The sequence below is a fragment of the Dryobates pubescens genome, chromosome 12 (genome assembly GCF_014839835.1).
Source record: "Dryobates pubescens isolate bDryPub1 chromosome 12, bDryPub1.pri, whole genome shotgun sequence".
Taxonomy (NCBI): domain Eukaryota; kingdom Metazoa; phylum Chordata; class Aves; order Piciformes; family Picidae; genus Dryobates; species Dryobates pubescens.
This window is the reverse complement of record NC_071623.1, coordinates 4,787,009-4,854,886: the sequence shown is the minus strand read 5'-3', so window position 1 is coordinate 4,854,886 and position 67,878 is coordinate 4,787,009. Positions and strand designations below refer to the sequence as shown.

General features: G+C 55.8%; 2 protein-coding genes across 3 annotated transcripts in view; one reads left to right on the top strand and one right to left on the bottom strand.

Annotated features, from left to right (window-relative positions):
* SYAP1 (synapse associated protein 1) overlaps positions 1-4,979 on the bottom strand; it is a 19,645-nt gene extending 14,666 nt beyond the window's left edge. Inside the window, exons 1-3 of the mRNA XM_054166093.1 lie at positions 4,692-4,979; positions 1,655-1,773; positions 1,208-1,274 (exon numbers count right to left, since the gene is read on the bottom strand). Of these exons, the coding sequence (XP_054022068.1) occupies positions 1,208-1,274; positions 1,655-1,773; positions 4,692-4,893 (388 nt within the window). The 5' untranslated portion in view covers positions 4,894-4,979. The remainder of the gene's footprint in view (positions 1-1,207; positions 1,275-1,654; positions 1,774-4,691) is intronic.
* Positions 4,980-9,664: 4,685 nt separating this feature from the next.
* Positions 9,665-63,740, top strand: CTPS2 (CTP synthase 2). Of its 2 annotated transcripts, XM_054166025.1 has the most exons (18): positions 9,665-9,863; positions 11,191-11,361; positions 12,093-12,193; positions 14,241-14,357; positions 15,920-16,003; positions 21,532-21,612; positions 22,771-22,922; positions 24,600-24,732; positions 27,940-28,028; positions 28,980-29,074; positions 31,622-31,684; positions 33,100-33,143; positions 52,590-52,686; positions 53,930-53,985; positions 55,895-55,991; positions 57,460-57,604; positions 59,872-59,982; positions 63,284-63,740. In XM_054166025.1, the coding sequence occupies exons 1-17, from the start codon at positions 9,698-9,700 to the stop codon at positions 59,939-59,941; spliced, it is 1,761 nt and encodes a 586-aa protein (XP_054022000.1). In that variant the 5' UTR covers positions 9,665-9,697; the 3' UTR covers positions 59,942-59,982; positions 63,284-63,740. The 2 variants fall into 2 exon arrangements, with proteins under 2 accessions (XP_054022000.1, XP_054021999.1); XM_054166024.1 differs by lacking the exons at positions 33,100-33,143; positions 52,590-52,686.
* The last annotated feature ends 4,138 nt before the right edge of the window (positions 63,741-67,878 follow it).

The window sequence follows — 67,878 nt, the reverse complement described above, 5'->3', positions numbered from 1 at the left end:
AATAGAACAGAATAGAATAGAATAGAATAGAATAGAACAGAACAGAACAGAACAGAACAGAATAGAATAGAATAGAATAAACCAGGTTGGAAGAGACCTTTGAGATCAAGTCCAACCTATCACCCAGCACCATCTGATCAACTAAACCATGGCACCAAGTGCCTCAGCCAGGCTCTTCCTAAACACCTCCAGGGATGGGGACTCCATCACCTCCCTGGGCAGCACATTCCCATGGCCAATCTCTTTTGTTGGGAAGAATTTCCTTCTAACATCCAGTCTGAACCTCCCCTGGCACAGCTTGAGACTGTGTCCTCTTGTTCTGGGGCTGGTTGCCTGGCAGAAGAGACGAACCCCAACCTGGCTACAACCTCTCTTCAGGGAGTTGTAGACAGCAAGAAGGTCTCCCCTGAGCCTCCTCTTCTGCAGGCAGGGTTAGGTTTGGATCCACCTCAGCTGTGCAGCTTTCAGTAGGTCTTGGCTTAAGCAGTGTTATGCATTAACATAGGGACCTGGGGGTGCTGGTTGACAGCTGCCTAAAGATGAGCCAGCAGTGTGCCCAGGGGGCCAAGAAGGCCAAGGGCATCCTGGCCTGCAGCAGGAAGAGTGTGGCCAGCAGGAGCAGGGAAGTCCTTGTGCCCTGTGCTCAGCACTGCTTAGGCCACCCCTTGAGTCCTGTGTCCAGTTCTGGGCCCCTCAGGTTAGGAAAGATGTTGAGCTGCTGGAAGGTGTCCAGAGAAGGGCAACAAAGCTGGGGAGGGGTCTGGAGCACAGCCCTGGGAGGAGAGGCTGAGGGAGCTGGGGTTGCTTAGCCTGGAGAAGAGGAGGCTCAGGGGAGACCTTCTTGCTCTCTGCAACTCCCTGAAGGGAGGTTGTAGCCAGGTGGGGGTTGGTCTCTTCTGCCAGGCAGCCAGCACCAGAACAAGAGGACACAGTCTCAAGCTGTGCCAGGGGAGGTTTAGGCTGGAGGTGAGGAGAAAGTTCTTTCCAGAGAGAGTTGTTAGCCATTGGGATGTGCTGCCCAGGGAGGTGGTGGAGTTCCCATCCCTGGAGGTGTTCAAGAGGGGATTGGATGTGGCACTTGGTGCCATGGTTTAGTCATGAGGTCTGTGGTGCCAGGTTGGACTTGATGATCACTGAGGTCTCTTCCTACCTTGGTGATTCTGTGATACTGGAACAAAACCAAGCCACCAACCCACCCATCCATTACCTGATTTTTTGGTTTGCTGCTCTTGGACAAATTTTTTCTGTTCCTTCTGAAAATCTCCAATAATTGTCTGAAATGAAGATTGGGGAAGCACAGGATTAAAGTAATACAATATTCACTACTCTTGTGTACACAAAGATGCAAACACACTGCTGGAGTACATTCTCATGCACCTAGGGCCTCTTCTTAGCTAACTAAAGGTATGGCTCAGGCTGGAAGGGACCTCATCCCCTCCAAGCTCCCCACCATGCGCAGGGACACCTCTCAGCTCCACTCAGCTGCTCAAGGCCTCAGCCAGCCTGGCCTTCAACACCCCCAGGTAGGAGGCAGCCACAGCCTCCCTGGGCAGCCTGTGCCACACTCTCACCACCCTCACCCTGGGAGGCTTTCCATCTTTCAGGCACAGTAAGCAAAGAGATCTGTGAGGTGAGGTTTTCAGCTGGGAAATACCTTGTCAATGATGCTGTCAATTTTCCCTTCCTCTACAGACTTCTTTATTGTCTGTGCAGTCTCAGCAACGGATTCAGAGATCTTTTTTGTAGCAGCAGTGGCAAAATTGAAGAGGTAACCTTTGGAAGAAGAGAAGAGGAAAAACCTGAAAAAGATCTCTTCACATCTCATGCCCTTCCTAGATTTACTTCTCTTTCTCTTTAGACAGCTGGATTCCTGCTTGAAAGATTCTTTCAAAATCATTTAGCTCAGTTTCTGGTCCACAAAGAACTCCTAAAATCCTAGAGTGGCTCAGGCTGGAAGGGAGCTCAGAGCTCAGCTCCCCCAAGCTCCCCACCATGCCCAGGGACACCTCTCAGCTCCACTCAGCTGCTCAAGGCCTCAGCCAGCCTGGCCTTCAGCACCCCCAGGCAGGAGGCAGCCACAGCCTCCCTGGGCAGCCTGTGCCACACTCTCACCACCCTCACCCTCAACAACTTCTGCCTCAGCTCCACTCTGCCCCTGCTCTGCCTCAGCTCCAAACCATTCCCCCTGGGCCTGGCTCCAGCCCCCCTCAGCCAAAGTCTCTCTGCAGCCTTCCTGCAGGATGCCTTCAGCTCCTGGCAGGCAGCTCTGAGCTGCCCCTGGAGCCTTCTCTTCTGCAGGCTGCACAGCCCCAGCTCCCTCAGCCTGTGCTCACAGCAGAGCTGCTCCAGCCCTGGAAGCATCTTGGTGGCCTCCTCTGGCCTCCCTCCAGCAGCTCTGTGTCCTTCTCCTGCTGGGGACCCCAGAGCTGGAGGCAGGATTGGAGGTGAGGTCTGAGCAGAGCAGAGCCCAGGGGCAGAATCCTCTCTGCTGCCCTGCTGCCCACACTCCTCTGGCTGCAGCTTGGCACACAGCTGCCTGCTGGGCTACAGGAGGGCACTGCTGGGGAGCTTCCCATCACCAAACTCTCCCAATTCTCTTTCCATCAGGGATCAATTTTATTGACACAGGATCCTGGCATTGTTTATTCCTCAGATGATGTCATGATGCTGCAAGCACTTCATTGCAGCTGAGCAGCTCTCTGATGACTGCAGCATCACAATCACAGTGTACAGAATGATCCACTGTCAGCAAGTGCCACAGCAAATACAACAATGTGAGAGCTGAGGAGGATGTAGGTGGATTGGAGCAATGGCAGGAATTTACTATGCCCAAATGCTGGATTCTGCACCTAGGATGGGGTAATGCTGGGCACAAACAGAAACACAGAGAGAAGTGGCTGGAGTCCTGCAGAAAGGGCTCTGGGGCTGCTTGTCAGCAGCAGGCTCAATGTGAGCCAGCAGTGTGCTGCCAAGATGGCAAACTGCAGCCTGGGGGGCATCAAACAGCATAACCAGGTGGCCAACAGGTGATCATCCTGCTACATGCACTGCTGGGGCAGCCTCACCTTGTGCACTCTGTGCAGCTCTGGGCTCAATTTCAGAAGGATGCTAAAGGTCCTTGAATGCTTCCAGAGGGGGTGAAAGGGCTGGAAGGAAGAGCCTGAGGAGCAGCTGAGGGCTTTGGGTTTGCCTGGTTGGAGAAATGGATGCTGAGGAGTGAGCTCACTGCCCTCTACAGCTTCCTGAGGAGGGAGGTGCTGTTCAGCCTGGAGAAGATAAGGCTCTGGGGAGACCTTAGAGCTGCACTTCAATACCTGAAGGCTGGGGAGGGACAACTTTCCAGTCACACTTCCCCAGGCTTGTAGCACTGCATGAGGTTGTTGTGGCCCAAGTGCAGCACCCAGCACTTGGCCTTGTTGAAGCTCATCCCATTGACCTCAGCCCACCCAACCAATCTAAGTCTCCCTGCAGAGCCTCCCTCCCCTCCAGCAGAGCAACCCTCCCACCCAGCTTGGTGTCACCTGCAAATTCACCAGGGGTGCACTCTAACTCCTCAGCAAGATCATTGATAAAGGTGGTAAAGAGAAGTGGTCCTGAGTGAATGCTGAGGAACACCCCTTGTGACTGGCCCCCAGCTGAATTTAAGTCCTCTGACCACCACTCTTTGGGCCTGGCTGTCTGGCCAGTGCTTTATCCAGCAGTGCTCAGCCATTTGCTTGGTTTGTGTCTTAAGCATGCAAGTTGTTTGTTTTTTTTGTTGCTTTTGTTTTCATTTCCAGGGAGGCAACATCCTTCCACCCACTGCTTCTCTTTACCAGTAACTGCTACTGAAATCAAACCTCTGAAACAGAGACACAAAACCGGAGGTGAAATGAACAGACTGAGGTCAGTTCCAAACTTCCAGCTTTCTCAACTGCCCAGGACAAGCTGTGTCCAAAACTCCACCTTCTGAGGTAGGTGGCAAAAGACTGCAGTTAGCAGGCATGACTTCCAAGAGATGCAAAATGACCTGTCAAGGCTGTTTAACACACGGATTTCCATCCTAGCTAATCTTAACTCAGACAGTCATTTACATCTGAAGAGACAGGCTGCAGGTCTGGGTCTTCAGGTCACCTTGCAAACCTGTGCTCCCCACTCTGCACTGGAGTTGTCAGTAGCCAGATGAAAAGCAATCTTGCATTTGGTGACTCGAGACTAAATGGTTAACTCATCTCAAAGCCTCTGTGCAATCGTTCCCCTCAACTAAAGCTTTGTTAAGCGTCACTGCTAAGTACTAGCAGCAACTACTCTAAGAGGTGAACATGCATTAATCTGGTCTGCCTCCAGCTGCTATCCTGTGCTGCTCACCCCGCACTCAGGGAGCTCTGCTGCTTTTTTGTTCTCTTTTAAAGCACTGCCCTGGTGAAGATGCCAGGGCAGGACACAGCTCCTCAGCAAACGAAGCTAGGGTTTTCTTTCACTCGAGCGCGAAGGCTCCCCAGCAGCGATGTGTGCGGGACGGGGAGGAGACCCACACCTCTCCGCTGCGGCCCAGGGTACAGCGGGGAAGCAAAGCAGAGGCGATGGGGGCACTCCGGCCGCGGAGGGGCTGCGCGAAGGTGGCTGTCTGCTCGGGTGCGGGCGTGCCCCGCCAGCGGCGCCGGGCAGCCACACCCCGCTCCCCCACTCCCTGTTCTCGGCAGGACACTCACTGCCGAGTCCCTTGGCCTGGCTGAGGAGAGCCTCCGAGTCCGCCTGCAGCTCCACCTGCTCCGAGCTCTGCGCCGCCGGCTCCGCGCCTACAGCTGCCGCCGCTTCTTCCTCCTCCGCGGAGCTGCTCCTCTCCTCGGCGGGCAGCAGCTTCTCCTCGCCCGCTCGCTCCAGCCCCAGCCAGCTACCCAGGCCGCGCAACATGGTGCAGGAGCGGGGCCAGCCGCCCGCGGCCCTTCCGGAGCGCTCCGAAGCCCCAGGGGCGAGCGGCCCCGCCCGCGGAAGCCCGAGCTGGCCGCTCCTTCCGCATACGCCACCTCCGGCCGTGCGAGGCAAGGCCGCTCCAGCCCGCCCCCCGCCGCAGGGAGCGCCCAGCGGGGGAGCAGTGGAGCTGGCGCGTCGGGAGGGCAGAGCGCCCCCAGCGGCGGGGCGGCCGCGGTGCGGGGCCGCCGCGGGACCCCTGTCCCGTGCTACGGCCGGGCTCTCGCGTCCCGCCCGGCCCCTCGGCCTGCGCCGGCAGCGCGCCGAGCGCGGCCCTCCGCGCTGCTGTTCCGCCTCGGCGGGGGAGCGGCGAGCCGGGCTTGCCGGCTGGGTACCTGCGCGTCGGGGCCGGGCGGCGGTGAGGGGCGCTGCCGCGGGGCTTCGCCTTGCCGCTGGAGGTGCCGCTTGCTCCCGCGCGGGGCTGGCGTCGGTGTGGCGGTCCCCGGCGGCCCCCGGGTAACGGCCGCCTTTCGTCTGGGCTCTCGGGCCGCTGTCGGCAGCATCCGCCTTGAAAAACAACAAGGCGGCGCGGGGGTTGGTAAGTCGGAGGCCGGCGGCTTGCGGTCGCTCGGGACGGGGAAGCTCCACACCCCTACCCCGCACCGCGCTCCGGCTCCGCTCTCCTGCCGCCCGGCTCGGCCGCCGCTTCAGCGGCCGCTGTCTGACCGCCCTTCCTACCCCGCACCGCGCCCGTGGCGGAGCCGTTTGCCGCCGCCCCGGGGGGCGCCGTGCTGCTGGGACAGCGATGGGGCGTGGGGAGCCCCTGAGCGGGGCTAGGGTGCTGCAGCCGAGGGCTCGCCGTAGCGCAGCGTTTTGGGGTGCAGAGCTCCGGTAATCCCTGCTGGGGGGCAGCGATGGGGCGGGGGGAGCCCCTCGGAGGGGCTGGGGTGCTGCAGCCGAGGGCTCGCCGTAGCGCAGCGCCGTCGGGGTGGAGAGCTCCGATAATCCCTGCTGGGGGGCAGCGATGGGGCGGGGGGAGCCCCTCGGAGGGGCTGGGGTGCTGCAGCCGAGGGCTCGCCGTAGCGCAGCGCTTTGGGGTGCAGAGCTCCGATAATCCCTGCTGGGGGGCAGCGATGGGGCGGGGGGAGCCCCTCGGAGGGGCTGGGGTGCTGCAGCCGAGGGCTCGCCGTAGCGCAGCGCTTTGGGGTGCAGAGCTCCGATAATCCCTGCTGGGGGGCAGCGATGGGGCGTGGGGAGCCCCTGAGCGGCGCTGGGATGCTGCAGCCGAGGGCTCGCCGTAGCGCAGCGCTTTGGGGTGCAGAGCTCCGATAATCCCTGCTGGGGGGCAGCGATGGGGCGGGGGGAGCCCCTCGGAGGGGCTGGGATGCTGCCGCCGAGGGCTCGCCGTAGCGCAGCGCGGTCGGGGTGCAGAGCTCCGGTAATCCCTGCTGGGGGGCAGCGATGGGGCGTGGGGAGCCCCTTGGTGCTGCAGCCGAGGGCTCGCCGTAGCGCAGCGCTTTCGGGGTGAAGAGCTCCGGTAATCCCTGCTGGGGGGCAGCGATGGGGCGTGGGGAGCCCCTGAGCGGGGCTGGGGTGCTGCAGCCGAGGGCTCGCCGTAGCGCAGCGCTTTGGGGTGCAGAGCTCCGATAATCCCTGCTGGGGGGCAGCGATGGGGCGGGGGGAGCCCCTCGGAGGGGCTGGGGTGCTGCAGCCGAGGGCTCGCCGTAGCGCAGCGCTTTGGGGTGCAGAGCTCCGATAATCCCTGCTGGGGGGCAGCGATGGGGCGTGGGGAGCCCCTGAGCGGCGCTGGGATGCTGCAGCCGAGGGCTCGCCGTAGCGCAGCGCTTTGGGGTGCAGAGCTCCGATAATCCCTGCTGGGGGGCAGCGATGGGGCGGGGGGAGCCCCTCGGAGGGGCTGGGATGCTGCCGCCGAGGGCTCGCCGTAGCGCAGCGCCGTCGGGGTGGAGAGCTCCGATAATCCCTGCTGGGGGGCAGTGAGCTGCTGTTGTTGATAAGACTAAAGGGAGTGATTGGTGGTGTGCTGTGCTTGTGCTGATTTCCAGCTCCCCTCGAAATGTTTACTGCCACTATTCTGATGGGTTTTTTTCCTCTCCTTCCCCTGGCTCCTATTTCTATTTCCCGTTTGCAAGTGGCTTTCCAAGCCTCCTGGAGTTGTTCGTTGCTGTTGCAGGCAAACATTGCCTTTTGCTGCTGGGCAGTGGCTGTTCCTGCTGGCTGAGTTTCGGTTCCTGTAAGCACAGTGAGAGGGTTAAGGAGTTTTGCAGTGGCACACATCAAAGATCTTTACCTGTTGAGTTCATTGCTCCCTCTCCTCCCTTTTTCTGGAGGTGGCTCTGAAAAATCACAGCACAGAAATGTTGAATGTTGGCAACTACCAATGCTGATTTACAAAGGAAGAGTCTGAAACAGAGGGAGTTGGCTCCACATCATAGAATCATAGAGCCACAGAATTGTTAGGGTTGGAAGGGACCTCAAGGAGCAGCCAGTCCCAACCCCCCTGCCACGGCCAGGGACACCTCACACTGCAGCAGGTTGCTCACAGCCACAGCCAGCCTGGCTGCAAACACCTCCAGGCAGGAGGCTTCCACCACCTCCTTGGGCAACCTCTGCCAGGCTCTCACCACCCTCCTGGGCAACAACTTCTTCCTCACATCCAATCTCAATCTCCCCACTTCTGATTTTGCTCCATCCCCCCCAGTCCTATCCCTCCCTGACCCCCTCAAAAGTCCCTCCCCAGCTTTCTTGTAGCCCCTGTGTGGCTGTGAGCAACCTGCTGCAGTGTGAGGTGTCCCTGGCCATGGCAGGGGGGTTGGAACTGGATGCTCCTTGAGGTCCCTTCCAACCCTGACAATTCTGTGATCCCAGCCTCCAAGCTGCCTGAGTGTAATGTGAATGCAGTTATGAAGAGACAGACACAACATCATCCTGGTTTGAGAGAGGATGGAGAAAAGGTGGCAAAATCCATGCCAGGTGAAGTAGGAGTCCAGCAGGGATAGTAGCAGCAGCAGTCAGGGCTAGCAGCAGACTACAGCAACCAGAATGCAGGTGAGGAGTTTTTAATGAGGATAGTCATCATCAGGAGGTTTCTCTGGGGGTGTCCTCATGTTTTTTAAGTAGTTCTGGATCATTCATACTTGCACACAGTGTCAGGCAGCACAGATGGACTGGAAGCTGTTTGAGTATCTCCCCTCCCATCTTACGATGTACCTGGTGTGGTGTTTGGATCTCTTAGTACAGAGCAGGTTCGTTCTGCCCTCCCCCCGGCTGGAGGCTGAGCCCAGAGAGTGGTGGTGAATGGTGCCACAGCCAGCTGGCAGCCAGGCACCAGTGGTGTGCCCCAGGGAGCAGTGCTGGGCCCCAGCCTGGTCAGTATCTTTACTGATGATCTGGAGGAGGGGATGGAGTCCAGCAGCAGTAAGTTTGCAGCTGACAGCAAGCTGGGGGCAGGAGTTGATCTGTTAGAGGGCAGGAGAGCTCTGCAGAGGGACCTTGCCAGGCTGGGCAGATGGGCAGAGGCCAAGGGCAGGAGATTGAACACATCCAAGTGCCAGGTGCTGCACATTGGCCACAGCAACCCCAGGCAGTGCTGCAGGCTGGGGTCAGAGTGGCTGAGAGCAGCCAGGCAGAGAGGGACCTGGGGGGACTGGGTGAGAGTAGGCTGAACAGGAGGCAGCAGTGTGCCCAGGGGGCCAAGAAGGCCAAGGGCATCCTGGCCTGCATCAGGAAGAGTGTGGCCAGCAGGAGCAGGGAAGTCCTTGTGCCCTGTGCTCAGCACTGCTGAGGCCACCCCTTGAGTCCTGTGTCCAGCTCTGGGCCCCTCAGGTTAGGAAAGATGTTGAGCTGCTGGAAGGTGTCCAGAGAAGGGCAACAAAGCTGGGGAGGGGTCTGGAGCACAGCCCTGGGAGGAGAGGCTGAGGGAGCTGGGGTTGCTTAGCCTGCAGAAGAGGAGGCTCAGGGGAGACCTTCTTGCTCTCTGCAACTCCCTGAAGGGAAGCTGTAGCCAGGTGGGGGTTGGTCTCCTCTCCCAGGCACCCAGCCCCAGAACAAGAGGACACAGTCTCAAGCTGTGCCAGGGGAGGTTTAGGCTGGAGGTGAGGAGAAAGTTCTTCCCAGCAAGAGAGATTGGCCATTGGGATGTGCTGCCCAGGGAGGTGGTGGAGTCCCCATCCCTGGAGGTGTTCAAGAGGGGATTGGATGTGGCACTTGCAGCCATGGTTTAGTTAGTCCTGAGGTGTTGGGTGACAGCTTGGCCTTGATGATCTCTGAGGTCTTTTTCAACCTTATTGATTCTGTGATTCTATGACTGCTCCCAAAGGCCTGCAGAGACAGGCCCAGGGGCAAGGGTTTGAAAGGAGAGCAGAGCAGATGGAGATTGGCTGTGAGGAACAAGTTCTGCCCCAGGAGGCTGCTGCCACACTGCCACAGGTTGCCCAGGGAGGGAGCTGAGGCTCCATGGCTGGAGCTGTTGAAGGTGAGGCTGGAGAAGGCTGTGAGCAACCTGCTCTGGTGGAGGATGTCCCTGCTGGGTGCAGGGGATTGGGCTGGATGAGCTTTGGAGCTCCCTTCCAAGGGGTGTCTGTTTTCCCCCTGCCTGCAGAGTGGCTTTAGGTGCTTGCTTTATGCTCCCTGGTTCCAGAGCAGTCATTTTTGGTGTCTGTTTCCCGGGGGTCGTTTCCGGTCGGATCCCGCCGGGGGCTGCGCTTTCCCCTGCCCTGACTTTGCATCCCCCAGATGTCTGCCTCTCTCCTTTGCAGCTGGAGGCCTGGCTGCCCCTGCTGGTCTTCCAATGAAGTACATTCTGGTGACTGGTGGAGTCATCTCGGGCATTGGCAAAGGCATCATTGCCAGCAGCATTGGCACCATCCTGAAGTCCTGCGGCCTGCGTGTGACTGCCATCAAAATCGATCCGTACATCAACATTGATGCTGGCACCTTCTCCCCATATGAGCATGGTATGGAGGGCACTGCTCTTCCCTCTGCCCCCAGCACTCTGCCTGCTTGCTTGCTTGCTTGCTTTCAAAGGGCCACTGCTGTGGTAGCTATCGGTTGCTTTTTCACCTCTCTGGGGTGCGTGTTTCTTCCCCCGCTGTGTGTTCTCAGTGGGAATTGCCTGCTTGGAGTAAAGAGAGGAGAAGCCTAGTTGTTGGAAGTTGCTTTGCTGAGTAGGTTCTTCCTCTCTGTAACATGCCAGTGTGTCCTTCCATGAAACAGGCACCACAGGATCAGAGAGTGCCAGGGGCTGGAAGGGAGCTCCAGAGAGCAGCCAGCCCCAGCCCCCTGCCAGAGCAGGAGCCCCCAGGGCAGCTCCCACAGCAACACATCCAGCTGGCTTTGCAATGCCTCCACACAAGGAGACTCCACAGCCTCTCTGGCCAGCCTGCTCCAGCCCTCTGCCACCCTCCCAGCCAAAAAGCTTTCCCTCCTCTTCCCCTGCCACCTCCTCTGCTCCAGCTGCCACCCAGTGCCCCTTGGGCTGGCCTTGCACAGCCCTCAGCAGAGCCTGGCTGCCTCCTCCCCACACTGCCCTGCACATCTTCAGCCCCAGCACTGAGGGCAGCCCTCAGGCTCCTCTGCTCCCAGCTCCAAGCCCCAGCTGCCTCAGCCTGGCCTCACAGGGACATCTTCCACTGCCTGCAGCAGCTTGGGGGCTCTGCCATCGACTCTCTCCAGCCCTTCCCTCAGCTCCTTCTTGAGCTGAGGGGCCCAGACCTGGACACAAGATTCCATCTGTGGCCTCCCCAGGGCAGAGCAGAGGGGCAGGAGAACCTCTCTGACCTCCTGCCCACAGCCCTTCTAATGCAGCCCAGGATGCCCTTGGCCTTCTTGGCCACCAGGGCACCTTGCTGGCTCAGAAGCATCCTCCTGCCCACCTGCACCCCCAGGTCCCTTTCCCCTGTGCTGCTCTCCAACAGCTCAGTCTCCAACCCATCCTGCTCCATGGGGTTGTTCTTCCCCAGCTGCAAGGACTCTACCCTTGGCCTTGTTGGATTTCATTCCATTTCCCCCCACCCAGCTCTGCAGCCTGTCCAGGTCTGACTGGAGGGCAGTGAACTCATGATGGAATTTGGGCTGGAGAATTGATGCCCAAGTGAGGACTCCTCCACTGCCACACAGCATGGCAATGCAGCTGGGGTGCAGCCTCTGCTTCCTGGCTGTGCTGTTGTGATAAGCCATTTTAAAGAGCACTCCTTCAGTTTTAGCTGACCTCATGGTCTTCCTTCTGTGCCTGGGATCCAGTTCTGATGGCTTCTGTTGTGCCTTTTCACCTTCTTCTTGCAGGTGAAGTGTTTGTACTGAACGATGGTGGAGAAGTGGATTTAGACCTGGGAAACTATGAGAGGTTTTTGGACATCAACCTCTATAAGGACAACAACATCACCACTGGCAAGATCTATCAGCATGTCATTAACAAGGAGAGGCATGGGGATTACCTGGGCAAAACAGTGCAAGGTGATGTTTTTGCTTCTGGGGGATACAGTTCCCTTCAGGCTCCAGAAAAGAGGGATCTGTTAGAGCAAGCTGTGCCTTGCTGCATCACCTTGCTCCTTTCTCCTTCCCAAGAGGTCTGGGCACATTCCTGCACTGCTGGGGCTTCTGGCTTCCTGGAAAGGAGGAGCAGAAAACAGAGTTGCCTTCTGACTTGTGCTCATTTCCCACCCCCCCTTTGTATGCACATCATGGAGTACCAGCTTGCAAGGGGCCTCAAGGATCATCTCCTCCAACCTTTGCAATCCCAGCCTGCCTCCCAGGTCTCTGGCCTGGGCTATGCCAGAGGAGACTGAGACCCCAAGGCTGGGACAGGAGCACCCAAGGGACTGGGAGGCTTTCCTGCTGCTGGAATGATGGCACCAAAACCTCCAGCCCAGTTCCCCCAGATCTGCTCTCCTCTCCCAGAGCAGATCCAGGCAGTGCTGTTTGGAGACCCACAGAGAATCACACACACAGACATTCAGGTTGGAGAAGACCCTCAGGATCACCAAGCCCAAGCACTAACTCTACTCTGCAAGGGTCACCCCTGAACCATATCCCCAAGCACCACATCCAAACCACCTTGAAACACAGGCAGGCTTGGTGAAGAGCACAGAGCAGCCACAGAGGCAGAGGGCCATGGGGGCAAGGAGTGGGTCCCCTCTCTAGCTGGGCCTAAAGATCTGCTTGGTGCCTTGGGTTTTGTCTTGCAGTTGTTCCACACATCACTGATGCAGTTCAGGAGTGGGTCATGACTCAGGCAAAGGTTCCAGTGGATGATGACAGAGAGGAGCCACAGATCTGTGTGATTGAGGCAAGTATGAAACCTTGTAGGATGTCTGTCCCCAGTGAGCACCCAGAGCTGGTCTGCTTTGCCTCTGCTGCTGGCTGGGAGAAGGTCAGCCTGGAGTTCAACGGTGAGCAGCAAGGCCAAGACATGTTGTGTGTCCTTTGGTTTGTTCTGAGACTGCCAGGTGTGATCTTACCCTTATGGCTTCTCTTGCCTTGGCTAAATCCCTTCTAAAACACTGCAGGAATTTTGCTGCTTAAGAGTTTATTAACTTGTAGTAACAAAGCAGGCAGCTTCTGTAATGTGAGGTACCTGTTCCAGGGTACAGGCCTTTGTCTGACACTTTATGCTATTAATAGTACTGAGAAACCTTCTGTGCTGCCTGGGATCTCCTAAGGTCATCAGGAGAGGCTGGAGCATTCCAGCCTTCCACATAGCTTCACAGGATCACAGAGTGTGAGGGGCTGGAAGGCAGCTCCAGAGAGCAGCCAGGCCAAGCCCCCTGCCAGAGCAGGAGCCCCCAGGGCAGCTCCCACAGCAGCACATCCAGCTGGCTTTGCAATGCCTCCACACAAGGAGACTCCACAGCCTCTCTGGCCAGCCTGCTCCAGCCCTCTGCCACCCTCCCAGCCAAAAAGCTTTCCCTCCTCTTCCCCTGGCACCTCCTCTGCTCCAGCTGCCACCCAGTGCCCCTTGGGCTGGCCTTGCACAGCCCTCAGCAGAGCCTGGCTGCCTCCTCCCCACACTGCCCTGCACATCTTCAGCCCCAGCACTGAGGGCAGCCCTCAGGCTCCTCTGCTCCAAGCTCCAAGCCCCAGCTGCCTCAGCCTGGCCTCAGCAGGGCCATGGCAAGACCCTGGAGGAGTAGGATGGAATGTGTGTGTCACATCCAAACACAATTGTCACAAGTGCTGGGTGAACACAAACAGGCAGTGCAGGCAAAGTCCACTGGGTGGCAGAGAAAGATCATGCTGGAATAGTTCCCCCCTAAGACCTGAGTGCTAAAGTGTTTGTTCTGGGTTTAGTCTACTACAGCTCTCCTGTCTTTGAAGGACACCTCTGTCTTTATAGGGCCACTTCTGCCATGGACTTAGTCTTGGGTGTTGGTTTGGCATCCAAAGCAGTGTGGCCAGAGCTGGAGAGAGAGGATCCTGCCCCTCTGCTCTGCTCTGGGGAGACCTCAGCTGCAGGGCTGGGGCCAGCTCTGGAGCCCTCAGCACAGGAAGGATATCGACCTGATGGAGAGGCTCCAGAGGAGGCCATGAAGATGATCAGGGATTGGAGAACCTCTGCTGTGAGGCCAGGCTGAGGGAGCTGGGGCTGACCAGCCTGCAGAAGAGAAGGCTCCAGGCAGACCTTAGAGCTGCATTTCAGTGTCTACAGGGGACCTGCAGGCAGGCTGGGGAGGGACTGTTCAGGAGGGGCTGTGGGGATAGGACCAGAGGCCATGGATTGGAACTGGAGCAGGGCAGAGTGAGGTTGGACATCAGGAGGAAGCTCTGCACAGGGAGGCACTGAACAGTCTGCTTAGGGAGGTGCTTGAGGCTCCATCCCTGGAGCCATTCAAGCTCAGCCTGGCTGTGTCCCTGGGCAGCCTGCTCTGGCTGGAGCTGTCCCTGCTGCCTGCAAGGGGGTCAGACAGGATGCCCTTGGAGGTTCTCTTCCATCCCTGGAGCCATTCAGGCTCAGCCTGGATATGTCCCTGGGCAGCCTGCTCTGGCTGGAGCTGTCCCTGCTGCCTACAGGGGGGTCAGACAGGATGCCCTTGGAGGCTCCCTTCCAACCCAATGCAGTCTTTCCTTGTTTCCCCCAGGCCTCTTTCAGTATCAACCTGAGCCAAAACAAATCCCCAATGCAATTTCTTTCTGTTTATAAGGGCTGGGAATAAATGTTTGCCATCCTCTATGATGGGATCTGTTATCTCCTGTTGTCCACAGGACTTCCACTGATGCTGGAGGGCTGTCAGAACAGTGTCTGTGTCTTGTTGGTGACAGCTGTTGTGTCATCACAGCCACCCTGCACACCTTCTGGCTTTGCTTTCTGCCTCTCTGACCTTTCTTTTGCTTTCCAGCTGGGAGGAACCATTGGGGACATTGAAGGGATGCCATTTGTTGAAGCTTTCAGGCAGTTCCAGTTCAAAGCTAAAAGAGAGAACTTCTGCAACATCCATGTCAGTCTAGTGCCACAGGTGAGCTACTGAAATGAACAACACAGGTTTTGCACTGTGGTAGGCTTTGCTTCCTGATCTCATTAACCCTTTCATGCCAGGGGACATCAGAGAGAGAGAGATGAAACCTCAGGTCCTTGGGGTTAAGGCCTTGGTAGTTATTGAATGGAGTGGAGTGGAGTGGAGTGGAGTGGAGTGGAGTGGAGTGGAATGGAATGGAATAGAATAGAATGGAATGGAATAGAATGGAATAGAATGGAGTGGAGTGGAATGGAATGGAGTGGAATGGAATGGAGTGGAATAGAATGGAATAGAATGGAATGGAATAGAATGGAATAGAATGGAATGGAATGGAATAGAATGGAATAGAATGGAATGGAGTGGAATGGAATGGAATGGAGTGGAGTGGAATGGAGTGGGATGGAGTGGAATAGAATTGAATTGAATTGAATTGCATTAACCAGGTTGGATAAGAACTTTGAGAGCATCCAGTCCAACCTATCACCCAGCACCATCTGATCAACTAAACCATGGCACCAAGTGCCTCAGCCAGGCTCTTCCTAAACACCTCCAGGGATGGGGACTCCACCACCTCCCTGGGCAGCACATTCCCATGGCCAATCTCTCTTGCTGGGAAGAACTTCTTCCTAACATCCAGCCTAAACCTCCCCTGGCACAGCTTGAGACTGTGTCCTCTTGTTCTGGGGCTGGGTGCCTGGCAGAAGAGACCAACCCCCACCTGGCTACAACCTCCCCTCAGGGAGTTGCAGAGAGCAAGAAGGTCTCCCCTGAGCCTCCTCTTCTGCAGGCTAAGCAACCCCAGCTCCCTCAGCCTCTCCTCCCAGGGCTGTGCTCCAGACCCCTCCCCAGCTTTGTTGCCCTTCTCTGGACACCTTCCAGCAGCTCAACATCTTTCCTAACCTGAGGGGCCCAGAACTGGACACAGGACTCAAGGGGTGGCCTGAGCAGTGCTGAGCACAGGGCACAAGGACTTCCCTGCTCCTGCTGGCCACACTCTTCCTGCTGCAGGCCAGGACGCCCTTGGCCTTCTTGGCCCCCTGGGCACACTGCTGGCTCCTGTTCAGCCTGCTCTCACCCAGTCCCCCCAGGTCCCTCTCTGCCTGGCTGCTCTCAGCCACTCTGACCCCAGCCTGTAGCACTGCCTGGGGTTGTTACTGATGTGAGAATCTGTTTTAATGCCCTAAGTTACCCCAAACCCACCCTTAAAGGCCTTGATAATTACATAACTGAGTGAGAATCCATTTCAATGCCCTAAGTTACCAAAAAAAGCAGGGAGGTGGTAGAAGCCTCCTGCCTGGAGGTGTTTGCAGCCAGGCTGGCTGTGGCTGTGAGCAACCTGCTGCAGTGTGAGGTGTCCCTGGCCATGGCAGGGGGGTTGGGGCTGGCTGCTCCTTGAGGTCCCTTCCCGCCCTGACAAGTCTGTGATTCTATTTCTGCTCCTGGCATATTGAGGCTCCTCTTGCCTTTGTTTACTTCCTGCAGTCAGGTTTCTCCTTTGGGCTGTGATTAGTGTGTGAGTGGGTGCTAGCTGCTGTTCAAGCTTTGCAATGATCTCTTTCCAGCCTAATGCCACTGGTGAGCAGAAGACGAAGCCCACGCAGAACAGCGTCCGAGCACTGAGGGGGCTGGGCCTGTCTCCAGATTTGGTGAGTCAACAAGTGCAGGTTTTTAATCTGGGAGTCATCTAGCAGAGTCCTTGCAGGCCCCTGTGTCCAAGGAAGGAGCCTTCAGTCCCCCATCAGGGGTGAGGGCTTCAGGAGAAGTGCAGAAGGTGAGCTGCACTGCTTGCCCAAAGCAGGAAAGCAAATGGCTCCAAGCCACTCAACCTTAACTTAGTTCAGCTGACTCCCTGCAGCATCCTGGGCCTGCAGCTGTCTTCTTCTGAAGGGATCTTCACACTGAAGTCATTCTGCAGTGCAGAATGCAGAGAGTGTGAAGTCTCAGTCTGCTTTGTGGGAAGAGCTGAAGTGCCTCTGCCATTCTCTCACAAGTGGCTTTGTGTGACATGATGAAGCAGCAGCAGCAGCAGCCCTGCCTTTGAAGCAGAGCCTTTCAGAGTGCTCCTCTCTGGAGATGCAACCCCTCTGGGTGAGTCTTCTCCAGGAAAGGCTCCTCACTTTCTTTCATACAGCAGTTTAGGGTGGAGGAGACCTCCTGGAGGTCATTCCAATGCTCCTGCAGTGGGCAGGGACATCTTCAACTAGGTCAGGTTGCTCAGAGCCCCATGCAGCCTGACCTTGAATGTTTCCAGGGCTGGGGCTTCAGCCCCTTCTCTGGGCAGGCTGTTCCCAGAGTTCCCTCACCCTCACTGTAAAGAATGTCCTCCTTGTATCTGCTCTGAATTTACCCTCTTTTTAGTTGAAAATCATTGCCCCTTGTTCCTGTTGCAGCAAGGGCTGTAGAAAGTCTGTCCTCACCTTTATTGTAGACCTCCTTTAGGTATTGCAAGGCCACAACAAGGGCTCCCTGGAGCCTTCTCCAGGCTAGGCAGCTCCAGTTCTGTCAGCCTCTCTTCACAGGAGAGGTGTTCCATCCCTCTGGTCATTTTTGTGGCCTCTTGCTGCACTCAGAATCACAGAAACATTCAGGTTGGAGCAGACCCTCAGGATCACCAAGTCCAGCCCAGAGCCCTACTCTGCAAGGGTCACCCCTAAACCAGAGCCCCAAGGACCACATCTGAGCCCCTCAGTCCAGGAGGGATGTTGAGCTGCTGGAAGGTGTCCAGAGAAGGGCAATAAAGCTGGGGAGGGGTCTGGAGCACAGCCCTGGGAGGAGAGGCTGAGGGAGCTGGGGTTGCTTAGCCTGCAGAAGAGGAGGCTCAGGGGAGACCTTCTTGCTCTCTGCAACTCCCTGAAGGGAGGTTGTAGCCAGGTGGGGGTTGGTCTCTTCTGCCAGGCAGCCAGCCCCAGAAGAAGAGGACACAGTCTCAAGCTGTGCCAGGGGAGGTTTAGGCTGGAGGTGAGGAGAAAGTTCTTCCCAGCAAGAGAGATTGGCCATGGGATGTGCTGCCCAGGGAGGTGGTGGAGTCCCCATCCCTGGAGGTGTTTAGGAAGAGCCTGGCTGAGGCACTTGGTGCCATGGTTGAGTTGATCAGATGGTGCTGGGTGATAGGTTGGACTTGGTGATCTCAAAGGTCTTTTCCAACCTGGTTTATTCTATTCTGTTCAAACCACCTTGAAACACAGCCAGGCTTGGGGACTCCACCACCTCCCTGGGCAGCACATTCCAGTGCCTGACCACTCTTGCTGGGAAAAAGGTTTCCTACTGCCCAGTCTAACCCTCCCCAGTCACAGCTTGAGGCCATTCCCTCTTGTTCTGGCACTAATCACCTGTGGGAAGAGACCAGCACCAACCTCTCCACAACCTCCTTGCAGGTAGCTGCAGACAGCCAGGAGGTCTCTCTCCCCTCAGCCTCCTCTGTTTCACACTGACCATCCCCAGCTCCTTCAGTCTCTCTCCATCAGATTTATTCCCCAGGCCCTCCACAGCTTCCTTGCCCTGCTCTGCCCTGGCTCCAGCACCTCCACATCTCTCCTGTGCTGAGGTGCCCAAAACTGGGCACAGCTCTCAAGGGCTCACCCCCCCCACCCCACTCCCACATGTTTGTATCTTTCTTGTGCTGAGGACTCTAGGGCTGGATCAAATACTCCCAGTGGGGTCTCCCTGGGGCAGGGCAGAGGGGCACAACCACCTCCCTCCAGCTGCTGGCCACACTTGTGGTGCAGGCCAGGATATCATAGCTTTCTGGGCTGTGAGTGCATGCTGCTGGCTCATGGCCAGCTTCTCATCTATCAGTACTGCCAGGTTGTTCTCTGCAGGGCTGCCCTCAACCCCTTCTTGCAGCACAGACTATAGTGAACCTAGGGCCAGCAAGTTTCACCTCATGCCAGCTGGCAAAGGATGACAAATGCTCAGCTTCTTCCATCCTTTCTCCCCAGTGATCCAGTAATGAGCAGGGGCTTCTTCCCTGGCTGCAGTATTTGCCTCCCTGGCACTTTTCATTGGGAGCAGAGGGGAGGCTAAGCAGATTGCAGCTTGATGGGCATTGATGTTAACACCTGACTGATACCAATCTGCTTGCTCAAGTGTTGACAGCAGTAAAGCCAAGGCAGCACAGCTTCAGATGCCACTGCAGACACAGTTCAGACTTAGGCTCATGCCCTAGAATCACAGAGTGGCTCAGGCTGGAAGGGAGCTCAGAGCTCAGCTCCCCCAAGCTCCCCACCATGCCCAGGGACACCTCTCAGCTCCACTCAGCTGCTCAAGGCCTCAGCCAGCCTGGCCTTCAGCACCCCCAGGCAGGAGGCAGCCACAGCCTCCCTGGGCAGCCTGTGCCACACTCTCACCACCCTCACCCTCACCAACTTCTTCCTCAGCTCCACTCTGCCCCTGCTCTGCCTCAGCTCCAAACCATTCCCCCTGGGCCTGGCTCCAGCCCCCCTCAGCCAAAGTCTCTCTGCAGCCTTCCTGCAGGATGCCTTCAGCTCCTGGCAGGCAGCTCTGAGCTGCCCCTGGAGCCTTCTCTTCTGCAGGCTGCACAGCCCCAGCTCCCTCAACCTGTGCTCACAGCAGAGCTGCTCCAGCCCTGGGAGCATCTTGGTGGCCTCCTCTGGCCTCCCTCCAGCGGCTCTGTGTCCTTCTCCTGCTGGGGACCCCAGAGCTGGAGGCAGGATTGGAGGTGAGGTCTGAGCAGAGCAGAGCCCAGGGGCAGAATCCCCTCTGCTGCCCTGCTGCCCACACTCCTCTTGCACAGGATTTCACCCTCTAGCAAAGGTGGCAAATGGGATGAAAGGAGAAGGAGAGAGCTGCTGCTTGGCTCTCATTTTGGTTGTGGTAAGAAGAGGACAATGATTATCTTGTGATTATCTTCTTGTCATGGCTGGCCACAGAGTTCATGCCCCAGCTGGGTGCTCAGGGCTTGCCCTAACCCATGCACTGCGTTCCAGAACAGGACTCCCAGCCTTGCTTGCACCACTGCCACCATCCTCCCCTGCTGCCCACACTCCTCTGGCTGCAGCTTGGCACACAGCTGCCTGCTGGGCTGCAGGAGGGCACTGCTGGCTCCTGGGGAGCTGCTCAGCACCCAGCACCCCCAAGGCTCTTCCTTCAGGGCTGCTCTCAACCCACTCTGCACCCAGCCTGGATTTGTGCCTGGGACTGGCCTGACCCAGAGGCAGGACCTGCACTGTGACTTACCCCCAAAGATGTTTTCTGTCCCTAAAAGCACTATCTTTATCAATAGGCTATGTGAAGGCTGTGTTCAAGTCAGTGTGACCTGCTAACTGTAATCAGCTCAGGGAGGGGAAGAGCTTTATTGATGCAGTGCTGCTCTCTGGTCCAAGCTTGAGCTCCTACATTTCAGAAGCCCTCTTGAGGTGCTGATTGCATATGGAAAGTTGGGTGTGATTTTTGAGGTGCCTTCAAGGTAATTGGCAGTGTCTGACTCCCCTCAGCCCCAAATGGGTTTTGAAGAGCTCATTGAATGTGTGTGTGTGATAAAAGACAAAGCAGACCAACCCAGGCACTTCCTCACCTCCTCATTTCCTGCCTGGGGCACTGCAGGGGCTGCCAGGAGTGCAGCACCTTGCTGGGGTTTCTTTTCCCCCCAACTGCTGCTGTTGGCTGCTAAAGCCCAGAGGTTTTACACTCTGAGCACAGCCTCTTGGCAGTGTCAGAAAGCTGCTTGGGCACTGATTCAAGCAATCTTGAAGTGTTTGCTTTCTTGGGCAGGGTCCCAAGGCCTCAGCAGCACGTGGGGAAGTTCCTAGAAGAGCAGGTGGGAGGTTTCCTTCATAGGCTGTGCTAGCAGGCTGCCTGATCTAAGCTTGCCTAGACCTGCTCTTGATCCCTGCTGCCTGCTCCCAGGCTTCCCTGGGCTGGCCTAGCTGGCTATGGGCAGGAACCCTTCTGTTCTCCATGGGCTGTTCTGGGCCCTGGATGGACACTCTGCATCTGCAGACTGAGTGGGCAGCACTTGGGACACTGATTCTGCCCAGTCCCCATCCCTGGAGGTGTTCAAGAGGGGCTTGGATGTGGCACTTGGAGCCATGGGTTAGTTAGCCATGAGGTGCTGGGTGACAGCTTGGACTTGATGATCTCTGAGGTCTTTCCCAACCTGATTGGTTCTATGATTCTATGGAGGTGGCACTGCTGCCTTGTCCAGCTGAGCTGTTCCTCACCTCCTTTCTGCTGGTTTTTGGGGGGCATCTCCCATCACTGTCACTCCAGATCTGTGTTCTCCTGCTGACTCTGATGGTTTCCATTGCTGTGACTGCCTTCATCTTACATTTGTCTCAGAGAGGTGGATGAGAGATGTCAAAGTGCACTTCCTCCTGTGCTCCTGCCAGCAAGCCTTAGGAACAGGCTGATAGCCCAGAGTAGACTGAGAGAATGCTTTAGGTTGGAAGAGACCTCAAAGATCATCCAGTTCCAACCCCCTGCCATGGGCAGGGACACCTCCCACCAGCCCAGGCTGCTCAAGGCCTCATCCAGCCTGGCCTTCAACACCCCCAGGCAGGAGGCAGCCACAGCCTCCCTGGGCAACCTGTGCCAGAGTCTCCCCAGCCTCACTGGGAAGAATTTTTTCCTCCTCTCCAGTCTCAGTCTGCCCTCCTCAAGCTTCAATCCATTCCCTCTCATCCTGTCACTCCCAGCCCTTGGCTAAAATCCTTCCCAAGTTCTCCTGGAGCCCCTTCAGGTACTGGGAGGCTGCTCTGAGGTCTCCCTGCAGCCTTCTCTTCTCCAGGCTCAACAGCCCCAACTCTCTCAGCCTGTCCCCACAGGGGAGGTTCTGCAGCCCTCTGATCACCTTGGTGGCCTCCTCTGGAGCCTCTCCAGCAGCTCCAGGTCCCTCTTGTGCTGGGGGCCCCAGAGCTGGAGGCAGTGCTGCAGGTGGGGGCTGAGCAGAGCAGAGCAGAGGGGCAGAATCCCCTCCCTGTGCTGCTGCTCTCCCTGCTCTGGCTGCAGCTCAGCACACAGCTGCCTGCTGGGCTGCCAGGGACCACTGCTGGCTCCTGGGGAGTTTGGCACCACCTGACACCCCCAAGGCCTTCTCCTCCAGGCTGCTCTCAGCCACTCCTTACCTAGCCTGGCTCTGTGCTTGGGATTGCCCCACCGAGGAGCCTCTGTTGCTTTGCCCAGTAACTCTTTCCTGTTTCTCTACCTGTCCTAACAGATTGTCTGCAGAAGTGCAAAGCCTATAGAAATGGCAGTGAAGGAGAAGATTTCCATGTTCTGCCATGTGGAGCCTGAGCAGGTCAGCACTGCACTGTTCTCTTTGTCATTGCTTGCATTGGTGGGAAAGGACACAAACATCCCTGAGCTTTGCTGTCTCCAGGTTCAGGCTCTGTCCTTCATGTGTGATTGGTTCCACAGCTTTTGACTTGCTGTCAGAGGCTGTGACACTGCACAGATGCTGGCTGTTCATCTGCTCAGTGTTATGTCCCATGGCCATGTACATGTCATGCAAAAAGTGGATGAAGGGAAGGTGATTTGAGTGCATGGTTAGTGACTGTACACAGCTGGGAAAACTCCTCTCCTGCCCCTCTCTGCTCTGCACTGCTGAGGCCACAGCTGGGAAGGGGATCTGGGGCTGCTGGTGGGCAGGAGGATGCCCCTGAGCCAGCAAGGTGCCCTGCTGGCCAAGAAGGCCAAGGGCAGCCTGGGCTGCATTAGAAGGGCTGTGGGCAGGAGGTCAGAGAGGTTCTGCTGCCCCTCTGCTCTGCCCTGGGGAGGCCACAGCTGGAATCTTGGGTCCAGTTCTGGGCCCTTCAGGTCAAGAAGGAGCTCAGGGAACTGCTTGGGAGAGAGTTGATGGCAGAGCCCCCAAGCTGCTGCAGGCAGTGGAAGATGTCCCTGTGAGGCCAGGCTGAGGCAGCTGGGGCTTGGAGCTGGGAGCAGAGGAGCCTGAGGGCTGCCCTCAGTGCTGGGGCTGAAGATGTGCAGGGCAGTGTGGGGAGGAGGCAGCCAGGCTCTGCTGAGGGCTGTGCAAGGCCAGCCCAAGGGGCACTGGGTGGCAGCTGGAGCAGAGGAGGTGGCAGGGGAAGAGGAGGGAAAGCTTTTTGGCTGTGAGGGTGGCAGAGGGCTGGAGCAGGCTGGCCAGAGAGGCTGTGGAGTCTCCTTGTGTGGAGGCATTGCAAAGCCAGCTGGATGTGTTGCTGTGGGAGCTGCCCTGGGGGCTGCTGCTCTGGCAGGGGGCTGGGGCTGGCTGCTCTCTGGAGCTCCCTCCCAGTCCCTGGCACTGCTTTGATGGAGCCTCCAAGTGGGCTGTGCTGCCCTGTTCATTGGAGTGGGAAGTGGTTTAAATTGAGAGTGTGTGTAGGCTGCAAAATGCACTTCCTGTGCAAGGGGCAAGCTGGATCCTTCCTGTTGGAGTTGGCAGTTCAGTCTTTTGTGCTTGGCTGTTTGCTGGCAGGTGATATTCATCCATGATGTGTCTTCCACATACCGGGTGCCCATCCTGCTGGAGGAGCAGGGCATCATGAAGTACTTCAAGGAGAGGCTGAATTTACCTATTGCTGACCAGCCAAGTGATCTGCTGCTGAGATGGAAGAAGATGGCAGACAGGTAGCCAGACTCCTCCTGCTTGTTCTGGAGGAGGTTCCACCTCAAAGCTTTCAGCTGCTTGTGAAGTCACCAGGGTCACCTGGGCTCGGCAGCAGGCTCTGGGTTTAAAGGCCTCGTGGGTTTGAGATGTTTGGAAGGTGTTTGATGGAATTAACCAAAAGAAAGCAAGCAGTGTTAAAGGGTTTCAGAGAATCACAGAATCAATAAGGTTGGAAAAGACCTCAGAGGTCATCAAGTCCAACCTGTTACCCAACACCTCATGACTAACCAAACCATGGCTTCAAGTGCCACGTCCAATCCCCTCTTGAACACCTCCAGGGATGGGGACTCCACCACCTCCCTGGGCAGCACATTCCAATGGCCAATCTCTCTTGCTGGGAAGAACTTTCTCCTCACCTTCAGCCTCAACTTCCCCTGGCACAGCTTGAGACTGTGTCCTCTTGTTCTGGGAGAAGAGCCCAACCCCCACCTGGCTACAACCTCCCTTCAGGGAGTTGCAGAGAGCAAGAAGGTCTCCCCTGAGCCTCCTCTTCTGCAGGCTAAGCAACCCCAGCTCCCTCAGCCTCTCCTCCCAGGGCTGTGCTCCAGACCCCTCCCCAGCTTTGTTGCCCTTCTCTGGACACCTTCCAGCAGCTCAACATCTTTCCTAACCTGAGGGGCCCAGAGCTGGACACAGGACTCAAGGAGTGGCCTCAGCAGTTCTGAGCACAGGGCACAAGGACTTCCCTGCTCCTGCTGGCCACACTCTTCCTGCTGCAGGCCAGGATGCCCTTGGCCTTCTTGGCCCCCTGGGCACACTGCTGGCTCCTGTTCAGCCTACTCTCACCCAGTCCCCCCAGGTCCCTCTCTGCCTGGCTGCTCTCAGCCACTCTGACCCCAGCCTGCAGCACTGCCTGGGGTTGCTGTGGCCAATGTGCAGAACCTGGCACTTGGATGTGTTCAATCTCCTGCCCTTGGCCTCTGCCCATCTGCCCAGCCTGGCAAGGTCCCTCTGCAGAGCTCTCCTGCCCTCTAACAGATCAACTCCTGCCCCCAGCTTGGTGCCATCTGCAAACTTACTGCTGATGGACTCCATCCCCTCCTCCAGATCATCAATCAAGATATTGACCAGGCTGGGGCCCAGCACTGATCCCTGGGGCACACCACTGGTGCCTGGCTGCCAGCTGGCTGTGGCACCATTCACCACCACTCTCTGGGCTCAGCCTCCAGCCAGTTCCTCACCCAGCTCAGAGAGCTGCTGCCCAAGCCAGGGGCTGACAGCTTGGCCAGGAGTTTGCTGTGGGGGATGGTGTCCAAGACCTTGCTGCAGTGCAGGCAGACTCCATCCACAGCCTGCCCCACAGCCACCAGGCAGTCACCTGGGCATAGAATGAGATCAGGTTGGTCAGGCAGGATCTGTCCTTCCTAAACCCATGCTGGCTGGGCCTGAGCCCTTGGCCATCCTGTAAGTGCTGTGTGATTGCCCCCAAGATGATCTGCTCCATAACCTTGCCTGGCACTGAGGTCAGGCTGGCAGGCCTGGGAGTTTGCAGGTTCCTCCTTCTGGCCCTTGTTGTGGGTGGGCAGCACATTGGCCAGCTTCCAGTCCTCAGGGACCCCTCTGGTGAGCCAGGCCTGGTGGTAAATGCTGTTTGTTGCATTTGGTGTCCTAACCAACCCCCTCCTTGTTCCTGCCAGGTACGAGAGGCTGCTGAAGGTGTGCTCCATAGCTCTGGTGGGCAAGTACACAAAGCTCAGTGACTGCTATGCCTCTGTTTTCAAGGCTCTGGAACACTCTGCCCTGGCAATTAACCACAAGCTGGATTTAATGGTGAGGAGGTTTGTGGGCTTTGCCCTCAGGCATGCTTTCTGTCCTCCTTTGCTGCTTCCCATCGTGGCAGGCAGTCGGAATCCCTGCCCAAAGCAGACAGTGAGCTGTGTGTTGAACACAGGCTGGCCAAGCAGCTCAGGGCTGGGCAAGGAGTGCTGGCAGATGGATTGGAAGGGGAACTGGTCTGACAGGAGCACTCCCATGAGCTGATAAGACTGAGGGATGGGATGGGGACAGGGATGGGGATGGAGATGGGGTTGGGGATAGGGAGGGGATGGGATGGAGTTGGGGATGGGGATGGAGATAGGAATGGGATGGGGTTGGGGATGGTGATGAGGATGGAATGGGGTTGGGGATGGGATGGGGATGGAGATGGGGATGGGATGGGGATGGAGATAGGGATGGGATGGGGATGGGGATAGGGATGGGATGGAGATATAGGGATGGAGATGGGGATGGGAATGGTGATGGGGATAGGGATGGGATGGAGATAGGGTTGAGATGGGGATGGGATGGAGATAGGGATGGAGATGGGGATGGGGATAGGGATGGGATGGGGAAGGGGATATGGATGGGATGGAGATGGGGATGGGATGGGGATGGAGATAGGGATGGGATGGGGATAAAGATAGGATGGGGATGGAGATGGGGATGGGATGGAGATAGGGACAGGATGGGGATGGGGATGGGATGGGATGGAGATAGGGATGGGATGGGGATAAAGATAGGATGGGGATGGAGATGGGGATGGGATGGAGATAGGGACAGGATGGGGATGGGGATGGGATGGGATAGAGATAGGGACAGGATGGGGATGGGGATGGGATGGGATGGAGATAGGGTTGGGATGGGGATGGAGATGGGGATGGGATGGAGATAGGGTTGGGATGGGGATGGAGATGGGGATGGGATGGAGATAAGGATGGAGATGGGGATGGGGATAGGGATGGGATGGAGACAGGGATGGGATGGGGATGGGATGGGGAAGGGGATAGGGATGGGATGGGGATGGGATGGAGGTGGGGATGGTATGGAGATAGGGATGGGATGGGGATGGGATGGAGGTGGGGATGGGATGGAGATAGGGATAGGATGGGGATGGAGGTGGGGATGGGGTGGAGGTAGGGATAGGATGGGGATGGAGGTGGGGATGGGATGGAGGTAGGGATAGGATGGGGATGGAGAAGGGGATGGGATGGAGGTAGGGATAGGATGGGGATGGAGATGGGGATGGGATTGGTGATGGGGATGGGATGGGATGGGATGCCACGCCACGCAATGCCATGCTATGCCATCCAGAGGGACCTGGACAGGCAGGGGAAGGGAGGCAAGACCAACTGGATGAGATTGAACAAGGCCAAGTACCAGGTCCTATACTTAGGTCACAAGAACCTCACTACAGGCTTAGGGAAGAGTGACTTGAAAGCTGCCAGGTGGACCTAGGGGTGCTGGCAGCCAGCTGAACGTGAGCTGGCAGTGTGCCCAGTGGCCAGGGCGGCCACCAGCATCCTGGCCTGGATCAGCAATGGTGTGGCCAGCAGGAGGAAGGCAGCAATTGAGCCCCTGTGCTCAGCACTGGTGAGGCTGAACCCTGAATTCTGGGTTCAGTTTCGGGCTCCTCACCCCAGGAAGGACACTGAGGGGCTGCAGTGCATCCAAAACAAAGCAGGGGAAGGGTCTGGAGCACAAATCCTCTGAGGTGCAGCTGAGGGAGCTGGGGTTGTTTAGGCTGAGGGGAGACCTCATTGCTCTCCACAGCTCCCTGGGAGGAGGCTGGAGTGAGGCTGGGGTTGGGCTCTTCTCCCTAATAACCAGCAGCAGGACAAGACTGAAGAGGCCTCTGGTTGCTCCAGGGGAGGTTCAGTCTGGACTTTAGGAGAAGTGTCTTCAGTGAAAGGGTTGTCAAACAGTGGTGCAGGCTGCCCAGGGAAGTGGTGGAGTCATCATCCCAGGAGGCATTTGCAGGGTGTGTAGATGTGGTGCTCAGGGACAGGGTTCAGTGGGGGACTTGGTGGTGTTAGCTTAATGATGATCTTAAAGATCCTTCCCAGGCTAAGTGATTGCAGGGTCAGAAGAGGGCAAATGTTGCAGCAGTCTCCAAAAGGGAGAAGCAGGAGGAGGTTGTGGCAGGTGGGCAGCCTCACCTCACTGCCTGGGAAGAGGGAATGGAGCAAAGACTTCAAGAAGCTGTTTCTCTGTGCATGAAAAGCAAGAGAGGGAACAGCCACAGTGAAGACTTTCAGATTCTGCCTGCAAATGGCCCTGAGCAACCTGCTCTTGATTTAACCTACTTGGAGCAGGGACTTGGGCTAGAGGCCTCCCAAGGCCCTTCCTGAGTTCTGTGATTCTAAGCAGGGTTTTCTGGTGGCAGCTGCCTGCAACTGTGCTGTGAGCAAAGAAGTGCAAGCTGCCAAGCCTGCAGCTCCTGAGGTCAGGGAGGCTTTGCCATTCATCAGCCTGGGAATGCATTCTGCTGCTGCAATTTTCCCAGCCAAGGGCTTCTGCTCTGCTTCCCTGCCTGTGCCAACCTCCTTCACAGCAGTTTTGTCCAGAGGCTCTCCAGAGAATCACAGAATGGGTTGGGTTGGAAGGGAGCTCCAGAGGGCATCCAGTCCAACCCCCTGCCCCCAGCAGGGACATCCTCCACCAGAGCAGCTTGCTCACAGCCTTCTCCAGCCTCACCTTCAACAGCTCCAGCCATGGAGCCTCAGCTCCCTCCCTGGGCAACCTGTGGCAGTGTGGCAGCAGCCTCCTGGGGCAGAACTTGTTCCTCACAGCCAATCTCCATCTGCTCTGCTCTCCTTTCAAACCCTTGCCCCTGCTGCTGTCCCTGCAGGCCTTTGGGCACAGTCCCTCTGCAGCCTTCTTGGAGCCCCTTCAGGTCCTGGCAGGCTGCTGTGAGGTCTGCCTGGAGCCTTCTCTTCTGCAGGCTGCACACCCCCAGCTCCCTCAGCCTGTGCTCACAGCAGAGGTTCTCCATCCCCTGATCATCTTCATGTCCTTCCTCTGGAGCCCCTCCATCAGGTCCATGTCCTTCCTGTGCTGAGGGCTCCAGAGCTGGGTCTCAGTGAAGCTGTTAGAGGCACATTGGGAAATGGAGTTGAAATTCCTCTCCTAGTTTGTCTCAATGCTGTTGCAAAGTTGAATCTGTGGTGTGTGCTGCATTTTGCTTGGGAGAAAAGCTGACTGCCTGTTTTCCTTCATTAGTACATAGATTCAACAGAGCTTGAACCCTCTACAGAAGCAGAGAACTCAGTGAAGTACCACCAGGCATGGCACAAACTGTGCAAAGCAGAGTAAGTGGCACTGTGTGGTTGTGGTATCTCAGGTGCAGGCCCTGGTGTTTCTTTAATGGGATGAGAAATGCTGTGGTGAGGAATTTGTCAGCACATCCAAGCTTCCCTTACTTCAGTGCAGGGCTCAGTGGTGCCAGGCTTCAGACACAGGGCATTAGGGCATCATCCTCAATCACAGAATTATAGAATCAATGAGGTTGGAAGAGACCTCAGAGATCATCAAGTCCAACCTGTCAACCAACACCTCAGGACTACTAGACCATGGCACCAAGTGCCACATCCAATCCCCTCTTGAACACCTCCAGGGATGGGGACTCCACCACCTCCCTGGGCAGCACATCCCAATGGCCAACAACTCTCTCTGGGAAGAACTTTCTCCTCACCTCCAGCCTGACCCTCCCCTGGCACAGCTTGAGACTGTGTCCTCTTGTTCTAACCCTGCTCTGCCTCAGCTCCAAACCATTCCCCCTTGGCCTGGCTCCAGCCCCCCTCAGCCAAAGTCTCTCTGCAGCCTTCCTGCAGGATGCCTTCAGCTCCTGGCAGGCAGCTCTGAGCTGCCCCTGGAGCCTTCTCTTCTGCAGCCCCAGCTCCCTCAGCCTGTGCTCACAGCAGAGCTGCTCCAGCCCTGGGAGCACCTTTGTGGCTCCAGGGCAGAGCAGGGGCAGAGTGGAGCTGAGGCAGAAGTTGTTGAGGGTGAGGCTGGTGAGAGTGTGGCACAGGCTGCCCAGGGAGGCTGTGGCTGCCTCCTGCCTGGGGGTGCTGAAGGCCAGGCTGGCTGAGGCCTTGAGCAGCTGAGTGTAGCTGAGAGGTGTCCCTGGGCATGGTGGGGAGCTTGGGGGAGCTGAGCTCTGAGCTCCCTTCCCCCTTGAGCCACTCTGTGATTCAATTGGTGTGGACTTCCTTTGCTGTCTTGATCTTACATGTTGGTTGCTTTGTGTCTGGTTGTTACAGTGGCATTCTGGTCCCAGGAGGGTTTGGAATCAGAGGAACAGAAGGGAAGCTCCAAGCCATCTCCTGGGCAAGAAAAAAGAAAAAACCTTTCCTTGGTAAGATCATCACAGTCAGAAACCCCTGGGGTTGGGAGGGCTCTGCCAGCCAAGTGATTTGAGGTGCCCAAAAAAGCCAGACAACAAAACAGGGACTGAGAAGGGATCTCACCTTGGGGAAGTATATAGTCATAGAGTCATAGAATCAACAAGATTGGAAGGGAACTCAGAGGTCATCAAGTCCAACCTGTCACCCAACACCTCATGGCTACTAAACCATGGCTCCAAATGCCACATCCAATCCCCTCTTGAGTACCTCCAGGGATGGGGACTCCACCACCTCCCTGGGCAGCACATGCCAATGGCAAATCTCTCTCTCTGTGAAGAACTTTCTCCTCACCTCCAGCCTAAATCTCCCCTGGCAAACTTGAGACTGTGTCCTCTTGTTCTGGTGCTGGCTGCCAGGCAGAAGAGACCAACCCCCACCTGGCTCCAACCTCCCTTCAGGGAGTTGCAGAGAGCAAGAAGGTCTCCCCTGAGCCTCCTCTTCTGCAGGCTAAGCAACCCCAGCTCCCTCAGCCTCTCCTCCCAGGGCTGTGCTCCAGACCCCTCCCCAGCTTTGTTGCCCTTCTCTGGACACCTTCCAGCAGCTCAACATCTTTCCTAACCTGAGGGGCCCAGAACTGGACACAGGACTCCAGGGGTGGCCTCAGCAGTGCTGAGCACAGGGCACAAGGACTTCCCTGCTCCTGCTGGCCACACTCTTCCTGCTGCAGGCCAGGATGCCATTGCCTTCTTGGCCCCCTGAGCACACTGCAGGCTCATGTTCAGCCTACTCTCACCCAGCACCCCCAGGTCCCTCTCTGCCTGGCTGCTCTCAGCCACTCTGACCCCAGCCTGCAGCACTGCCTGGGGTTGCTGTGGCCAATGTGCAGCACCTGGCACTTGGATGTGTTCAATCTCCTGCCCTTGGCCTCTGCCCATCTGCCCAGCCTGGCAAGGTCCCTCTGCAGAGCTCTCCTGCCCTCTAACAGATCAACTCCTGCCCCCAGCTTGCTGTCAGCTGCAAACTTACTGCTGATGGACTCCATCCCCTCCTCCAGATCATCAATCAAGATATTGACCAGGCTGGGGCCCAGCACTGATCCCTGGGGCACACCACTGGTGCCTGGCTGCCAGCTGGCTGTGGCACCATTCACCACCACTCTCTGGGCTCAGCCTCCAGCCAGTTCCTAACCCAGCTCAGAGAGCTGCTGCCCAAGCCAGGGGCTGACAGCTTGGCCAGGAGTTTGCTGTGGGGGATGGTGTCAAAGGCCTTGCTGAAGTGCAGGCAGACTCCATCCACAGCCTGCCCCACAGCCACCAGGCAGTCACCTGGGCATAGAAGGAGATCAGGTTGGTGAGGCAGGCCCTGCCCTTGCTGAATCCATGCCTGCTGGACCTGAGCCCTTGGCCCTCCTGCAGATGTGCAGTGATTGCCCCTGCTGGGCTGAATGTTTGCCTTGTCAGTAGTGCCCAGGCTCAGAGTCAGGCACCACCTCTGCTGCTTAATGAAGGAGGCAAAAGACCTTCCCTTCTCCAAGGGATTGCTCTGCTGTGTGGGGAGTGTTTGCTTCTCCCTCTAATTAAGTCCACACCAGAGCAGGGATGAATAGGTGTGAAAAGCCCTGTGCCATAATTTTTTGTTGCTTTCCAGGTATAGTTTTGTTGTGGGCAAGTCCAAAGCTGCCCTCTGGCCTGCAAGCCAAGTGCTGTTTGTGTGAGGGCCTCTGAAGCTTTGCTTCCCTGCTTCATCTTCCTTCACAGCTTCCCAAGTGACTGCTTTGAGCAGCTGCCAGAGCAGAATTTACACCTGGGTGTACCCAGGGCTTGGCTTCTGTTTGCCTTTGCAGTCATTGTTGTTAAACTAGATGGGAGGGAGGGGGGAGGAAATAGTCATTTTTGACAGGTAATTGTGCCACTGCCCTTTACACTGTGCCAGCTTTGGAGAGTGAGTTCAGCACTCAGCAGCCCTTTTGTGCTTGAGGGCTTTGGTGAGCCTGGGCAACAAGGCTGGGGAGGGGTCTGGAGCACAGCCCTGGGAGGAGAGGCTGAGGGAGCTGGGGTTGCTTAGCCTGCAGAAGAGGAGGCTCAGGGGAGACCTTCTTGCTCTCTGCAACTCCCTGAAGGGAGGTTGGAGCCAGGTGGGGGTTGGTCTCTTCTGCCAGGCACCCAGCCCCAGAACAAGAGGACACAGTCTCAAGCTGTGCCAGGGGAGGTTGAGGCTGGAGGTGGGGAGAAAGTTCTTCCCAGCAAGAGAGATTGGCCCTTGGGATGTGCTGCCCAGGGAGGTGATGGAGTCTCCATCCCTGGAGGTGTTCAAGAGGGGACTGGATGTGGCACTTGGTGCCATGGTCTAGTAGTCATGGGGCCTGTGGTGACAGGTTGGCCTTGATGATCTCTGAGGTCTCCTCCAGCCTTGGTGATTCTGTGACACAGGGTTGCCAGCATTTCACAGGGTCACGCAGCCAAGCTTCAGGCAGAGCAGCAAAGACTTGGGTCAGTCCTGCTCTTGGTCCTGTGAAATTCTGGGAGGTTTGGTTTGATTTGGTTTGTTTTCTCCCCTAGGAGTTTGCCTGGGAATGCAGTTAGCTGTGGTGGAATTTGCCAGGAACTGCTTGAACTGGCCAGGTGAGGCCCAGTGTGTGCCAGTGTGAGTGTGGCTGCTGCAGGAGAGCTTCTGCATGTCAGGTGTGTGTCTCTTGCAAGAACTGCTCTCTGGAACTCCTGATCATTGGATTCTTAGCTGAAAGTGATGATGTGGCAGGAGCCAAGCACCCTGGCTGCCTCTCTGTACAAGGGGGATGCCATCCAGAGGGACCTGGGAAGGCTGCAGAGGAGAATCTCATCAGGTTCAGTAAGGCAAAGTGCAAGGTCCTGCAGCTGGGTCTGGGCAGCCCTTGATGTCCCCAGGTTGGGGGATGAGGAGACTGAGAGCAGCCCTACAGAGAACAGCCTGGGGGTGCTGGTGGGGGAGAAGCTGGGCAGGAGGCAGCAAGGGGCACTGGCAGCACAGAAGGCCAAGGGCAGCCTGGGCTGCATCCAAAGCAGCGTGGCCAGAGTTGGAGAGAGAGGATCCTGCCCCTCTGCTCTGCTCTGGGGAGACCTCAGCTGCAGGGCTGGGGCCAGCTCTGGAGCCCTCAGCACAGGAAGGACATGGACCTGATGGAGAGGCTCCAGAGGAGGAACACAAAGATGATTAGAGGGCTGAAGAACCTCTGCAGTGAGGTCAGGCTGAGGGAGCTGGGGCTGTGCAGCCTGCAGAAGAGAAGGCTGCAGGCAGACCTCACAGCAGCCTGCCAGGAGCTGAAGGGGCTCCAAGAAGGCTGCAGAGGGACTGTGCCCAAAGGCCTGCAGGGACAGCAGCAGGGGCAAGGGTTTGAAAGGAGAGCAGAGCAGATGGAGATTGGCTGTGAGGAACAAGTTCTGCCCCAGGAGGCTGCTGCCACACTGCCACAGGTTGCCCAGGGAGGGAGCTGAGGCTCCATGGCTGGAGCTGTTGAAGGTGAGGCTGGAGAAGGCTGTGAGCAAGCTGCTCTGGTGGAGGATGTCCCTGCTGGGTGCAGGGGGTTGGACTGGATGCCCTTTGGAGCTCCTTTCCAACCCAACCCATTGCATGGTTCTGTGATGCAGATGTCTTAAAACCTCCTTCTTGATCCAACAAGTGCAGGAGCTGTGTGCTTGCAGCCCTCCTCCATAGGCTCCCTTTGGAGTCTGCATGTGGTGAGGAGCAGAGGAAAGTGAGAAGTGTTTGTCTCACCTGCTTCCACCAGCTGCACCATGGCAGGTGCAGGAGTGCTCTGGAGACATTTAGCTGCAGCAGTGAAGCTCTGCCACTAAGCTGAGGAGAAAAAGCTTTGGGAGGTGGGAAAGGGGATGTGTGTGCCTGAGGTGCTGCAGTGTGCTGTTGTCCACCCAGGCAGTTGCAGCTGAAATGCAAACAAGCCCTGAAATGGCACAGGGCTGCTGGGAGGAGCTTGTGGCTGGTGCAGAGCAGAGGGGTGGCCCTGGGAATCTATTGGTTTTGTTTGCAACTTCTGTTTCAGATGCAAACTCCACAGAATTTGACCCAGACACAAAGAACCCTGTGGTAAGTCCTGAGTCCCTTATCTTTCCCTGCCTGTGTTCTGTGAACTCACAGCTGGCTGGTGGCAAGGGAGGGAGCTCTGGGCCAAGGCTTGGATGCCAGGCTGTGGCTGATCCCTTGCCATGTGCGTTGTGTCCTTAGCCAGAGGATGCTGACAGCACCACAGAGTGTGAGGGGCTGGAAGGGAGCTGCAGAGAGCAGCCAGGCCAAGCCCCCTGCCAGAGCAGGAGCCCCCAGGGCAGCTCCCACAGCAACACATCCAGCTGGCTTTGCAATGCCTCCACACAAGGAGACTCCACAGCCTCTCTGGCCAGCCTGCTCCAGCCCTCTGCCACCCTCCCAGCCAAAAAGCTTTCCCTCCTCTTCCCCTGCCATCTCCTCTGCTCCAGCTGCCACCCAGTGCCCCTTGGGCTGGCCTTGCACAGCCCTGAGCAGAGCCTGGCTGCCTCCTCCCCACACTGCCCTGCACATCTTCAGCCCCAGCACTGAGGGCAGCCCTCAGGCTCCTCTGCTCCAAGCTCCAAGCCCCAGCTGCCTCAGCCTGGCCTCACAGGGACATCTTCCACTGCCTGCAGCAGCCTGGGGGCTCTGCCATCGACTCTCTCCAGCCCTTCCCTCAGCTCCTTCTTGAGCTGAGGGGCCCAGACCTGGCCACAAGACTTCATCTGTGGCCTCCCCAGGGCAGAGCAGAGGGGGAGGAAAACCACTCTGGACCTCCTGCCCACAGCCCTTCTGATGCAGCCCAGGCTGCCCTTGGCCTTCTTGGCCACCAGGGCACCTTGCTGGCTCAGGGGCATCCTCCTGCCCACCAGCAGCCCCAGATCCCCTTCCCAGCTGTGGCCTCAGCAGTGCAGAGCAGAGAGGGGCAGGAGAGGAGTTTTCCCAGCTGTGTACAGTCACTAACCATGCACTCAAATCACCTTCCCTTCATCCACTTTTTGCATGACATGTACATGGCCTGGGGGCTCTGCCCTGGACTCTCTCCAGCCCTTCCTTGAACTCCTTGAGCTGAGTGGCCCAGCCCTGGACACAAGATTCCTTCACACTTCAATCTTCCTCCCAGGCATCCCTCCTCACTTCTGCTGTGGCCAGGCCGTGCCAGCAGTGCTGCCAGCTCCCCATGTGGTTTGCTGATCTGCCTCTGCCTGCCAAGCCAGGATGAGGAGTGGAAGCAGAGAGCATTTGCTGCAGCTGCACTTCCCTCCCATGCCACAGAGCAGCTCCTGGCCCTGAGCTCAGCTGGAGGAGGTGGCTGGCGAGCGTGCGGAGAAGAGCAGGCAGGACAGGCTTTGTTTATCTGTGAAAGCTTTATTGTGTGCAGGTTAAAATCCTCATAAATGGGTGGGGTTAGGGGTCCAGAGCACGTGGAGGGGTGGCAGGCTCCTCTCCTTCGAGGCAGGCACAGCCCTGCTGGCAGGGCCCTCAGTGTCCTGCTCCTGTCAGCCTCTTTATGAGCATCACAAACTCGTCGAAGCTGACGCTGCCGTCGTTGTTCTTGTCCAGGGATTTGATGATGCTGTCCAGGGAGAAGGAGTCCTGTTGGCACAGGGGAAGAGCAAGGCAAACACAGAATGAAATGACAGCATCCCAAACCCTCTGGGTTGGAAAAAGCTTCCTGAAGCTCAGCTGGTCCAACCAGTCCCTCCCTCTGCCAAGGCTGGGGCTAAGCCGTGGCCCTCAGCAGCCACATCGCTGCCTCTTGGGAACACCTCCAGGGATGGGCACTCAGCCATCTGTGCCAGGCTTTCAGAACCCTTTCAGGGAAGTCTGGAGAAGAGAAGGCTCTGAGGTGACCTCATTGTGGCCTTCCAGTATCTGAAGGGGGCTACAAGAAGGCTGGGGAGGGACTGCTCAGGATCTCAGGGAGTGATAGGACTAGGGGGAATGGAATGAAGCTGGAGGTGGGGAGATTCAGGCTGGAGGGGAGGAGGAAGTTCTTCACCATGAGAGTGGTGAAGCCCTGGAATGGGTTGTCCAGGGAGGTGGTTGAGGCCCCAGCCCTGGAGGTGTTTAAGCCCAAGCTGGCTGAGGCTCTGGGCAGCCTGATGTAGTGTGGGGTGTCCCTGCCCATGGCAGGGGGGTTGGAACTAGATGATCCTCGTGGTCCCTTCCAACCCTGACTGATGCTATGATACCAAGATAATCCTCAACCTAAATCCAACCTTGGTGCAACCAGAGGCCATTTCTTCTCCTGTGACTTGTACCTTGGGAGAAGAGACCAACTCCCACCTCACTCCATGCTCCTTTGAGAGAGCTGTAGAGAGCAGTGAGGTCTCCCTTTAGCCTCCTCTTCTCCAGGCTGAGCAGCCCCAGTTCCCTCAGCTGCTCCTCACCAGACCTGAGTGATTGTCACAACTATTTTCCTCTAAGGAACTCTTTTCCTCTGTTTTCCTTCCTGTTGCCAGGAAGGGATGCAGGCAGTCACAGGCAGGGACTTGAAGGCCCTGCTGGTGGTGTTGCAGTACTCTGGTATCCAGGACCTGAAGGGGTCCTGCAGGAGGGCTGCAGAGGGACATGAGGGGGTCTGGAGCCAGGCCAAGGGGGAATGGTTTGGAGCTGAGGCAGAGCAGGGGCAGAGTGGAGCTGAGGCAGAAGTTGTTGAGGGTGAGGGTGGTGAGAGTGTGGCACAGGCTGCCCAGGGAGGCTGTGGCTGCCTCCTGCCTGGGGGTGTGGAAGGTCCTGAGCAGCTGAGTGGAGCTGAGAGGTGTCCCTGGGCATGGTGGGGAGGTCCCCTCCAGCCTGAGCCATTCCATCATGCCCTGATGGACCAGTTTTACTGGTCACACTGGAAATCCAGTGCCTGCTATCTCCTGCCAGGAACCTTCACAGAGATCAGATCAGAAGCAGCAAGGATTGCTCAGGCAGCAGCCTTCAACCTTGAGAAACACAGAGAAGGGAGCAGGTGGAAGAGCTGCAGCCTGCACACAGCCACCAAGGCAAACTGATACACAAACCACCACAGGCTCTGTGCCTGGATCCTAGTTGGGGTCCTGCAAACACCATCTGCAAGTGTGTTGCTGCTGGGGGCTTTGGTGTGGCAGTCTCTTTCTGCCCCCTTCCCCCCCACTTTTCCTTGGCACTCTGCACTCCCTGCTGGAAAATCCAGCTGAGCTGATCAGCCCTCTTCCTTTCCTCTGCCTGGGAAGAGTGCATCAGACCTCCTGATGGTGGGGTGAGGGGTGGGTGGTGAAGGTGAGGGTCTCTTTTTGGTGGTGCCCAGTGGCAGGACAGCAGCAGCACAGGAGGTTCCATGTGAGCAGAAAGGAAAACAACTGATGTGATAACAACCCTGGCCTGGCTGGCTCACAGAACCAGTGTCAGGGGCTGGAAGGGAGCTCCAGAGAGCAGCCAGGCCAAGCCCCCTGCCAGAGCAGGAGCCCCCAGGGCAGCTCCCACAGCAACACATCCAGCTGGCTTTGCAATGCCTCCACACAAGGAGACTCCACAGCCTCTCTGGCCAGCCTGCTCCAGGGCGCCAGCAGCCTCACCAGGCACAAGTGTCTCCTCCTCTTGAGGTGGCACCTCCTGGGCTCCAGCTTCTCCCTGCTGCTCCTTGGCCTGGCACTGGGCACCACCAAGCAGAGCCTGGCGCCTGCCTCCTGACCCCCAGCCCTCAGCTATTGATAGACATTGATCAGGTCTCCTCTCAGGCTTCTTTCCACACAGCCCCAGGGCTCTCAGCCTCTCTCCACAGCAGAGATGTTCCAATCCCTTCATCATCCTCATAGCCTCTGTTGGCCTCTCTCCAGCAGGTCTCTGTCTCTCTTGACCTGGGGAGCCCCAAACTGGACACAGCCTTGCAGGAGTGGTCTCAGCAGGGCAGAGCAGAGGGGCAGCAGAACCTCCCCAGCCCTGCTGGCCACACTTTGCTTGCTGCAGCCCAGGATGCCCTTAGCCTTCTTGGCCCCCAGGGCACATTGCTGTCCCATGCAGAACTTGCTGCCCACCAGCACTCCAAGGTCTTTCTCCAGGGAGCTGCTTTCCAGCAGGATGACCTCCAGTCTGTCCTGGTGCCTGGGGCTGTTCCTGCCCAGGTGCAGGACTCTACACTTGTTGAACCTCCTGAGGTTCTCCTTCCCTCAGCTCTCAGCCTGTCCAGATCCCATTGGATGTCAGCACAGCCTGGGGGGGTGTCTGCCCACCACCCCCCCCCAGTTTGGTATCATCAGCAAACTGGCTGAGGGTCCACTCACTCCCTTCACCCAGGCTCAGAGCTTGGCCTTGAACACCTCCAGGCAGGGAGCACACCCAGCTGCTCTGCACAACCCTGTTCTAGGGCCACACCACAGTCACAGTAAAGACTTCTTTCCCACCTCCTGCTCTAAGAAAGAAGAAATGATAAGGAATCCTCTGCCTGGCAGCATCACTGCCTGCACTTCCCTTCTCCTCTCCAGTCCAGAAGCAGCACAGTGAATGCAGTCAGAGTGGAGCTTACCTTCAGGTACTGTGCAAACTGATTCTGAAGCAGAGTTTTCAGCCCCCCAATGGAGAGGGCACTGGTGCTGCCCTCCTTCAAGGCATACTGGGTGAAAGTCTTCAGGAGGTTATCATTGAGTAAATGCTCCATGGTTAGGCTGATGTTGTCTTGAAGAGGAGCTGCAAGCAAAGGGGACAAGAGCAGAGCTCTGAATCACAGCTGGGAAATACAGCTGCCCCCTCCTCAATGCTCTGCTAACCACCAGGGGAAATAATTCACATCACACAGTCCTGGAGTGGCTCAGGCTGGAAGGGAGCTCAGAGCTCATCCCCTCCAAGCTCCCCACCGTGCCCAGGGACACCTCTCAGCTCCACTCAGCTGCTCAAGGCCTCAGCCAGCCTGGCCTTCAGCACCCCCAGGCAGGAGGCAGCCACAGCCTCCCTGGGCAGCCTGTGCCACACTCTCACCACCCTCACCCTCAACAACTTCTTCCTCAGCTCCACTCTGCCCCTGCTCTGCCTCAGCTCCAAACCATTCCCCCTGGGCCTGGCTCCAGCCCCCCTCAGCCAAAGTCTCTCTGCAGCCTTCCTGCAGGATGCCTTCAGCTCCTGGCAGGCAGCTCTGAGCTGCCCCTGGAGCCTTCTCTTCTGCAGGCTGCACAGCCCCAGCTCCCTCAGCCTGTGCTCACAGCAGAGCTGCTCCAGCCCTGGGAGCATCTTGGTGGCCTCCTCTGGCCTCCCTCCAGCAGCTCTGTGTCCTTCTCCTGCTGGGGACCCCAGAGCTGGAGGCAGGATTGGAGGTGAGGTCTGAGCAGAGCCCAGCAGACTCAGCCAGGATGAAAAGAGGCTTCTTGGTTGGTTTCTTTCCTATGCAACTGGGTCAACACTCTCAAGAAATAAACCCAATCTCAGCTAACTTCAAAGGCTGTACACATCCAATTTGTTTAGGTTGTGCTTACCTCACTCACAGCCCAGAGCTTCCCAATGTGTCCAGCAGCAGTGAGAGTCTCAGGTGTTGGCAACCTTTATAGCTGCTTGCATGCTCCACCCTTATTATGAAACTGTCATTTGTCATTGAGTCAGAGCAACAGTTTGATTGTTTTCAGGTGTCAAGAGGAAGAGGCTACTTTCAGCAGCAGAAATGAGTCATTTTTTTAATCTCCCAACAAGACCAAGAAGCTGGCACCTGGCAAAGAGCAACCCCATGGACAGGATGGGCTGGGGGCTGAGCTGCTGGAGAGCAGCACAGGGGAAAGGGAGCTGGGGGTGCTGGGGGGCAGGAGGATGCCCCTGAGCCAGCAAGGTGCCCTGCTGGCCAAGAAGGCCAAGGGCAGCCTGGGCTGCATCAGAAGGGCTGTGGGCAGGAGGTCAGAGAGGTTCTGCTGCCCCTCTGCTCTGCCCTGGGGAGGCCACAGCTGGAATCTTGTGTCCAGGTCTGGGCCCCTCAGCTCAAGAAGGAGCTGAGGGAAGGGCTGGAGAGAGTCGATGGCAGAGCCCCCAGGCTGCTGCAGGCAGTGGAAGATGTCCCTGTGAGGCCAGGCTGAGACAGCTGGGGCTTGGAGCTGGGAGCAGAGGAGCCTGAGGGCTGCCCTCAGTGCTGGGGCTGAAGATGTGCAGGGCAGTGTGGGGAGGAGGCAGCCAGGCTCTGCTGAGGGCTGTGCAAGGCCAGCCCAAGGGGCACTGGGTGGCAGCTGGAGCAGAGGAGGTGGCAGGGGAAGAGGAGGGAAAGCTTTTTGGCTGGGAGGGTGGCAGAGGGCTGGAGCAGGCTGGCCAGAGAGGCTGTGGAGTCTCCTTGTGTGGAGGCATTGCAAAGCCAGCTGGATGTGTTGCTGTGGGAGCTGCCCTGGGGGCTCCTGCTCTGGCAGGGGGCTGGGGCTGGCTGCTCTCTGCAGCTCCCTTCCAGCCCCTCGCACTCAGATTTTGTGACCTGTTGGCTCCACTCTCTTCAAAACAACCAACCCCAACCCCCCCCAACCCAGCCCCTCTCTAAGGGAATGATTTCAGTCCATATCTTGCTGAGGAGAAAGTGTTTCTTACTCCCTGAGCCACAGATGAAGGCCATGGGGGCAGGATGGTTGTGTGGTTGCCATGCTGCTGCCTGTCTGGGGCTGCAGGGGATCAGCACTTAACCTTGAGCACAATTTCATTGCAGAATGCTTCATCAGGAGGCAAAGAGAGAAGTTGGACTCTTGAATGGCTGCTTCTGTCCTCTGGGACTTCCCCAGCTGCCCTTTGACTGCAGCCTGGTCGGTGTGCTGTGGCTTGGGCTCTGAGTGCCTGCAGCTAGCCCTGCACAGGAACCCCTCTCCAATCTTTGCCAGGGTTTTTACACCCAGTCAGGTGCAGTGCAGCTGAGGGATGAGTCTGGAAATGCACTTTCTGCTCTGTGTGCTTTTGGGCTCAGCTCACAGGTGGGAGCTGCTGCTGGCATCAGTAGGAGAAGCTCTGCTGCTGCTGCAGAGGATGGTGGCAGTGGTGCAAGCAAGGCTGGGAGTCCTGTTCTGGAATGCAGTGCATGGGTTAGGGCAAGCCCTGAGCACCCAGCTGGGGCATGAACTCTGTGGCCAGCCATGACAAGAAGATAATCACAAGATAATCATTGTCCTCTTCTTACCACAACCAAAATGAGAGCCAAGCAGCTCTCTCCTTCTCCTTTCATCCCATTTGCCACCTTTGCTAGAGGGTGAAATCCTGTGCAAGAGGAGTGTGGGCAGCAGGGCAGCAGAGGGGATTCTGCCCCTGGGCTCTGCTCTGCTCAGACCTCACCTCCAATCCTGCCTCCAGCTCTGGGGTCCCCAGCAGGAGAAGGACACAGAGCTGCTGGAGGGAGGCCAGAGGAGGCCCCAGAGATGCTCCCAGGGCTGAGCAGCTCTGCTGTGAGCACAGGCTGAGGGAGCTGGGGCTGTGCAGCCTGCAGGAGAGAAGGCTCCAGGGGCAGCTCAGAGCTGCCTGCCAGGAGCTGAAGGCATCCTGCAGGGAGGCTGCAGAGAGACTTTGGCTGAGGGGGGCTGGAGCCAGGCCAAGGGCGAATGGTTTGGAGCTGAGGCAGAGCAGGGGCAGAGTGGAGCTGAGGCAGAAGTTGTTGAGGGTGAGGGTGGTGAGAGTGTGGCACAGGCTGCCCAGGGAGGCTGTAGCTGCCTCCTGCCTGGGGGTGCTGAAGGCCAGGCTGGATGAGGCCTTGAGCAGCTGAGTGGAGCTGAGAGGTGTCCCTGGGCATGGTGGGGAGCTTGGGGGAGCTGAGCTCTGAGGCCCCTTGCCAAAGGACATGTCTATCCTGCAGTCAGGCCTCACAGAGCTGGGCTCCCATACCAGGAGCAGTGGTGCTGCTCCAACAGAATCCACTGAAGAAGGTGGAAAAGTACAGGAAGGTGAGGGTGTTACCCCATCAGCAGAGGATTAAGCTGGATGAGTGAGATAGTTTCTGCCCTCAGATGACAGCCTCACCCCTGTGCAAGGTGTCCTCCATGCCAGTGAGTGGCACAGAAACCCACTTGCAGACCAACCCAATTAACAGTCCATCATGCAAAGGTAAACAAGGAGCACAGAGTCACCACTCAGCCATCAGTGGTGGCAGGAAGGATGTGACAAGAGCAAGAGGGAGCATCTGACCCACCCAATTCCACTTAATCCATCATCAAACCTGCATGGAGACCTTGTGACTACTGTCACAGAGTGGTTTGGGTTGGAAGGGAGCTCCAAAGCTCATCCAGTCCAACCCCCTGCCCCCAGCAGGGACATCCTCCACCAGAGCAGGTTGCTCACAGCCTTCTCCAGCCTCACCTTCAACAGCTCCAGCCATGGAGCCTCAGCTCCCTCCCTGGGCAACCTGTGGCAGTGTGGCAGCAGCCTCCTGGGGCAGAACTTGTTCCTCACAGCCAATCTCCATCTGCTCTGCTCTCCTTTCAAACCCTTGCCCCTGCTGCTGTCCCTGCAGGCCCTTGGGCACAGTCCCTCTGCAGCCTTCTTGGAGCCCCTTCAGCTCCTGGCAGGCTGCTGTGAGGTCTGCCTGGAGTCTTCTCTTCTGCAGGCTGCACACCCCCAGCTCCCTCAGCCTGGCCTCACAGCAGAGGTTCTCCAGCCCTTGGATCACTTTTGTGTCCCTCCTCTGGAGCCTCTCCATCAGGTCCATGTCCTTCCTGTGCTGAGGGCTCCAGAGCTGGCCCCAGCCCTGCAGCTGAGGTCTCCCCAGAGCAGAGCAGAGGGGCAGGATCCTCTCTCTCCAGCTCTGGCCACACTGCTTTGGATGCAGCCCAGGCTGCCCTTGGCCTCCTGTGCTGCCAGTGCCCCTTGCTGCCTCCTGGCCAGCTTCTCCCCCACCAGCACCCCGAGGTCCTTGTCTGCAAGGGCTGCTCTCCATCTCCTCATCCCCCAGCCTGGATTGATATCAAGGGCTGCCCAGACCCAGCTGCAGGACCTTGCACTCTGCCTTTTGAACCACATGAGATTCTCCTCAGCCCATCCCTCCAGCCTGCCCAGGAACCAAGCTTTGATCTCTGCCTCCTAGCACAGAAGGAGCAGCTTTGGTTGCAGGGTTCTGCTGCCTTTTCCTGGCTGTCTCAGCCTAGATGGTTCCAGCAGTCTGTGCCACAATGCAGTCAGCTTTGCCCTGGGCTAGAGCAGCCGTGGCAGCAAGCACCACGTCCCTCTGCAACTGACATCTTCATTGTGGCTGAGATGCAAAGCCATCAGCAGTAAAAGAGCTCAGCTGATGTGTTGTAAGCCTGCTGAGGGCTGGACATCACACCCCTGTCCCTGTGCTGGCTGCAGGTCCTTCTCTGCAGTTCACACACAAGTGGCTGGTGCTGAGCCTTGCCCTGGGAAATCGTTTTGCTGCAGTGCTTGGGGGCAAGCAACTCCTCTCAGCTTGTGGAGGAAGAGAGCAGAAGCTGCAGGCAGGGCTGAAGTTGGGGCACTGCTGCTAGAGGCAGGAGTGGTGGTGCTGGCCAGACAGCTGTGGACCTGGACAGACAGCTGTGGACCTGGGCAAGCTGGAGAGGTGCCCCAGGTTCAACAAGAGCAGTGTCCTGTGCCTGGGTCAGGACAGTCCTCACTGCCAGTACAGGATGGGGAGGAGGTGATGGAGAGCAGCCCTGTGGAAAAGGACTTGGGGGTGCTGGTGGGGGAGAAGCTGATGAAAAAGAACTCCCCAGGAGCCAGCAGTGGTCCCTGGCAGCCCAGCAGGCAGCTGAGTGCTGAGCTGCAGCCAGAGCAGGGAGAGCAGCAGCACAGGGAGGGGATTCTGCCCCTCTGCTCTGCTCTGCTCAGCCCCCACCTGCAGCACTGCCTCCAGCTCTGGGGCCCCCAGCACAAGAGGGACCTGGAGCTGCTGGAGAGGCTCCAGAGGAGGACACAAAGGTGATCAGAGGGTTGCAGAACCTCCCCTGTGGGGACAGGCTGAGAGAGTTGGGGCTGTTGAGCCTGGAGAAGAGAAGGCTCCAGGGAGACCTCAGAGCAGCCTCCCAGTACCTGAAGGGGGCTACAGGAAAGCCAGGAAGGGACTTTAGCCAAGGGCTGGGAGTGATAGGATGAGAGGGAATGGATTGGAGCTTGAGGAGGGCAGATTGAGACTGGAGAGGAGGAAGAAATTCTTCCCAGTGAGGCTGGGGAGACTCTGGCACAGGCTGCCCAGGGATGCTGTGGCTGCCTCCTGCCTGGAGGTGTTCAAGGCCAGGCTGGATGAGACCTTGAGCAAGCTGGGCTGGTGGGAGGTGTCCCTGCCCATGGCAGGGGGGTTGGAACTGGATGAGCTTTAGGGTCCCTCCCAAGCTAAACCATTCCATGCATCTCTGCAAAGGACAAAGAGTTGGGGGCTGGAGCTACAAATCCCAGCTGTGCCCTTCATGCAGAGAGCCTCTCTCACACTGCAGTGCCTGGGGGACAGAGCTGGTCTGAGGACACTGGGTTCACCCCTGAGCTGGCAGGCAGTTCTTGTGCAACTCATGAGCAGCTCACCAAGGTTTCCAGGCACTGGTGCCTCACTTGCACTGCAGGATGCTGTAGTGAAACTGGTTATGCTGTTGTACAGTGAGGTGGTGCTCTTTAATAGCCCTCAGCACATGGAACCAGGCTGATGTGCTGAGTTCCTTGAGCTGTGATCCCTGGAAATGCAGTTCTCCTGCAGGGCTGCTGGGCAGCCTCCTGATCTGTCTGCAGGACACAGAAGTGCCTTTGGTAGCAGCAAAGAGAAGTGGTTTGAACACTTGAAACAAGACCCCAGGCTGGCAGGTCCTACAGCATCACCAGTCCCCATCACACACAGCTGATGGCACTGCTTCCACAGAGGGACACAGCACTGAGCATGGGGAGACTGCCACAGGCAGGAGCTGCAGGCAAGGAGAATCAGCAGATGGGGAGCAGCAGACTTAGCAGGCCCCTGGTGATGCACTGCTGCTGAAACACAGAATGGCTCAGGCTGGAAGGGAGCTCAGAGCTCATCTCCAAGCTCCCTTTGCAGAGCTCTGCTACCCTCTCGCAGAGCAACTCCTGCCCCCAGCTTGCTGACATCAGCCTCTCCTCCCAGGGCTGTGCTCCAGACCCCTCCCCAGCTTTGTTGCCCTTCTCTGGACACCTTCCAGCAGCTCAACATCTTTCCTGACCTGAGGGCCCCAGAACTGGACACAGGACTCAAGGGGTGGCCTAAGCAGTGCTGAGCACAGGGCACAAGGACTTCCCTGCTCCTGCTGGCCACACTCTTCCTGCTGCAGGCCAGGATGCCCTTGGCCTTCTTGGCCCCCTGGGCACACTGCTGGCTCCTGTTCAGCCTACTCTCACCCAGTCCCCCCAGGTCCCTCTCTGCCTGGCTGCTCTCAGCCCCTCTGCCCCCAGCCTGCAGCACTGCCTGGGGTTGCTGTGGCCAATGTGCAGCACCTGGCACTTGGATGTGTTTAATCTCCTGCCCTTGGCCTCTGCCCATCTGCCCAGCCTGGCAAGGTCCCTCTGCAGAGCTCTCCTGCCCTCTAACAGATCAACTCCTGTCCCCAGCTTGCTGTCAGCTGCACATTTACAGGAACTCATAGGATGAAAACTTGCCCTCTCTTACAGAGTTCATCTGATCAAAGCCAACCCTTGGAGTGCTGGCTGGCTTGGAACAATGGTGCCACTCAATGGATTCCTCCAAGAGCTCCTGCTCCCTGCCACAGCACCAAGCAGCTCTTGCTGTGCTCCAGTTTTTCGCACAGCAGAGAACAAGAGGCACCAAGAGCAAAGGGAAAGCATCAGAGGGGAGGATGGAGGAAGAGATAAGAGATTAATGAGGTGTGTCTCAGGGAGGGCTCTGCAAAATGCCAGCACTGCAGGGACTGGAGAGTTCACAGCTGACACACTGCACAGCTACCAGGGAACAAATAAGGCCTCACAGAAGGGCTCAGGCTGGAAGGGAGCTCAGAGCTCAGCTCCCCCAAGCTCCCCACCATGCCCAGGGACACCTCTCAGCTCCACTCAGCTGCTCAAGGCCTCAGCCAGCCTGGCCTTCAGCACCCCCAGGCAGGAGGCAGCCACAGCCTCCCTGGGCAGCCTGTGCCACACTCTCACCAGCCTCACCCTCAACAACTTCTGCCTCAGCTCCACTCTGCCCCTGCTCTGCCTCAGCTCCAAACCATTCCCCCTGGGCCTGGCTCCAGCCCCCCTCAGCCAAAGTCTCTCTGCAGCCTTCCTGCAGGATGCCTTCAGCTCCTGGCAGGCAGCTCTGAGCTGCCCCTGGAGCCTTCTCTTCTGCAGGCTGCACAGCCCCAGCTCCCTCAGCCTGTGCTCACAGCAGAGCTGCTCCAGCCCTGGGAGCATCTTGGTGGCCTCCTCTGGCCTCCCTCCAGCAGCTCTGTGTCCTTCTCCTGCTGGGGACCCCAGAGCTGGGGGCAGGCTTGAGAAGTTGAGCCAAACTGTGCTCAGCCACTGCAGGCAGCCTGGGGTACAGAAGTGGTTGATGGAGGTTGAGGCTGAGCTGTAAAATCCCTTTTGTGTGTCACAGGTGCTGGAGCTGTCGCTGCCAAAGCTCCATGGTGAGCTGGAGCAGGGATGTCTCATCTCCCCAATTAAACCTGAACTGCTCCCAGGCCCTCCCTGGTGACCTGTACCTGGTGTGACATGGAAAGTGTCTCCCTCAGCAGGGCTGGGTGTGGGTGCTGGAGGGCTGAGTGAGTCAGAGCGCTGCGTGCTGCGGGGCCAGCTTCACCCTGGTGATGTGTTCATTGGGGCTCTGTGTCAGCTGCTGCTGGCACTCCAGCTGCTGCTGAAGATGTCCTGTGCTAGCTTGAGGCACTTTTGAAGGACAAAAGGGTCTTAAGCCTTCCACGTTCTGAGCCTCGTGCAATGAGCTTACTGCTGTGTGCTGAGCTGCAGCCAGAGCAGGGAGAGCAGCAGCGCAGGGAAGGGATTCTGCCCCTCTGCTCTGCTCTGCTCAGCCCCCACCTGCAGCACTGCCTCCAGCTCTGGGGCCCCCAGCACAGGGAGGGGATTCTGCCCCTCTGCTCTGCTCTGCTCAGCCCCCACCTGCAGCACTGCCTCCAGTTCTGGGGCCCCCAGCACAGGGAGGGGATTCTGCCCCTCTGCTCTGCTCTGCTCTGCCCCCACCTGCAGCACTGCCTCCAGTTCTGGGGCCCCCAGCACAAGAAGGACCTGGAGCTGCTGGAGAGGCTCCAGAGGAGGCCCCAAAGGTGATCAGAGGGCTGCAGAACCTCCTCAGGGGCAGGCTTGAAAGATTTGGGGCTGGTCTTTCTTGTGTTGAGGGGTCCATAGCTGGACACAGTAGTCCAGGTGAGGTCTGACCAGAGCAGAGCAGAGGGACAAAGGACAGGTCCTCTATACCAGCTGGGGACTTCCACTCTTCTTTGTAACAGCCTTAGAGACCCCCAGGAGTGGAACTGAGTGTGCCTAAGAGGGAAGAAAACCCTCAACCTCAAATCATCTGCATTGTTGTATCAGAGGATGGCCTAATGGCCAGGGGGTTAGTGTTCTGAATAGAGAGTGCCAGGGGCTGGAGGGGAGCTCCAGAGAGCAGCCAGGCCAAGCTCCCTGCCAGAGCAGGAGCCCCCAGGGCAGCTCCCACAGCAACACATCCAGCTGGCTTTGCAATGCCTCCACACAAGGAGACTCCACAGCCTCTCTGGCCAGCCTGCTCCAGCCCTCTGCCACCCTCCCAGCCAAAAAGCTTTCCCTCCTCTTCCCCTGCCACCTCCTCTGCTCCAGCTGCCACCCAGTGCCCCTTGGGCTGGCCTTGCACAGCCCTGAGCATAAATAAATCTTACAGGATCACAGAATGTGAGGGGTTGGAATGGGACCCCAGAGAGCAGCCAGGCCAAGCCCCCTGCCAGAGCAGGAGCCCCCAGGGCAGCTCCCACAGCAACACATCCAGCTGGCTTTGCAATGCCTCCACACAAGGAGAACAAAGAACAAATCCAAAGCTTCATTTTTAATACCTGCTCTGCTCCTCTATCAAATTATCTGGAGCTTGGTTGGAGGCAAGGCAGAAGGATAGGAAAGAGGCTCCCCCAAAGGGAAGACTATTTTTTAACTAGATAAGGTTTCCAGTTTTCTGAGCTGTGCTGGGGGGGGGGAAGATTCAACCCACCACATGAGCTCTGTATTTATTTATCTCCCATCCTTGCCCTGAGTGTCAGCAGAAGAGATTTCATCCTGTGAGGCTCAACAAGGCTCTGAGCAAGCTGCGGGAGTGGAGGATGGAGTGGAATGGAGTGGGATGGAATGGAATGGAATGGAATGGAATGGAATGGAATGGAATGGAATGGAATGGAATGGAATGGGATGGAATGGAGTGGAATGGAATGGAATGGAATGGAATGGAATGGGATGGAATAGAATGGAATGGAATGGAATAGAATAGAATAGAATAGAGTAGAGTAGAGTAGAGTAGAATAGAATTAACCAGGTTGGAAGAGACCTTGGAGGTCATCCAGTCCAACCTATCACCCAGCACCATCTGATCAACTCAACCATGGCACCAAGTGCCTCAGCCAGGCTCTTCCTAAACACCTCCAGGGATGGGGACTCCACCACCTCCCTGGGCAGCACATTCCCATGGCCAATCTCTCTTGCTGGGAAGAATTTCCTCCTAACATCCAGCCTAAACCTCCCCTGGCACAGCTTGAGACTCTGTCCTCTTGTTCTGCTGCTGGGTGCCTGGCAGAAGAGACCAACCCCCACCTGGCTCCAACCTCCCCTCAGGGAGTTGCAGAGAGCAAGAAGGTCTCCCCTGAGCCTCCTCTTCTCCAGGCTCAGCAACCCCAGCTCCCTCAGCCTCTCCTCCCAGGGCTGTGCTCCAGACCCCTCCCCAGCTTTGTTGCCCTTCTCTGGACACCTTCCAGCAGCTCAACATCTTTCCTGACCTGAGGGTCCCAGAACTGGACACAGGACTCAAGGGGTGGCCTGAGCAGTGCTGAGCACAGGGCACAAGGACTTCCCTGCTCCTGCTGGCCACACTCTTCCTGCTGCAGGCCAGGATGTCTCTCACCCAGTCCCCCCAGGTCGCTCTCTGTTTGGCTGCTCTCAGCCACTGTGCCCCCAGCCTGCAGCACTGCCTGGGGTTGTTGTGGCCAATGTGCAGAACCTGGCACTTGGATGTGTTCAATCTCCTGCCCTTGGCCTCTGCCCATCTGCCCAGCCTGGCAAGGTCCCTCTGCAGAGCTCTCCTGCCCTCTAACAGATCAACTCCTGCCCCCAGCTTGCTGTCAGCTGCAAACTTACTGCTGATGGACTCCATCCCCTCCTCCAGCTCATCAATCAAGATATAGAGCAGGCTGGGGCCCAGCACTGATCCCTGGGGCACACCTCTGGTGCCTGGCTGCCAGCTGGCTGTGGCACCATATGTCCCTGCTGACTGCAGGGGGGTTGGGCTGGATGAGCTTTGGAGGTCCCTTCCAACCCAACCCATTCTGTGCTTCTGAGTTAGGCCCTGAGCAGCAGAGCTGCATTTGCAGTGGAATGGGCAGTGAGGAGCTGCAGAGCTGAAGCTGCAGAGTGTTTCTCCTGCCCTCTGGCTGTGCACCCTGCCCCTCTCCTCTCCTCTCCTCTCCTCTCCTCTCCTCTCCTCTCCTCTCCTCTCCTCTCCTCTCCTCCCCTCCCCTCCCCTCCCCTCCCCTCCCCTCCCCTCCCCTTCTCTCCTCTCTTCTCCTCTCCTCTCCTCTCCTCTCCTCTCCTCTCCTCTCCTCTCCTCTCCTCTCCTCTCCTCTCCTCTCCTCTCCTCTCCTCTCCTCTCCTCTCCTCTCCTCTCCTCTCCTCTCCTCTCCTCTCCTCTCCTCTCCTCTCCTCTCCTCTCCTCTCCTCTCCTCTCCTCTCCTCTCCTCTCCTCTCCTCTCCTCTCCTCTCCTCTCCTCTCCTCTCCTCTCCTCCTCCTCTCCTCTCCTCTCTCCTCCTCTCCCCTCCTCTCCTTTTCCCCCTCCCCCCCAAACCCCAGCCCTCAAAGAGCTCTCCCTGCCTCCCTCTGGGTAACCAGGGGAGATGTACTCCATACAGTGGCATTGCAGGACCTGAGGCAGGTCAAAGACAGAAGTTCCTGGCCCTGCTGGGATGATTAAAATGGTTTGGTGCTGTGTTGTCAGGGCCCTGGTTGCTCCCTGCTGAGTGTCTGGGCTGGAGAGGATTTCTCCTTAGCTTTCCTCCATCTCCTAACAAGAATGCAACAGCCCAGGCAGGGGATTGCTGAGAGAAGATTGCAGCTGATGGGTGCTTCAAGCCAGCACTCACCTGCAGCAGGATGTAATGTTGCCCAGGCTGCCTCATGCTTGGAATGTGCTTTCTGTTCTCTTGGAATTGCTCATTAGAATGGATCCTAGGCTGCCCCCAGCTCTGGGGTCCCCAGCAGGAGAAGGACACAGAGCTGCTGGAGGGAGGCCAGAGGAGGCCACCAAGATGCTCCCAGGGCTGGAGCAGCTCTGCTGTGAGCACAGGCTGAGGGAGCTGGGGCTGTGCAGCCTGCAGAAGAGAAGGCTCCAGGGGCAGCTCAGAGCTGCCTGCCAGGAGCTGAAGGCATCCTGCAGGAAGGCTGCAGAGAGACTTTGGCTGAGGGGGGCTGGAGCCAGGCCCAGGGGGAATGGTTTGGAGCTGAGGCAGAGCAGGGGCAGAGTGGAGCTGAGGCAGAAGTTGTTGAGGGTGAGGGTGGTGAGAGTGTGGCACAGGCTGCCCAGGGAGGCTGTGGCTGCCTCCTGCCTGGGGGTGTTGAAGGCCAGGCTGGATGAGGCCTTGAGCAGCTGAGTGGAGCTGAGAGGTGTCCCTAGGCACGGTGGGGAGCTTGGGGGAGCTGAGCTCTGAGCTCCCTTCCAGCCTGAGCCCTTCTGTGATGCCTTATTTGTTCCCTGGTAGCTGTGCAGTGTGTCAGCTGTGAACTCTCCAGTCCCTGCAGTGCTGGCATTTTGCAGAGCCCTCCCAGAGACACACCTCAGGCTGGGGTCAGAGTGGCTGAGAGCAGCCAGGCAGAGAGGGACCTGGGTAGACTGGTTGAGAGTAGGCTGAACAGGAGCCAGCAGTGTGCCCAGGGGGCCAAGAAGGCCAAGGGCATCCTGGCCTGCAGCAGGAAGAGTGTGGCCAGCAGGAGCAGGGAAGTCCTTGTGCCCTGTGCTCAGCACTGCTCAGGCCACCCCTTGAGTCCTGTGTCCAGTTCTGGGCCCCTCAGGTCAGGAAAGATGTTGAGCTGCTGGAAGGTGTCCAGAGAAGGGCAACAAAGCTGGGGAGGGGTCTGGAGCACAGCCCTGGGAGGAGAGGCTGAGGGAGCTGGGGTTGCTTAGCCTGCAGGAGAGGAGGCTCAGGGGAGACCTTCTTGCTCTCTGCAACTCCCTGAGGGGAGGTTGGAGCCAGGTGGGGGTTGGTCTCTTCTGCCAGGCACCCAGCCCCAGAACAAGAGGACACAGTCTCAAGCTGTGCCAGGGGAGGTTCAGGCTGGATGTTAGGAAGAAGTTCTTCCCAGCAAGAGAGATTGGCCATGGGAATGTGCTGCCCAGGGAGGTGGTGGAGTCCCCATCCCTGGAGGTGTTTAGGAAGAGCCTGGCTGAGACACTTGGTGCCATGGTTTGGTTGATGAGATGGTGCTGGGTGATAGGTTGGACTTGATGATCTCAAAGGTCTCTTCCAACCTGGTCTGGTCTGGTCTATTCTATTCTATTCTATTCTATTCTATTCTATTCTATTCTATTCTATTCTATTCTATTCTATTGCTCTCCCTGTCCTTGGCCTGCAGGGCAGCATCGCCACTTGGCTTTGGATAGCTGCTTGCCTTGGCTGGGTTGTATAGAAGCTTCTGCAGGATGTGAACCTTGAGAGTTATGCTGTGGTAGATGCTGGAGTTGATCAGAGCCACAGAACAGATTGTAAGGAGGATCCAGAATCAGAATAGCTCTGAAGTGTTGCCTCATAAGTAGTTCCTTTCCTTTCCTGACCACAAAAGTTTGTGTTTCAAGTCTTAGCTCTTTTTTACCCCATGATAAACCTGAAAGTCCTGGGGAAGATGGAGAGCTGGTTTCTAATAACACAGCAGAGAGACAGGGATGCATGGAATGCTTTAGGTTGGAAGGGACCCTAAAGATCAGCCAGTTCCAACCCCCTGCCATGGGCAGGGACACCTCCCACCAGCCCAGCTTGCTCAAGGCCTCACCCAGCCTGGTGCTGAACACCCCCAGGCAGGAGGCAGCCACAGCCTCCCTGGGCAACCTGTGCCAGAGTCTCCCCAGCCTCACTGGGAAGAATTTCTTCCTCCTCTCCAGTCTCAATCTGCCCTCCTCAAGCTCCAATCCATTCCCTCTCATCCTATCACTCCCAGCCCTTGCCAAAAGTCCCTTCCTGGCTTTCCTGTAGCCTCCTTCAGGTACTGGGAGGCTGCTCTGAGGTCTCCCTGGAGCCTTCTCTTCTCCAGGCTGAACAGCCCCAGCTCTCCCAGCCTGGCCCCACAGGACAGCACAGGCTTTATGCACAGACATAAGGAATGAAGAAAGAAAATGGTTTGGAAAATTAGATGCTAATTCAGAAGTGTGTTTATAGTATTTAACTGGAGTGATTTCCTCAGGGATGTGCAAGGCCAGCCCAAGGGGCACTGGGTGGCAGCTGGGGCAGAGGAGGTGGCAGGGGAAGAGGAGGGAAAGCTTTTTGGCTGGGAGGGTGGCAGAGGGCTGGAGCAGGCTGGCCAGAGAGGCTGTGGAGTCTCCTTGTGTGGAGGCATTGCAAAGCCAGCTGGATGTGTTGCTGTGGGAGCTGCCCTGGGGGCTCCTGCTCTGGCAGGGGGCTTGGCCTGGCTGCTCTCTGGAGCTCCCTTCCAGCCCCTGGAGCTCTGTGACTCTGAGAGTCACTCAGAGCAAGAGGAAGCTGGGCAATCATTTGGACTTAATGATCTCTCAAGTCCCTTCCAGCCTCAGCTCTTTGATTCTTTGATTCATGTTTTGAAGTCTGTGTGCTCTGATGGCACTGGCAGTGGCTGGTGGCAGAACTCTCCTGTAGCTAACATTTTGGTGTCTCTTAAGGGGATTTTGAGGTTATGTTTGGGGTTTTCCCTCCCCTAAACATTAAATCCAGGCATGAAGAAATTGCTTTTGTTGATCTGTAGCAGCTGAGTTCCCATCCTCAGCCTCAGCACAGACCCAGTGCTGAGCACAAAGCTGCAGGAGAAGCAAAGAGAAGCCTTGGTTGGGAGTGCTAGGAAGGCAAATCAACTGGTCCCACTTCTAAAGCCATGCAACCTCCTTTGCACTGCTGCCTTTTTGTTATCAGAGAACCAATAAGGTTGGAAAAGACCTCAGAGATCATCAAGTCCAAGCTGTCACCCAACACCTCCTGACAACTAAACCATGGCACCAAGTGCCACATCCAATCCCCTCTTGAACCCCTCCAGGGATGGGGACTCCACCACCTCCCTGGGCAGCACATCCCAATGGCCAATCTCTCTTGCTGGGCAGAACTTTCTCCTCACCTCCAGCCTGAACCTCCCCTGGCACAGCTTGGGACTGTGTCCTCTTGTTCTGGTGCTGGTTTATCTGTGGGGCTTTTTCCCCCCTTCTCTCTTTATTGGATGAAGCAACACTTCCAACAGTTTTCTCTCTGCAGGTCATTGATATGCCAGAGCACAACCCAGGAGATATGGGTGGCACAATGAGGCTGGGGAAGAGGAGGACTGTGTTCAAGACACAGAATTCTGTGTTAAGTAAGTTACTTTTCTGCTCTCATGCCTTGCCCTTTGGGTAGGAAGTCTGCAACCTGGCAAAGCAGCAACCATGGCATCACCAAAGGCTGGAAAAGAACTTTAGGGAATCACCAAAGGCTGGAAAAGAACTTTAGGTCCTCAAGTCCAACCATAACCCAGCTGCCATGGCCACTAAGTGGTGTTAGAGAGTGTAACTGGAGTGTTTTCTCAGGGATGTCCAAGGACAGCACAAGGGGCACTGGGTGCATTGCTGGGTGCATTACTGGCAGCAGCACACCACAGCAGGCAGCTTCTGGGCTCCAAACAGAATTGTTTCTCAAGTGGTTAACAGCAAATACTTTGGAGTTGCTTGGCTAGAGCCTTGCAGCTGGGAAAGAACAACCCCATGGTGCAAGTTGAGTTGGGGACTGACCTAGAGGACCTGGGGGTGCTGGTGGGCAGGAGGATGCCCCTGAGCCAGCAAGGTGCCCTGGTGGCCAAGAAGGCCAAGGGCAGCCTGGGCTGCATCAGAAGGGCTGTGGGCAGGAGGTCCAGAGTGGTTTTCCTCCCCGTCTGCTCTGCCCTGGGGAGGCCACAGATGAAGTCTTGTGTCCAGGTCTGGGCCCCTCAGGTCAAGAAGGAGCTGAGGGAAGGGCTGGAGAGAGTCGATGGCAGAGCCCCCAGGCTGCTGCAGGCAGTGGAAGATGTCCCTGTGAGGCCAGGCTGAGGCAGCTGGGGCTTGGAGCTTGGAACAGAGGAGCCTGAGGGCTGCCCTCAGTGCTGGGGCTGAAGATGTGCAGGGCAGTGTGGGGAGGAGGCAGCCAGGCTCTGCTGAGGGCTGTGCAAGGCCAGCCCAAGGGGCACTGGGTGGCAGCTGGAGCAGAGGAGGTGGCAGGGGAAGAGGAGGGAAAGCTTTTTGGCTGGGAGGGTGGCAGAGGGCTGGAGCAGGCTGGCCAGAGAGGCTGTGGAGTCTCCTTGTGTGGAGGCATTGCAAAGCCAGCTGGATGTGTTGCTGTGGGAGCTGCCCTGGGGGCTGCTGCTCTGGCAGGGGGCTTGGCCTGGCTGCTCTCTGGAGCTCCCTTCCAGCCCCTGGAGCTCTGTGCCTCAGTCACTCAGAGCAACAGGAAGCTGGAGTGAGATGGCTTTGTGTCTTGTTGTGCTTGACAAGTGAATTGTTTTTGGGGCTTTTAACTGACAAGGAATAGTTGTACCAACGATTAAAGGCAATCATCAGCACTGATTTCTTTTCCTGTTGTCTCTTCAGGGAGGCTTTATGGTGATGAAATGTTTGTAGAGGAGCGACACAGGCATCGGTATGAGGTAAGCACTGCTGATGTCCTCTGAGCCTTGAGGTGTTTCCCTTGCTGGCAGTGATGTCCCTCAAGGCCAGTGGGGGATTTCTTACCTAAACATCACTCAGAATTGAGTAAAGGTGCGACAGGAGAACTGAAATCCAGAGGAACCTCTTTAAATCTTGTTACACCCAGGGCAGGTCACACAGGAATGCATCCAGGAGGGTTTGGAAGGTCTGCAGAGGAGGAGAGTGCACAACCTCTCTTGCTCTGCCAACTCCCTCTTAGGAGTGGAGTCAAAGTCAAAGTTAGAGCAGACTGCTGAGGATTTTGTCTCATCTGGGTTTCAATCTCTTTTGACAATCTGCTCCAATGCTTAACCACTTCATTGTGAGCCTTTGTTGTCCCCTCTGAGACATTTCAGAAGGGACCTGGGCTGTAACCTGTGTGCATGCTTCAGATGATTCAGGGAGTCACAGAGATGCTCCTAGGGCTGGAGCAGCTCTGCTGTGAGCACAGGCTGAGGGAGCTGGGGCTGTGCAGCCTGCAGGAGAGAAGGCTCCAGGGGCAGCTCAGAGCTGCCTGCCAGGAGCTGAAGGCATCCTGCAGGAAGGCTGCAGAGAGACTTTGGCTGAGGGGGGCTGGAGCCAGGCCCAGGGGGAATGGTTTGGAGCTGAGGCAGAGCAGGGGCATAGTGGAGCTGAGGCAGAAGTTGTTGAGGGTGAGGCTGGTGAGAGTGTGGCACAGGCTGCCCAGGGAGGCTGTGGCTGCCTCCTGCCTGGGGGTGCTGAAGGCCAGGCTGGCTGAGGCCTTGAGCAGCTGAGTGGAGCTGAGAGGTGTCCCTGGGCATGGTGGGGAGCTTGGGGGAGATAGGGTAGGATAGGATAGGATAGAATAGCATAGAATAGAATAGGGTAGAATAGAATAGAATAGAATAGAATAGAATAGAATAGAATAGAATAGAATAGAATGGAATGGAATGGAATGGAATGGAATGGAATGGAATGGAATGGAATAGAAATAGAATAGGAGTAGGAGTAGGAGTAGCATAGAAGAGAACAGAATAGAATTAACCAGGTTGGAAAAGACCTCTGAGATCATCCAGTCCAACCTATCACCCAGCACCATCTGATCAACTCAACCATGGCACCAAGTGCCTCAGCCAGGCTCTTCCTAAACACCTCCAGGGATGGGGACTCCACCACCTCCCTGGGCAGCACATTCCCATGGCCAATCTCTCTTGCTGGGAAGAACTTTCTCCTTACCTCCAGCCTAAACCTCCCCTGGCACAGCTTGAGGCTGTGTCCTCTTGTTCTGGTGCTGCTTGCCTGGGAGAAGAGACCAACCCCCACCTGGCTACAACCTCCCCTCAGGTGAGCTCTGAGGTCCTTTCCATCCTGAGCCATTCTGTGATTGTGTGAATACTGAGTCTCCTCAGAAAGCTGAGAGCAGGATGGAATGGCAGTCAGGGTGCTCAGGGTTTGGGATAGTGAGGGAGCAGCGAGACCACCACCCAGGAAACAAAGCAGCTCAGTGCAGAGCTGCCCAGCCTGGAGGAGGAGCTGCACCACAGCTTGTGCCCTAAGCCCTGAGCTGCAGGGTTCAAAGTGCAGCTCAGGCTTGGTGCTTCCTGCAGTGTGCCCTTTGAAGAACCAGGAATGCAAGCTGCTCAGGGTCAGAAGGGCAGCAAGCTGGAGGGAGCCTGTCTTGCAGGCTGTTGGCTGCAGTGTAGGCAGTTCTAAGGTCAGTGCCTCCTCTGTCCAGTGTGCATGGCTGCTGGCACAGCTTCACACCAGAGAGCTGTGAAAACAGGAAAGCCAAACTCCCAACTCCCCTCTCTTCTCATCCCCCTGCCAGCACCATGGCAATTCATCACTGGTGGCTGTGGAAGCCACAGAGAAGTGGCACTGCAATTAATACTGTGTTGACTCTTTCAGGTGAACCCAGAACTGACTCAGTGCTTTGAAGAGAAAGGTTTGAAGTTTGTTGGCCATGATACAGAAGGGAACAGAATGGAAATGATTGAGCTGGAGAGTGAGTGTCTGACTTTTCTGGAGCCCTTCCTGCTTCTGCTCAAGGCCTGGGAAGTGCAGTTTGCTGCAGTGCACAGAGGCAGACTGCTGGGCTGTCAGAGCAGCCAAGGTTGGGCTGGGGAACACTCCTGACTCACACAGTCACAGACTGCACTGGGATGGAAGGGGCCCTCCAAAGTCATCCTGTCCACCCCCCTGCAAGCAGCAGGGACAGCTCCAGCCAGAGCAGGCTGCCCAGGGACACAGCCAGGCTGAGCCTGAATGGCTCCAGGGATGGAAGGGAGCCTCCAAGGGCATCCTGTCCAACCCCCTGCAGGCAGCAGGGACAGCTCCAGCCAGAGCAGGCTGCCCAGGGACACATCCAGGCTGAGCTTGAATGGCTGCAGGGATGGAAGGGAGCCTCCAAGGGCATCCTGTCCAACCCCCTGCAGGCAGCAGGGACAGCTCCAGCCAGAGCAGGCTGCCCAGGGACACATCCAGGCTGAGCTTGAATGGCTCCAGGGATGGAGCCTCAAGCACTCCCTGGGCAGCCTGCTCCAGTGTCTCCCCAGCCTCCCTGTGCAGAGCTTCCTCCTGATGTCCAACCTCACTCTGCCCTGCTCCAGTTCCAATCCATTGCCTCTGGTCCTGTCCCCACAGCCCCTTCTGAACAGTCCCTCCCCAGCCTGCCTGCAGGTCCCTTCAGATGACTCCACCTGTGCATTGAGATGGCTAAAGATTCAGAGGATGTTAGGAGAAGGCTGAAGGCTGAAGACTGGGTGTGTAAGAGAGACAGAGATGTTCCTGTTCCCAAAGCCCATCATGTTAGCTCAGTAGGACTGTACAACAGGATGCCTATGAGCCCTTGTGGCCAAGGTGGCCAAGGGCAACCTGGGTCAGAGAGGTTCTCCTGCCCCTCTGCTCTGCCCTGGGGAGGCCACAGCTGGAACCTTGTGTCCAGGTCTGGGCCCCTCAGGTCAAGAAGGAGCTGAGGGAAGGGCTGGAGAGAGTCGATGGCAGAGCCCCCAGGCTGCTGCAGGCAGTGGAAGATGTCCCTGTGAGGCCAGGCTGAGGCAGCTGGGGCTTGGAGCTTGGAGCAGAGGAGCCTGAGGGCTGCCCTCAGTGCTGGGGCTGAAGATGTGCAGGGCAGTGTGGGGAGGAGGCAGCCAGGCTCTGCTCAGGGCTGTGCAAGGCCAGCCCAAGGGGCACTGGGTGGCAGCTGGAGCAGAGGAGGTGCCAGGGGAAGAGGAGGGAAAGCTTTTTGGCTGGGAGGGTGGCAGAGGGCTGGAGCAGGCTGGCCAGAGAGGCTGTGGAGTCTCCTTGTGTGGAGGCATTGCAGACCTGTTGCTTGCACCCTTTGGCCCTTGTCCTGTCGCTGGACATCACTGAGGAGAGCCCCTGGACCCCTGTGAAATCAACTCTTTCCCATATCAGTTCTTCTGCTATCTTCTTCCTACATCTTGTAACTTCCTTTGCCCCATCTCTTGCAGATCACCCATATTTTGTGGGGGTTCAGTTCCACCCAGAGTTTTCCTCCAGACCTATGAAGCCTTCACCTCCCTACCTGGGGCTGCTGCTAGCAGCAACTGGGACGCTCAGTGCTTACCTGCAGCGTGGCTGTAAACTGTCTCCCAGGTAAACTTCCTCACTCACTTGCCTGCAGTTTGGCACTCACATTGTTGGAGGCACTACCCCATCCTTCAGGTCATAGAGTCCTAGAATGGGTTGGGTTGGAAGGGACCTCCAAAGCTCATCCAGTTCCAACCCCCCTGCCATGGGCAGGGACACCTCCCACCAGCCCAGCTTGCTCAAGGCCTCATCCAGCCTGGTGCTGAACACCCCCAGGCAGGAGGCAGCCACAGCCTCCCTGGGCAACCTGTGCCAGAGTCTCCCCAAGCCTCACTGGGAAGAATTTCTTCCTCCTCTCCAGTCTCCATCTGCCCTCCTCAAGCTTCAATCCATTCCCTCTCATCCTATCACTCCCAGCCCTTGGCAAAAGCCCATTCCTGGCTTTCCTGTAGCCCCCTTCAGGTACTGGGAGGCTGCTCTGAGGTCTCCCTGGAGCCTTCTCTTCTCCAGGCTGAACAGCCCCAACTCTCTCAGCCTGTCCCCACAGGGGAGCTTCTGCAGCCCTCTGATCACCTTGGTGGCCTCCTCTGGAGCCTCTCTAGCAGCTCCAGGTCCCTCTTGTGCTGGGGGCCCCAGAGCTGGAGGCAGTGCTGCAGGTGGGGGCTGAGCAGAGCAGAGCAGAGGGGCAGAATCCCCTCCCTGTGCTGCTGCTCTCCCTGCTCTGGCTGCAGCTCAGCACACAGCTGCCTGCTGGGCTGCCAGGGACCACTGCTGGCTCCTGGGGAGTTTGGCACCAGCTGACACCCCCAAGGCCTTCTCCTCCAGGCTGCTCTCAGCCACTGCTCACCCAGCCTGGATCTGTGCTTGGGATTGCCCTGACCCAGCTGCAGAACCTTGCCCTTGGCCTTGTTGAGCTTCATGAGGTTGGCTTGGGCTCACCTCTGAAGCCTGTCCAAGTGCCTCTGGATGGATCCCTGCCCTCCAGAGTATCAACCACACCACCCAGCTTGGTGTGACCCACAAAGCTGCTGAGGGTGCCCCAAAGCCACTGCCCATGTCACTGCCACTGATGTGAAGCAGCACTGGTCCAGTACCCACCCTTGAGGGACACCACTTGTCAGTGGCCTCCAGTTGGCCATTGAGCACAGCTCTCTGAGTGCTGCCACCCAGCCAGTTCCTTACCCAGCCAGTGGCCACCCCTCCAGTCCATGCTTGTCCTGTTTGCTCACCAGGGTATCATGCAGGCCAGTGTCAAACACTTCACACAAGTCTGGGTGGATGCCATCAGCTGACCTCTTGTGTGGGTGACTGCCTCTCAAACCTGTGTCATTCAGTGAGGTGCTGGGTGGGGATCAGCTCCCAGCTGTCTGCAGGAGGTGAAGCTCTCTGGGTGCTGTTGGTTGAGCAGCTGCCCCCCCATGCTGTGTGTTATGGCACAGCTCTGGCAGATGCTTTGGGGCTGTGACTGCCCCTGGGCAGCAGAGGACATGTAAAGAAAGCTCTCTGAAGGCTTTGGGCTTAGCTCAGGGCCATCCTGAGGTGCCACAGGCACACTTCCACCCCCTCCCCTGGGCAGAGGTTTTGCTGGTTTGCTGTGATGTGGGATTGGAACCTGTTCTAACAGTGCTGACCTTGTGTTCCCTCTTCCCTTGGGTGCTTTCAGAAGGAAGTAAGTACAACATTGGTGCTGTTGTGTTTGTCTGTGTGCACCTGGCATGCTTGTTCAGACTGGGAGCAGCTCCTTCCTCACTGCAGCTGGGCACTTCTTGGCCAGCTGCTGAAGTGGTCAGGTGGAGGACCTCTTGCTGGCCTGCTCTGGCCTGCTCTTTATGAGGACTGCATCAGCAGCAGGAGTGTCATGGAGTCATAGAAAGGTTTGGGTTGGAAGGGACCTCCAAAGGTCAGCCAGTTCCAACCCCCCTGCCACGGGCAGGGACACCTCCCACCAGCCCAGCTTGCTCAAGGCCTCATCCAGCCTGGTGCTGAACACCTCCAGGCAGGAGGCAGCCACAGCCTCCCTGGGCAACCTGGTGGGAGGTGTCCCTGCCCATGGCAGGGGCTTGGAACTGGATGGGCTTTAAGGTCTCTTCCAACCCAAAGCATTCCATGGTTCTGTGGTCTCAGACTCCAAACTACAGCCCATTGCTGTTGGGGAAGGCATTCCACAACACCAGCACTCAGCAGGAGCTGGAATCAGTCTTCTGGAAGTGGGTTGCATTTGAGGGAAGTACTGGGTCACAGGCTTCATCTGGGCTGGGGTGGGGGGGTGTGAGTGTGTGTTGAGATCACACCTTTGGTCTAGATCCTTCTGACTGTGCATTGCCTTGCCCCAGTGACAGCTACAGCGACCTCAGCGACGACAGCTCTCCAGAGAAAGATTTGCACAGTTCAGAAAGAAGCTGAAGTGCTTGTAGGAGAGCAGCACACAAATGGATGATGCTGAGGTAAACTGAACTGCTTTTATGCTGCTTCAGGACACTGACCTCCTTTAGACTTAAAAAGGGGCATTTTGGAATGGAATGGAAGGGAATGGAAGGGAATGGAAAGGAATGGAATGGAAAGGAATGGAATGGAAAGGAAAGGGATGGAAAGGAAAGGAATGGAATGGAAAGGAATGGAAAGGAATGGAATGGAAAGGAATGGAAAGGAAAGGAATGAAAAGGAAAGGAATGGAAAGGAATGGAAAGGAAAGGAATGGAAAGGAATGAAAAGGAAAGGAATGGAAAGGAATGGAAAGGAAAGGAATGGAAAGGAATGAAAAGGAAAGGAATGGAAAGGAATGGAAAGGAATGGAATGGAAAGGAATAGAGCAGAATAGAATGGAATAGAATGGAATAGAATAGAATAGGAGTTAACCATGTTGGAAAAGACCTTTGGGATCATCCAGTCCAACCTCTCACCCAAGACCATCTGATCAACTAAACCATGGCACCAAGTGCCTCAGCCAGGCTATTCCTAAACACCTCCAGGGATGGGGACTCCACCACCTCCCTGGGCAGCACATTCCCATGGCCAATCTCTCTGTCTGGGAAGAACTTCTTCCTAACATCCAGCCTGAACCTCCCCTGGCACAGCTTGAGACTGTGTCCTCTTGTTCTGGGGCTGGGTGCCTGGGAGAAGAGCCCAACCCCCACCTGGCTACAACCTCCTTTCAAGTAGTTGTAGAGAGCAATAAGGTCTCCTGTGAGCCTCCTCCTGAGCCTCCTCCCTTTTGTTTCACACCCCACCCCAGAGCTTGTTTCCTTCCTTGCCTGCAGCACTTAATTGGTTTTGGTTTTGCTTGTGCTGCTTAACTCTCTAATTGTGAGATGAAATCTGTTAAGTGCTTGGGGTACAGGCCCAATATCTTTTCCAGCCCTAGTGGCTCTGTGATTCTGTGCTGTAGGATGCTCTACAGAATGAAGCTGTGCTGGTATGTGAAGATCCAATCAAAATGCAGCTCTGAAAGTTCTGCTTTCTCTTTTCTTGCTAATTAAGCAAGTGTTAATACTCACCTGGGATTGCATTGGCTGAATTGGCACAACAAAGGCACCCCAAGAGAAGTATGCTTGGCTTTAATCTGCAGGGTGACAGAGGCACAAACAAGTTGCATAAACTCACAGCTTTGCCCCATAGGCTTGGCCAAAGTGGTGTTGGCTTGGTTGGGTTTTCATCCATGGAAGCCAAAGTGGTGTTGGCTTGGTTGGGTTTTTCAGCATGGAAGCCAAAGTGGTGTTGGCTTGGTTGGGTTTTTATCCATGGAAGCCAAAGTGGTGTTGGCTTGGTTGGGTTTTTATCCATGGAAGCCAAAGTGGTGTTGGCTTGGTTGGGTTTTTCATCCATGGAAGCCAAAGTGGTGTTGGCTTGGTTGGGTTTTTCAGCATGGAAGCCAAAGTGGTGTTGGCTTGGTTGGGTTTTTATCCATGGAAGCCAAAGTGGTGTTGGCTTGGTTGGGTTTTTATCCATGGAAGCCAAAGTGGTGTTGGCTTGGTTGGGTTTTTATCCATGGAAGCCAAAGTGGTGTTGGCTTGGTTGGGTTTTTTATCCATGGAAGCCAAAGTGGTGTTGGCTTGGTTGGGTTTTTATCCATGGAAGCCAAAGTGGTGTTGGCTTGGTTGGGTTTTTCAGCATGGAAGCCAAAGTGGTGTTGGCTTGGTTGGGTTTTTCAGCATGGAAGCCAAAGTGGTGTTGGCTTGGTTGGGTTTTTTATCCATGGAAGCCAAAGTGGTGTTGGCTTGGTTGGGTTTTTATCCATGGAAGCCAAAGTGGTGTTGGCTGGGTTGGGTTTTTCAGCATGGAAGCCAAAGTGGTGTTGGCTTGGTTGGGTTTTTCAGCATGGAAGCCAAAGTGGTGTTGGCTTGGTTGGGGTTTTCAGCATGGAAGCCAAAGTGGTGTTGGCTGGGTTGGGTTTTTCAGCATGGAAGCCAAAGTGGTGTTGGCTTGGTTGGGGTTTTCAGCATGGAAGCCAAAGTGGTGTTGGCTTGGTTGGGTTTTTCAGCATGGAAGCCAAAGTGGTGTTGGCTTGGTTGGGTTTTTCAGCATGGAAGCCAAAGTGGTGTTGACTTGGTTGGGTTTTTATCCATGGAAGCCAATGTGGTGTTGACTTGGTTGGGTTTTTTATCCATGGAAGCCAAAGTGCTGTTGGCTTGGTTGGGTTTTTATCCATGGAAGCCAAAGTGGTGTTGGCTTGGTTGGGTTTTTATCCATGGAAGCCAAAGTGGTGTTGGCTTGGTTGGGTTTTTAAGCATGGAAACCAAAGTGGTGTTGGCTTGGTTGGGTTTTTATCCATGGAAACCAAAGTGGTATTGGCTTGGTTGGGTTTTTATCCATGGAAGCCAAAGTGGTATTGGCTTGGTTGGGTTTTTCATCCATGGAAGCCAAAGTGGTGTTGGCTTGGTTGGGTTTTTATCCATGGAAGCCAAAGTGGTGTTGGCTTGGTTGGGTTTTTTGCCATGTTCAAAGGTGTTCACAGTCAGGTTGGAACCCCTGAGCAACCTGGGCTGGTGGGAGGTGTCCCTGCTCATGGCAGAGGGTTGGAAGTGGATGATCTTGAAGGTTCCTTCCAACCTACCCAATGTCTGAACTTTGGTGCCTAGTGGGCACCAGCTGTGTTCAACAGACTCACTTCAGGAAGGATTCAATAACTACCTCCAGATACAAAACCAAAAGCGTTGGCTCATTCCTTTTTTTCTCCCAGGAGACCTTCTGGTGGCCTTCCAGGGTCTGAAGGGGGCTCCAAGAAAGCTGGGGAAGGACTTTTGAGGGGGTCAGGGAGTGATAGGACTGGGGAGGATGGAGCAAAACTAGAAGTGGGGAGATTGAGCTTGGAAGTGAGGAAGAAGTTGTTGCCCATGAGGGTGGTGAGAGCCTGGCAGAGGTTGCCCAGGGAGGTGGTGGAAGCCTCCTGCCTGGAGGTGTTTGCAGCCAGGCTGGCTGTGGCTGTGAGCAACCTGCTGCAGTGTGAGGTGTCCCTGGCCATGGCAGGGGGGTTGGGGCTGGCTGCTCCTTGAGGTCCCTTCCAGCCCTGACAGCTCTGTGATTCTCATTGAGTAGAGCTGCATACACCTGCAGAGGACTACATTCAGCTTTGCCATTCTGCTGCCTGGTCTAGGTGAGATGCATCTCCTCATGGTATTTACTACAGAGCTCCTTTGAAGGGATGTGAGGGAACCTGACACAAACTGAGTTACAGAAGGGCTGTTCTCAATCATTAATTCTCCCCATCCCCCCTTTGTTTTTCTTTCCCCCTCCCTTTTTCTGTTACAGACAGTTGGGAACAGGACAACATTACCAGAAGGAAGTGGAAGAGAAAGCTGCTTGTGGTCCTCATGCTGTCCCCTCCTGTGCTGCTGTCAGTCACTCTCCTGACAGCTGCCTGTCCTGCAGCAGGAACTCTTCTGTGCTGATGCTGCTGCTCTTCCAGACATGGGGGTGCAGCTCAGCTCCTCCTCCTCACTGCCCCCTGCCCTGTAGCTCAGAGAGACCTCAGCTCAAGCTTGAACCATTCACAGCTGCTCCTGACTGGAAGACAGATTTGATTCTATGCAGTTTGCCTCATGAACTGGAAGGGCAAATGCAGGAGCTCCTGAGAGTCCCCCTGGAAGAGGTTGGGGGTGGGAAAGTTGGCTGAGCCATGAGCAGCACAGAGCTGCTTCAGCTTTGTTCCTCTGTTAGGCTTCCCTGTAGAGATTTTGGGCTGGTTTGGGCTGGTTCATTTGATTTGATGAGGTTATTTGATTGCTATTTGATTGTTTCACTCTTGTTCTATTTCATTGCATTTGGTCCTGGTTTTTTTTGGGTTTGCTGTGGGTTTCTTTTGGGTTTGCCTTGGGTTTCTTTTGGGTTTGCCCTGGGTTTCTTTTGGGTTTGCCTTGGGTTTCTTTTGGGTTTGCCTTGGGTTTCTTTTGGGTTTGCCTTGGGTTTCTTTTGGGTTTGCCTTGGGTTTCTTTTGGGTTTGCTTTGGGTTTCTTTTTGCTTTGCTTTGGGTTTATTTTGCTTTGGGTTTATCTTGGTTTGGTTTGGGTTTATTTTGCTTTGCTTTGGGTTTCTTTTGGGTTTGCTTTGGGTTTATCTTGCTTTGCTTTGGGTTTATTTTGGGTTTGCTTTGAGTTTCTTTTGCTTTGCTTTGGGTTTATTTTGCTTTGGGTTTATTTTGCTTTGGTTTGGGTTTCTTTTGGGTTTGCTTTGGGTTTATTTTGGGTTTGCTTTGAGTTTCTTTTGCTTTGCTTTAGGTTTATTTTGGTTTGGGTTTATTTTGCTTTGGTTTGGGTTTATTTTGGTTTGGTTTATTCTGTTTGGGGTTTAGGTTTTTGTTGGTTTTATTTTGAGTTGATTTATTTGGATTTGGTTTTGGTTTGGTTTTAGTTAACTGTTGCTTTATTTTCTTTGGGTTTGGCTTATTTTGCCTTACCCTATTTTGTTTCATTTCCTTTGACTTTGATTTAGCTGATTTAGCTGTTGCTTTGCTTGGTTCATTCTGGTTTTGTTTTGATGTCTTTGGTTTGATTTAGCTTCACTTTTTGGGGTTGGCTTGGTTGATTCTGACTTGGTTTGGCTTGATGTGGTTTTAGTTTTTGCTTTGCTTTGGTTCATTCTGTTGTGGTTTATTTTCTTCCCTTTGCTTTGGCTTTCTTGTTTTGCTTTGCCTTTCTTGTTTTGCTTTGCCTTGGTTCACTCTGTTCTGCCTTGGTTCACTCTGTTCTGCTTAGTTTTACTTTATTGGATTGAGCTGTATGTTTTGGGTTGGTTTATTCTCTTCTGGTTTGGTTTAGTTCATTTTGCTTGGTGTAGTTTGATTTTTCCTTTGGTTTGGTTGATTCTGTTTTGTTTCATTTTGTTTTGTTTGATTCAGTTTTATTGTTTGCTTTCTTTTGGTTTATTCTGTTCTATTTTATTTAGTTTTAATGTTTGGTTTGGTTGGTTCTGTTTAATTTTGGTCTGGTTTAGTTTGCTTGATTTAGTTCTATTTCTTTGCTTTGGTTTATTCTGTTTTGGTTTGGTTTATTTTGCTTGATTTAGTTCTGATTTTTCCTTTGCTTTGGTTTATTCTCTTTTAGTTTGGTTTATTTTGCTTGATTTAGTTCTATTTTTTGCTTTGCTTTGGTTTATTCTCTTTTAGTTTGGTTTATTTTACTTGATTTAGTTTAATGTTTTGCTTTGGTTTATTCTCTTTTAGTTTGGTTTATTTTGCTTGATTTAGTTCTATTTTTTGCTTTGCTTTGGTTTATTCTCTTTTAGTTTGGTTTATTTTACTTGATTTAGTTTAATGTTTTGCTTTGGTTTATTCTCTTTTAGTTTGGTTTATTTTGCTTGATTTAGTTTCATTTTTTGCTTTGCTTTGGTTTATTCTGTTTTATTTTGGTTGATTTTGCTTGATTTAGCTCTGTTTTTTCCTTTGGCTTGGTTTGTTCTGTTTTATTTTGCTTTATTTTGCTTGATTTAGTTCTATTTTTTCCTTTGGCTTTGGTTTATTCTGTTTTATTTTGCTTTATTTTGCTTGATTTAGTTCTGGTTTTTTGCTTTGCTTTGGTTTATTCTGTTTTATTTTGCTTTATTTTGCTTGATTTAGTTCTGGTTTTTTGCTTTGCTTTGGTTGATTCTATTTTGTTTCCTTTTCTTTGCTTCAGTTCTGCCTTTTGCTCTCTTTTGGTCTCTTCTGTTTTGTTGTATTGTGTTTTCCTTGACTTGATTTTATGGCTTTGCTTTGTTGTGGTTTGGTTGATTCTGCTCTGTGTAGGTTCATTTGATGGTGTTTGATTCAGGGGTTTTTGTTTTTGTGTTTTGGGTTTGGTTTATTTTGCTTTCTTCTGTTTTGCTTTGCTGTGTTTGATTTCATTTGGGTTTGGTTTGGTTTGGTTTGGTTTGATTCTATTTAACATTGTTCCCCTCTTTCTTTGCTGCTCAGTCTGTACAAAGGAGGCATTCTTGCTGCATTTCAGCACTTTGTGAGGATGAGATTAAACCTTGGGTGTCTCTTCCCTTGGCTTGGATGAGTGAGGTCACTTTGCAACAGCTGGAGTTGATTTGCTCTCCTGTTCCTGAAAGTTCTGATCCTCAAAACTCTCACCTACAGCATGCCAGAAGTGGCAGCAGAAGGCAGGTTTCAGTCTGTGTTTTGTAAGAGAGAAAATGGAATGGGATGGAATAGGATAGGATGGAATGGAATGGGATAGGATAGGATAGAATAGGATGGGATGGGATAGGATAGAATGGGATGGGATGGAATGGAATGGGATAGGGTAGGATAGAATAGAATAGGATGGGAATGGGATAGGATAGAATGGAATAGAATGGGATGGGATGGGATAGGATAGAATGGGATGGGATAGGATAGAATGGGATAGGATGGGATAGGATAGAATAGAATAGGATGGGATGGGATAGAATGGAATGGAATAGAATAGAATGGGATGGGATAGGATAGAATAGAATGGAATGGGATAGGATAGGATGGGATAGGATAGAATGGAATAGAATGGAATGGGATAGGATAGGATAGAATAGAATAGGATGGGATGGGATAGGATAGAATGGAATAGAATGGAATGGGATAGGATAGGATAGAATGAGATGGGATGGGATAGGATAGGATGGAATGGAATGGGATAGGATAGAATAGGATGGGATGGAATGGAATAGAATAGAATGGGATGGGATGGAATGGAATAGAATAGAATAGAATAGAATAGAATAGAATAGAACCAAACCAGGTTGGAAAAGACCATTCAGATCATCGAGTTCAAGCTAGCATCCAACCTATCTAATCAACAAAACCATGGCACCAAGATGTTAAAATCCTGCTTGGACTCTTGCATGAGAGCCAGGTTATGGAATGAGCATCTTTTCTCACTTCACAGTTACTGGGTTCCACTGGGAATTGGGGGAGAAGCTGGGCAGGAGGCAGCAATGGGCACTGGCAGCACAGGAGGCCAAGGGCAGCCTGGGCTGCATCCAAAGCAGTGTGGCCAGAGCTGGAGAGAGAGGATCCTGCCCCTCTGCTCTGCTCTGGGGAGACCTCAGCTGCAGGGCTGGGGCCAGCTCTGGAGCCCTCAGCACAGGAAGGACATGGACCTGATGGAGAGGCTCCAGAGGAGGAACACAAAGATGATCAGGGGGCTGGGACAGGCTGAGGGAACTGGGGTTTGAGAGCTTGGAGAAGGCTCCAGGCAGACCTCAGAGCAGCCTGCATGACCTGAAGAGGCTCCAAGAAGGCTGCAGAGGGACTGTGCCCAAAGGCCTGCAGGGACAGCAGCAGGGGCAAGGGTTTGAAAGGAGAGCAGAGCAGATGGAGATTGGCTGTGAGGAACAAGTTCTGCCCCAGGAGGCTGCTGCCACACTGCCACAGGTTGCCCAGGGAGGGAGCTGAGGCTCCATGGCTGGAGCTGTTGAAGGTGAGGCTGGAGAAGGCTGGGAGCAAGCTGCTCTGGTGGAGGATGTCCCTGACCATGGCAGGATGGTTGCAATTAGATAATCTTTGGGATCTTCCAACCCAAAGCATTCTGTGGTTCTATGCTTCTGCTGGGTAAGAACTTCCCATCTGTGTAGGTCTCCCAAAGCAGGTGAGGCTGCTGACACCCCACCTGATAGCCAGCCAAAGGAAATGTTTCTGTGGCCTCAGATGGAGCTCCATACTGAAGAGCAGCTCCAGCAGTGCTGCTTTTCCAGTCTCTGCTTCATTCTCTTTGCTTTTCTCCATCAAGGTTTTCTTTTCAACTATGTCAACTATGGTGGCTTTGAAATGTGAATTCCCTCTCCATGGAGCACAGGGAGAACAGCCACTTCTGTTGTTCTTTATTCATCCACAAGTCACTCATCTTCAGTGCATTCTGGTTGCTTCCTCTTGAAATTCCTGGTGGATTGCA

What these genes read in the sequence shown, in the direction of transcription:
- CTPS2 (XM_054166025.1), top strand. Translation starts at nt 9,698, where the DNA reads ATGAAGTACATTCTGGTGACTGGTGGAGTCATCTCGGGCATTGGCAAA. An exon ending in CAGACACAAAGAACCCTGTG is followed by an intron (nt 33,144 to 52,589) that starts GTAAGTCCTGAG and finishes TTCTCTCTGCAG; the next exon opens with GTCATTGATATGCCAGAGCA. An exon ending in GGCTGTAAACTGTCTCCCAG is followed by an intron (nt 57,605 to 59,871) that starts GTAAACTTCCTC and finishes GCCTTGCCCCAG; the next exon opens with TGACAGCTACAGCGACCTCA.